At 36.7% G+C, this 72,089-nt stretch overlaps 1 protein-coding gene across 2 annotated transcripts; it reads left to right on the top strand.

Annotated features, from left to right (window-relative positions):
• Positions 1-26,032: 26,032 nt before the first annotated feature.
• LOC306853966 (sialate:O-sulfotransferase 1-like) lies at positions 26,033-50,251 on the top strand. Of its 2 annotated transcripts, XM_079391694.1 has the most exons (10): positions 26,033-26,318; positions 36,066-36,176; positions 36,321-36,789; positions 36,969-37,083; positions 39,703-39,887; positions 42,978-43,099; positions 43,501-43,672; positions 45,580-45,744; positions 46,411-46,611; positions 47,552-50,251. In XM_079391694.1, exons 3-10 carry the CDS (start codon positions 36,372-36,374, stop codon positions 47,902-47,904), a joined length of 1,731 nt encoding a protein of 576 aa, XP_079247820.1. In that variant the 5' UTR covers positions 26,033-26,318; positions 36,066-36,176; positions 36,321-36,371; the 3' UTR covers positions 47,905-50,251. The 2 variants fall into 2 exon arrangements, with proteins under 2 accessions (XP_079247820.1, XP_079247819.1); XM_079391693.1 differs by having other exon boundaries at positions 36,066-36,789.
• Positions 50,252-72,089: the final 21,838 nt, after the last annotated feature.

Here is a 72,089-nt window from a genome sequence, read left to right on the forward strand (position 1 = left end):
TATACTTTTTGCCAGTATATATGTGCCCTGGGAATGGAACCTATGACCATTTTCTGCTGTTGTTTTAAAAGATGCAATGGATGACAATAGAAAATACATTTTATACGAGTCGTATTTAACTTTTAGCACCCAGGCAGAAATCCATTTATGGAATTGTAAACAGAGAGATTGTCGTTGGTTTTTCTTTTATTAAAAGTTTGGGAGATGCTTGAGGAAATTGGGAAGCTGGTAACTTTTTTTATTCCACTGCTCAATGTGCATCTATATTCTTATACATATTGCACACTCATTGAGTGAAAATCAGACTGACAACTTGCACACCAGCACAATGTGATCCAGACGCCTGAAAAATGCAGTGACTGATGTGTGAACAAAGAAAGGTCCAAACAGTCAGCAATCCCAAAATGCTAAGAAAACAGCAGCTGTCAGATCTTGGTCAGCATAGAGGGATGGAGATGCTTGTGCCACATGTGAAGGATGCGCTAGAGTTGTGGGTCAGCTGTTTGAGGTGATGCCACATGGTTCATTTGCTCATCTGGTTGCCCTGGGGTGTTTTGGAGGAAATCTAGGCCATGTCATCTGTGCAAACACACTCCCCTGGTACACTGCTTGATGATTACCAAGTCAAACACACTTGCATTGGTTTAGAAATGAGTACTGCATCTGCACTAAAATGCCTGCACACACACTCGCAGTCAAAAGAGTGAGAAAACATCAAGCAGACATCCTCGCCTCTAAGTTGTCCTCTGCATTGCATCATTGTCTCTTGGGTTGAATTCTGAACACTGACATCTGAAGCGCTCAAGATTCACAAACACCAAGGCTCAGCAGATGGTAACCAATCCTAACTGCAGTTAAAGACAATTAAAGAGACATTTCACCACGTGATCAAAGAATGGGGTTAAATAATAAATTAAATAAATGAAAAAACATGACATCAAAATACTTTCAAAGGAACAGTTGTAATGATCTGTTTCACGTGGATGGAATATAGCACATGAGTTATGAAATAGATTTTCTTCGTCCTTTTGTCTTCATTCATTGTAATTGCATGGAAAAGAACAAGCAACATTGTTTTTTATTTATTTATTTATTTTTATTTTTGTTTTTGTGTTCCGCAGAACAAAGAAAGTCATACAGGTTTAAATACGAAAAAAAAATAATAGTAAAAAAAAAAAAAAAAAAAAAAAAAAAAATATATATATATATATATATATATATATACATACATACATACATATATATATATATGTATATGTATATTAATAATACATTTAAATTATTAATTATTTAAATTAATTTTGAAAACATATTAATTAAATATACTACTAAATGTACTATATTATTTCATTTTAAATATATAAATTTAACAAAAAGTCCTTTTTTCTAAAATATGTAAAATTATGAGAAATGAAAGTAGATATGTAAATAAGAATAGTACATGAACAATAAAAACTATACTTATCTATTTATCATGCTACTATTTTTATCTGGTAAAATATTTCTTGCCATTTTTGTATATTTAAATACATTAATAATAATTACATTACAAATTTTTGCTAAAATGTTTCAAATTCATGCAAATATATTTTCTACTTATGTATGTATGTACAGTATGTATGTATTTAAAAAAAACAAAAAAAAAAACATTCAAAATGTATATTTGCCCTACACATATTTCAGTCTAAGACAATACATTCACATATGTCACATTTGAAGAAAAACCTTTTTTGTTGTCGATAAGTGAATATATAACACATTTCAACAAAAATCTGCAAGGAACATATGTTACAATGATCCAAAAAATGACAATATATATATAAAAAAATGAATCATTATTAAATCGTTATAAATAAATTGTTGTAAATCTAGTTTGAGCAGCCCATTCAATTCACATTTGCATATATCCTAACTGTAGGCTACTGTAAGACTGTAAATTTATTTTCTTGCCCTCTTGAAATATATTCTGAAATGTATTTTGGTTTATGAAGGTTGAAACAAATATATGTCGTTAAGCTTCACTGTTTCCAACATACAGTATATTTAAAATATGTTTTGGCTAGAAAAAAATATATATATTTTTTTTGCTATATGGGATGACACAAGAGTTGGCAAATGATGACAGAAATTTCATTTCTGGTGAACTAATCTTTAACTTCCCTTTTAACCTCGAACAGCGTTAAAACTGAATGACGCAATGAACTGACAGCCTGCAAAATAAACCTTGTAATTTGGAGCGCAGCTGGAAAAGACATAATGCATTACATTGAGATTATATCACTTCATGATATAAGTGAGGAGAGCAGTTGTGAGAGCAGGGATTTCTTTCTTTTCTGTTGATGGATAGCTCAGAAAATGCTTGTCGATACTGTGAGCACAAAAGCACCTGCCACCATCTGAGCGCTTTCAGTCTGAGTAGATGTGCTTTTGGATGCTCAGTTTTAAGGCTAAAGAAGCTTAAGCAAGCAGGCACTGACACAGACTCTCAGTAATTGTTGGGGCTCATTTAGAGGCGCTTCAATCAGCCTTGGGCTGCAGATGCAGGCCGTGATTCTGACCACTGGTCTGCTACATCTGCGATTCACCCTCTTCCACTTCCACATGCGGTGTTGGGGAACTGACAGATGATGAACACACAATTGTACTCACAAAAATACACGCACACCCGACACACCTGCGTATGTCCATAACTACAGACACACACAATAAAACATGCTGCTTTGCAGTTATTTCCTCATTTTGTGCTTTCATTGTGATTAAAGCTGTTAACTGATGACAATCCTAATGCTCAAGGTGCTGCTCAGTTATATTGCTCATTAAGAAGCAATGAGAGAATGGTTCCAATTTGCATTGCATTTGTCTTATTAACCTTATTTACTTTATTTATGAATTCATGTTATTTTATTTGCATTTTGCATACGTACATGTCATGCATAGCTTTTGAATTACACATTTTATGGTATATAAAGCACTTATTTGTTCATTTATAGATATATATATATAAGTTTAACACTTTAACACTAAATTTAACATTATTAAAAGGTGTTAAGTTGCGCTTATAGATGATATTAGTTAAAAAATGTGTTTATATATATGTGTGTGTGTGTGTGAGTATAAATTATAAATATTTTATATAAATATATACAAATATTTTAAATATCAATATAATAATCTAAATATATTTATAATTTTATTTATAATTACAATATACATATAATTTAAAAATATATATTTAAAATATTATATATAAAAAGTTATGAATATTTTATATGCATTTCTATTATGTAAATATTGTAAATATCATAATAATAATTTAAATGGAATAATAATTACAATTTTTATTTAAATATGAATGTAAATATGAATATATTTTAAATATATATGATTTGCTTTGTGTATATATGCTTATAATATGCATTTTCATTCACACAAGTAAACAAAGACAAATGCAGTATATATACTCTTTAAATCAACACAGTTTAATGAACATATGGTCCATGATTTGGATAATTAATTTTATGCTGATCTGCAATGCCCCTGAAAGGTGTTTTTACTTGAAAATGCTGAGAGGTCTAAATGTACCCGCCAAAGTTATTCTGACAAAACAAAAGAGAAAAAGAATTACAATTCATTGCTTAGATTGCATAGAAAGTGCAATTAATTTCATCCGATTAGTGCGTAATTAACTTGAATCATTAGACCGCATGAATAACCATAGGTCCCATGGCAACAGGGTTTTTCAGCATAATCTTCAGAAAAGCACCATTTTAGGAGGTGCAATTGAACTCATTTGTATTACTAAGCCATGCATGTCTTTTTGCTGAAGATGCAATCTGAATTTGTAAGACACCACTGGTATATTTTCCTGTTCTTTCTTTATCTGGGCTGTTATCAGGAGTGGAATCTGGGTTGTTCATACCATATAGAGTTGACATTAAGTCTCAGGAGCTGTTAAAGGTTACAGGTATTCTGCAATACTAGGAAAACAGGAGAGACATGACATTGTGCACTGAGCCAGCATGTTGGATATTTGTCCTCTAATACCTGAGAGCCCAGGGCCAGCAGACCCACGGGTGATGTGCTTCAACGTTATGAGAAAAATAGTGTCTATTTCAAACCAAAATATAAACAACAGCCATAACCAACAAACATCTACAGCCTTTGGCTAGAATGTCATTTCCCACGCTGATTACAGGAAATGATTCTCTTAACAACATGTCCGTGTGCAAAAGTTCAAGTACACGGATAATAGGGGGAATCAACTATGCTACGGATGGGTCAAATAGACGTATTTTCACAATAACTGCAGTAAAAAACTATAAATTCACATTCTGAGCGCAGAGGTACTTGGTTCTCAGGTGGGTTCTGCATATGTGAACTTCATCATTACTGTTGATGTCTGCAATTGGGTCACAGCTCTCCTCACCTGAGCTCCAATCTCATGCATATGCATAAGACCCATTTTCCCATAGTCAAGACCGGGCTGTGACTCTAGCCATTATCATAGCATTTACTGCTCCACTATTCACCATCTTTGAGGGTCAACAGATTCCACTTCAGTCACATTGTATCTAATAGTTTTTTGACTTCAATATAATATCCAAAGGCTTATTTGGACAGTAATTGTTTCTTATGGGGATGTAAGGTAAGTTCAACATTTGCAGGGGCTAGTCTGTGATTTTACTGCAGTCCAAATCCAGGGCTAGTCTGTGAAAAACACCAAGGCTATGTGGTAATTTAATTGCTGCCTGAATCCACATCTCTCAGTTTACAAGAAGGAATCAATTCAAATGTTGTTTTGTAAGTCCATTTTGACCACTGCCAAGGACCATACAGTAGCTTTTGCACTTTGAGGGCATGCATTTTAAATATGGAAATTTACTGAAATAGTGAAAATTGTTTACAACATTACTGTACATCTAGCAATTAGGAGCCATTAAGATAAAAAAAGAGAATAAAATCATGCAAATGTTAGAAATGCGCCATTACATGGCGATAATATAAAAATAGTTATCATATAGACTACATTTACATTAATGAAGGCTTGTTTTATTGCTATTTGAACAAGTAATCAGGTCAAATGTTTACCAAGTGTAAATAAGATGTTAACTTTTTCCGGTTATTTCCATTTTTTATTTATTTTATTTATTTATTTTTTAATGACATTCATCATTTTTAGAGATACAATGAAAACCATTTAAGCAATAGCACTTTTTGCTGTTTTCATTTACTTCATATTATTACATTTATTATTAAATGCAACCCTTTACAATGCGAGTAAATCACTAGCATATGCGACTAAATGGGCGACTAAATGATGTCTAATATAGCCATTGGCTAATAAATTCTTAGATTTTACTTTATTATCTATTTATCCATAAGATACTGCTGGAACTAATGCGCAAATGGCAATCTCATTGGCTGGCGCTCACCTATTATCGTCCATGTTTTGATTTCAGAAAATCAGTTCTAGCGAAAGCAGACAACTTGATTAATATTCATGAACCCAGCAGCTCATTAACCCTTAGTGTGTCTACCATTGTTATAAGTGGTAGAATTCATAGTATTATCATCGTATCGGTATTATTGGTTTTTTATCCCCTTTTTTAATGAATGACCAACAGTAGCCTATCTTAAGCACACCACCAGTCCTAAGTTCAGTTAAAATGGCAAATTTGCATTCATACATGGTTACCCGCAGTTGTAATTCTAATTACTAAAGTTCTATCATTAAATAATGCTTTATAATAATGTCATAAAATGTTTGACTGACTGATGTTGAGAGTGTAGTGGCAGATATTTAAAAAGCTGTGCCATCTGACAAACATCTATCAGTCTGGCGAGTAAACAAAAAAAAATTACTAGCCAATGGCGATTCTATTGCCAACGTGTGCATAGATGGTTGAAATGTGTTATTCTTCCTATTAGCAAAACTGAATAAATGAATAATATTATTTTACTGTTACTGACTAAATATTAATTTTTAACATGACTGACCATGTGAGAGATGCATTTCCTAGTTCGTAGGATCTCGCTCCTTCACTGTGAATAAAACTGAACGCATTTTATCACTACAAATGTATTTTTACAGACCCTATGCATTGCTGGTTGCTGTTTTGGGTGTTTGCCAAGGCGTTGCTATGCAGTTGGTAAGCTGTGCTGAGTAGTTTTTAGTGTTGCTGTTTCTGGTGGTTTTTATCTGGTTGCCACAGAAGAAAGTGTCTGTGATGTTCTGATAAGCAAGCAGGTTTATTTACTTTTTGTCATTTATTTCCATTGCCCAGCATGTCTGATCAATTAGAAGAATAATACAGTATCTCTTATCAACAGGCCACAAGATTCATGGTATAATTCATGTTCATGTTCAGGACGAGATGTGAGCCAAAATAAAAACGAACAGTATTTGTGATTGTTGCCTTAGCAAGCAGCAGTAATCATGTCCTGCAACATCCTGTTACAAACGCAGTGCATTAAAGACAGGCTCAAGTTTTATTTCCACATTCAAAACTGCTTCTTTTGCTTTGGCTTGAGCTTATTAGCATCTCTTGAGAGGAGGTTTCCATAACAACACCGAGACCCTCTTTTCAAAGAAAGTCATTAATTTCTCCAGCAGAGTATGGATCCTTTGTCTCGTAAAACATTCTATCTGCAGACACTAACAAGGATAATGCTGGCAGTCTCTGCGTTCCTTTCATTCTTGCTTTGCTGGCAGCAGTTTAAAAGGAGCGCATAAAAGCATTCTTTATATTTAAGGTCTTGTTTTATTTTAAGTTGTATCAGCCTTTTACACAGCTCCGTCTCTCACTGGCCAGCATCTTTATACAAACTCCAAGAAAATAATGGAGTGGATAGATTTTGCGATGAAAGAACTCTTTAACCTTGTCAGATGACAAAAATTCGGTACTTATTATTATCTGAGTTTACTGCTCCGTAATTTATAATGGTTTGTCTTTCTGACTCTGGCAAAACAGCAGTAAAAAAAAATGAACATTCAGCCCTGGGAGGCTGCCAAGTTTAACGCTGTCAATATGCAGTTAATTCTCTGTTCCTGGAGTTTGTGTGACCATTTTACCTCACCGGTCCAATTACTCCATACAGACATGGACACACGGGAAGGGGTCCTTATCGGCAGAGCCTGTGGAGGCACCAAGCAGTAGTGTAATGAGTCACACTCACCACCCCATGACTGAGCAATGCTCTCTGTGTCATTTTTGTTCTACCTGACTGGACTAATATGCTCGGACTTAAACCTACTGGTGCATAGGCTGAGGGACTAATGGGAGAATAAGATGTTGTGAGAATGTATTGGTGTAAGATTTTCTTTGTTTAAAACACATCTGGCTGGCGATTGTAAAGCCAGTTTCATTGAACTCAATGAAACTACTCATTACTGACTGGATGTCAGCCATTAGGCTCAGCTAGTCATGCTGAAGCTGGTTTGAGTTGTTCGTTCAGCTCTGTAGTTCAGTCCTCCTCACATATATGATCAAACAATGGTAAATATCACAGATATTTCATCAGCGCTAGGCACACATAGCAGAGTCCACGCATAGCGGAGATGGGAATCTATACTTCGCATATGCAGAGAGAAAGAGGATCTCAAGGAAAGCAATATTGATTTTTTGCAGGCTGTGAGACTCCCACAGGTTGCTCCATTTTCACACTTCATCTTCCATCTCCAGCCTCATGTAATCATATATGCTCATCAACAGACCTCCGGCTCCTCGACTGAAATGAAGAGAGGAAATAAACATCAACCACTGACCTTGCAAAATGTATCATCATATAGGGAAATGCAGTTGGTGATTGTCATATTTACTTACGAGTAGTTTGTGTCTTGAAATTGTCCTGGGCTGTGTTTCCCAAAAGCATCGTAAGCTTAAGTACATCGTAGACCCATTGAAACCAATGGAGCTACAATCAATTTAGGCTTAAGATGCTTTTGGGAAACGAAGCCCTGAACCTCAATAGGATATTTATGTGAGAAATCATATTTATGCATGCAGATGATGAGCCTACAACATATAGAGTACATTAAAGATCAATTGTAGATTGCAAAAAAAAAAAAAAAAAAGCACATTTGATATTACAACCCACTTTTATTACAAGTTAATATTCTCTAAATGTTAAGGGTCTTGGAATTGGTTAAACTGAGGGGTGAGAATAGGCTGTTTTCATATTAAGAAAATGAGGTTCAGAAGAACAATGTGCTTCCTAAAACGCTTTTCTGCAGCGATGAATATTCTGCAGCAGCACTATGGAAAAATAAATCCGATTTGACCTGAGGAGTGAATGTGAGTTCTTATTAACTGTGATGCACTAAAAATACAGTGTACCGCAAAATAATACAAGGAAATGTTTTTCTATGGAGCTAACCTCACGGAGTGCATGCAACCGCAACAAAATCCAACACAAGTATCATTTTAGTTAATCACATTCATATGACACATTTCAATAAATAGTTCAAAACGACGAATAACCAGTTTGAATCAGTTTGACTAACCCTTCAATGTACTGCTTCATTACTGATTTATTATAGTGAACTTAAATATTTCAGTGAGGTTAGCGTTGAAAGGAAGCATCGTTTCTAACGGATTGTTCATATTATAATGTGAACATCCAACATTTTTTGTAGGCTAATAAATTAATGTAGGCTATATGCCAAATACATAGAATGGTAAAATATTGAGTAATTTACATTTTAGACACAATGTAACCAGTTGTCTTTGCTCCGCTAACAAAAATAGTTCTAAAGCCACGACAAACCATTGCAGCATGTAGTGATGACGTTTTCTTATTGAGTGATTTAGTGTTTTTGAATGAATTGGTTGAGAGAATGATTCAGTGACTCATTCATAAAAACGGTCAATTGTTTAGTTCCTGAATGAATCAAATTTCTTCACGTACTTTTTTTCCTACTATATAGGTAAGTAGGCATATTAGAACGCAAATTAAGTATACGTACGTCTGAATCTTAGTGCACTCGCCTATTAATTCTCACCTATGCTTTTATGAATACTGAAGATTCAAACATACTTATTCGCTCGCCTACTGCTTTTTGCCTACTATATAGTAGGGAAGTATGTGGTTTCGAATGCAGCCTGTCAGTTGTTTAGTTCCTGAATGAATCAACTTTTTGAACGAATTGATTGAGTAAAAGATTCCAGTGATTCACTCATAAAGGCAGTTACTTGTCGCCATCTACTGATGTACCAATGTAACCTGAAGAAGAAGAAAAAAACACAAAGAAAAGCGGAGTAACAACAAGTTAAGAAAGTAGATGAAGTACACACATAAACAGAAGGCTTACACATCTAACAGCGTTCCCGTTGCCGTATGTCCATTTGAAAGATTGTGCAAGTCACCTGTGACCTCTGTTCATGGTAGCATATGTTTTTACTGAGTCACTGACGCCCACTTACTCTCAAACTCAGTGAAGAAAATGTCATAGTATTAAGGTAGTAGGATACTAATAAACTGTCTAAAAAGGACACACGCTCAAGGCTTTCTTCTCTTTTCTTTTGGATCTTGTGAATCTCTCAGCTCAGGGATTAGTCCCGAGAGCTTCTACTAAAATAGCATAAATTATTATCGCCCATTAGTGACAATGAGTCTTATCAGACACACAGCACTTGTGTGTATGTGTGTATTGGAGAATGGCTGTATTTGCATGCATGTATGTAAAATTCTGCGTAGGTGTGTCTGTGGGCACACAAGTATGTTGTAGTGTTTTTGGCACTCTGTTCTCATCATTTTGAGCCCCAGGGTCCACTTCACTCAAGAGCAGGATTCTGCAAAAACAACCTTGCTTGAGAGCAAAGTGCATCTTGCATAAAAACATTGACCTCCAAATACACACACTTGAGAACAGCAAAACATTACAACACATTATGCACACATTATAATAAATTCAACAGGACCAGAAAGAGCTTCAGATGTACATTTACAGTTTAGATGGTTACATTATTTCATAAGCTGTTATTCACTGATTTTTTTTCCACTCCAATGAGCTGAGGTCAAGAACCGCTGCAATTAGAGTCAGTGAAGTAAACTCGAGAACCAGATTAGTCTGATTCATGAATGAATAGTTCTTTTGAGCTAATGTTGTCCAACTAAATTATTCATTTTCAAGTAGTTTGATTTGTTCACTTATTATTGTTCCCACACGACACAATGTGTTTGAAAAGAGTTTCTCATGCTCGCTAAGGCTGCATTTACGGTATTAGATCAAAAAATCATTCAAAACGGTAATATTTTGAAATATTATTGCAAGTTTAAAAACTTTTTTCTATTTTAATATATTTTAAATTATATTTTGAATTTCAGCAGCTATTACTTCAGTCTTCAGTCTTCATTTTAATATGCTGACTTGCTGCTCAAGAAACATTTCTTATTATTATCAATATTAGTGCTGCCTAATATTTTTGTGAAATACTGAGGATTCTTCAAAGGCTAAAAGGTACAAAAGAACAGCATTTATTCAAAATATTTTAATTATTATTATTTTTAATTATTTTTACTTTATTTTGTCGCCTTCCTATGTGATAAATGCAATGGAAGGTGATTGCGTACAAACACAGAACAAAGACCTTGATGTTTTGGAGACTTGGAGGAAGAGACAGAAATCGGAAAGCAGAAACTGTCCCATTCCAACCATGTTCACACAAACAGTCTCCAGGCTCATGTTGTTTGCAGTAATCAAAGGAGAGCGAGTTCATGGCAGCCCAGACAACAGGTTCTAAACATCCTCCTCACCTGATACTCAGAAACAAGCTCAGAGCCCGCTGGCTACATGTCATCTCTCTCACACAAGAGCCATCATCTAATAAGATATGCTGTGTCCAGTCATGTAAAATGCATAGTGAGTGCACCATAATACTCTCTGCTGTCCTGCACTGCCGAGTCAGCCTGAAGAGCTTTGAACCCTGAATGAAGACTGACTGAATTAATACTGAAGACTGAAAGCCAAATGGGTCCAAGAAGCATATGGATATGAACTCTGTTTTTATGGCTGCAGATGAAGAGGTGGGAGGGTCTTAAAACATATGCAGCCACTGAGGAGTTTTATGATATCTGAGCACCCATAACTTTTGATTTGTATACAGTTTTTCCTCACTTTCCGTTAAAGATGAAGAGTAGATTTTTTTGTGTTCCTTCTCCTATAAGAAAAATGTCAAAAAAGGGGAAAACATATAAAATATTTAAACATATATTAGAGTTGATGCATGTGTGTGCGTGAAATATAATATCTATATATATATATATAGACTTTTTTTAGAATTATATGTATATGGGTGTGTGGGGGTGTGTATATATATATATATATATATATATATATATACACACATATAATAATATAATATATAATAATGTTAAAATAGTATTCCGTTGAAAAAAGTGTAATATATATTAATATTTATTTCAGTTTAATATATGTCTAGTTTGATATATAATATCATCATCATCATCATCAAAAAAAAAAAAAAAAAAAAAGATTTCGGTCCTCACAGACAACTTTTCACAAAAATTAAAATAAATGAACATAATTACCAAAAGGCTGAAGCCTATATTATTATATATATTATTATGCCTATAACCTTTATACATATTTAACTGATGAACGTCATTTTTTCACTAAATTTGATAATACAATATTAACAAAAGCTACATAATACATTCCCAAAATGTACATACATAATATATATCAATATATATCTAATAAAAGTTTGCCATGAGATTGGATTATTTTTGCCACAGTATTTTAAACCGTTTCCGAACATTTCAAAGATTAAGATTAACTTTTTTTTTTTTTTTTTTTTTTTGTGGAAAGTATCTTTATAGATAATCCACTTGGCTTAAAAATCCTATTCAGTTCGAATGGGCATGAAGCCTAATAGTGGTGTAGAAATTACACTCTTAACCTTTAAGGAAGGTCAGGTCAGAGAAAATACTGCATTATTATTCTATGATGAAAACTTGAAGGAGGAATGGAGTCTGAAACTTCACCCTGATCACAGCCTCTCCACTAGATGCCTCTTTGGCCTTTAATGTTAGCCCTCATGGACAGGAAAAACCTCATGACCTTCCTTGTCTTTGCAAGTCATAAATATCCAGCTGAAATATGAGTCATTGAATTGTTCATATCATAACCAATGAAGGCCATAAAAACATTCATCCCTCAAATAGGACTTACTGATATCGAAAAAAAAGTGTGTTGTTCCTGAAATTTCACATTTCTCTGCACCTGAACCTTCACACCTGAACTTCTGTAAAAGCAGTAATACAAGATGTGTTTTAATCATGTTTGATTGCAGATTCGAGTGTTAGGATGTTAGAATATCAGTATATGAAGCACATGTGACATCTTTTGTTATGAGGCAGAAGAAGCCCATTCCCTTCCTCTCAGTGCCTCTGTTTAAGGTGCCAATTTCATACGGAGGGTCTTGGTTTGTGACATTTACAAATCTATTGCAAAAAGGTCACCTTCTTATTAGAGCCTTTTATTAACACTGGAGAAGAATGGCACGGAAAATGTCACACCTTTTATCTATAATTTTATCTATTATTCAAAGCTGCTTTTTGCTTCTGGCACTCAAGGGTTGTGTGGATGTGTAGGTGTGTGGGTGTGTGGGTGTGTGGGTGTGGGTTTACTTGTACTTGCTATTCTTTGAGGAAATTTTGCCCCCAGTAGTAAGCTGAATCTGATAAAAGCTTCTTTTAAGAGCCTCCTTATTTGAAAAAAATACACTGAATAATTTCTTAATAAAAACTAAAAATGTAAAAATCTGAGTGTAAGGTTTAGGAGCAGTAGACAGAAAGTAGCATTAGGTTATATAATAATTTACAACTATTACACAGAGCTCTGAAATACACATTTCTGGTCAGTCGTGCTATATAGTGGTGTTTGTTAATATAATATACGATTTTTTGTAATCTCACAATTCGGACTTTTTCTTTTTTTATCTCACAATTCAGATTTTTTATTTATTTATTTTTACAATTGCAGGTTTATATCTCACAATTATTACTTTTTTCTCACAATGGTGAATTCACTATATATATTTTTTCCCCCACGTTGATTCTTATTTTTTTTTTTCCCCGTTGCAGTTCAGGGCTTCCATTATATCTTGTACCGGCAAATTATAAGCTTGTAATCTTAAATTTGCATCTCACAATTTTAACTTTTCTTTAATTTTTATCAATTTATTTTTCAAAATTCTGTCTTTTTTCCCTTAGAAATCTCAGTTTATGTCTCACAATTTTTACTTTTAGTTCTTAAAAGTTATTTTTAGTTCTTTGGTTCTTAGTTTACATCTCACAATTCTGTTTATTTATTTTTTAATTTTTTTAAATATTATTATTAGTTTACATCTTACAATTCTTTTTTTTCTGAAAAAATAAAATAAATTAATAAATAAAAAGGTGATGTTTGTTATGGTGATGTTTGTAAATGAAATTGTGATGTTTTATCTCACAGTTCATACCTTTCCCCTCAGAATTCTCAGTTTATTCATTTTTTTTTTTTTTTTTTTTTTTTATCTCTTATAATGCATTCCAGAAAAAAAAGGTGCTATATGTAAATGGCCCAAAATTTGGATTTATTTATTTTTTCTTCCCTGGCAGCCATTTAAACATAACATACTGGCAATATTCGGAAATAATTTCAACTCAAATCAATATATCATTTCCGTATTTTTATTATTTTGTTCAGAAGATGCTCCAAGTTTGTGTCCTAATCAGAAACATGCACCAAGATGGTAAAGAAAAATATATAGGCAGTTAACAACCATAAAACAAATAGATTTGTCTGTTTGGTCTATGCGTGCTTCATGTCAAGGTTTTCAAATGTTCTCAAAGAACAATTAAAGCACATAGTGGATTGTCTGATCTAGGCTTGTAGAAGTGTTGACATTCTGTAATGTCCGTAATTGCTTGCTGTCGCTGTCATTGGGTGTTGGGGAATGTGTTGGGAGGGTGTTAGCACTTTTAAGCAAAGCTCTCCACCACTGTGTCTCAACATGCAGCTTTCCCATTAACATTTCATCTGCATGCATTAAGCAAATCAGTTACAGGTCCCCTGCCATGACTGTCAGCCTCGTTACGTCGAAATCTTCCCAAGGAGTTCTTCATCCCTGCTCCCAAGAGAGCCCCTGACATCGGAGCAGTAATAATGATTAAACTGCCATCAAATGCCTGGCTGGACTCTCAAGCCCTACACCAGTAAAGCTCACAGAGTGTTCAGTGCTGAGCACTTTTTAGGTGTACTCATGGAAACAAGAAGAGAGAGAGTGAGGAAAGATGAATTTAATTTATGTTTCTGTAATAAATGGGTATTTCATGGTTCAAGGGAGGGCTGCTAATGCTGGGACGGGGTCTACTTGAAGAGTGACATTATTTTAATTGCAGAAAAAAAATCCTCTCCAGGACGCATTCGAGTGTGTGCTGTCAGACAGAAAATGATACAAATAAGGGGGTGAGCAAAGAGGGTGCTTGGGCTCAGTAATGAATGCTTTATGCAGAAGAACTAATGTTCACTTTGCAAGAAATTTCTAGCTGCTGGGTTTGGAGGGATAATCCGACAGCAATGTATTTTCCTTTTTAGTTCTTTCCCCTGAAAACAAATACTATGTCAATAAAGACCTTTCAGGTCATTCTCAAAGAATATTGACTTTTTGACTTAAAAAATGTTTGACCAGTTCAGTTTGTTCACATTTGACTTGATTTTTTTTTCACATTTGATTTTTATTCCTTATTATTTCACAAATTAAGCAATGTTTCTAACATCAAAAACACCAGGAAATTCATACACCATTGATCCACCATCATATATACACAATATATAAATTGGAAACACACACACACACGTACGTTATATCTGGAATTCAGTAACATTTCAACTTGGAATATACTTTTTTTAATATAATTTATATAATATAATTTAGCGGAGTCTAAATTATTATGGGTGTAGAATGGTTAGTGTGACAGGGTTGAGTTCAGACTGAGGAACATAAATATAACATCTGTTTTTTCACAAGAAAGGAACACAAATAAATGCTTACATTAATGCCAAAAATCACAGCTACTATATACAAATTTTGTTAATAATTTTCTAAGTACGAACTCAGTGAAGTGCGTCAGGGACATGACAAAATGTTTGGTTTAAGATAGATTTAAGACATCATTTTATGCTAAAAAATACAAAAGTACAATAATTATTTGTATTCATTATAATAGGCATACCAAAGTATTGTGAATAGCTTCTAACAATTCATTTTCACAATTCAACAATTCATATACAGATACACACACACAAGAAAAAAAAGAAATATATACACATAAATATAAATACATCCACGTTTTAAGTTATTTTATGGAAAATTAAGAGTCAGCATGGATCTCATGGATTTGTTGGTGAAGATTGGCCGATTGTTGAATTTTACTTAAAAACATTAGTTTCTTTGTTTGAACTTTAGTTCATGTACAGTAAATGTAGTGTACCTTTGACCTCTTTTGTCAAATGAAGAGCCAAGAGATGCAATATACAGAAGGAGATATGGAGGAAAGAGCATAATCATTGTCATTTTTCCAATAGCATGGCAGCATTATCTCTTGCAGACAAACCCTTGGTGTAATCCAGCTTATCCAGCACAGCAGTAATACTGGAATTGTTTTCCAGCCGTGGACATGGACATCAGCAGGCTGGAGTGATTGTTTGTATAAGGTTTTGAGTAACCCCTTGTTGTGATTGCCTCTGGGCTGTGACACTGGTGAGGTCCAGATACAGGCACCTGTCAAAGCATGTCTCAACAGAACCAGCTGTTTGGAGGAAGTGGTCTGTCAAAAAACCAAGACGAAACTGCCCTGAAAATGCACTATGAATTGCTCTGTTGTCATCATTATTGCACAGACACAGCGATGACCTTAATCTTGAGCTCAATGTATAAATCAATAATTTGGTAATACGAATTTCCTGAAAGAACCAGTAAGAACCAGAAGTCTGACATTTAGGTTTGGGGCAAGGCTATTAATATCATTATAATTCCTGATGTGTCAAAAAAAAAAAAAAAGGAAACTGTTTTATTTTAGTATTACTTATATATGTCACGGTGCACACACGAGGAGGATACAGGAACACGCAGACGAGGAGGTAAACTATACAGTCTTTAAGGAAGACATCAAGGCGGGGCAAGACAAGGCAAGGCTGACACAGACAGGAACACCGGAGAGTAACGAGTAGACCAGCCGACACGAAACTGAACAGGCAGGAACTAAAATACACAGGTTAATGACTAAAACACAGCTGGACAAGAATTAACTAATAATCACACTAAACAAGGACAGGAAACAAACCAAATATGTACACAAGAAGCCAGGTCTCTGAAAATTTGAGAACAAAATGTTTTGATCTTGGTATTTTAAAAAGGGCGTGACATTTTAAGAATTAACTTTAAGAATAAACTGCAGCCCCTTGACAACATTGAGAACAATAAAGTCTTGTTTTGATGGTTCAGATACATCTCATAAAGCTGAGCCACAACACTGGGAATTAAGAAGAAAAGATGCTCCCCTGTATAACATGTCAATCTGTATGACCGGAGGACAAGAAGCCTCGCTGGGCGCTCAGAAGAGGGTGGAATGAGTGGTGCTTAGCATTCATTAGCCATAGTTTCAGCAGTAGTCACACTAGAATTCTGTCAATTACGCTCATCGTGCAGACCTGGTGTCATCGGCTCATCACATGGGCTTTTTCAGCTCTGGGGTTCACAGTAAGGAGGACATGTCTCTCTCTCTCTCTCTGTGTAGTCTAGCTATTTCTGTGCCAAAGCATAGGTAGCCAATCAGAGATTCACAACCACAAATAAGCTATTTGGTTGCTTGATTCTTTAGTAAGCAGTACATAGTGCAACATTGTCTCAATCAATGTTTTGGGTTGGACTACTTATCTAATAAAAGGAGTATTCAGGAAGTGGTTTAAAACACATTTTCATATATTATAACAGCAACTGACATGTACAGTACTAATAAATTGACAGCATCTAAAATGTAAACATTTATGAACTTTAGAGACATAAACAAATCATTTAGGTAAAAATATGATATTAAATTAATGGAATTAATATGTTGATTTAATTGTATTTCATTTAAATGTCATGACCTTTGCCACTTTTATCTAATTAAACATTAATGGTTTAATTTTGTTCTGGGTGATTTCTGCCATATTAATCATCTGCATATAATGTTTTCTGTACTTTCAAGTAGTTATAGGTTTACATCCAAATTGTTAATTATAGGCTGCTTTAACAGATCTGACTGTTTGATAAAAACATGTCAAATAAATCACAACAACAGTCACTGATAAGCCTGCAGTTTCACGGATCAGAGTGAATCAGAATGAACATTTTATAAGCACTGCTTTATGATATGAATTCAGTATTTATTGGCCCACTTATGAATGAATTAAGACCCATATCAGTCTTGCGTTAAGTGCTAACATTCAGCAGAAAGACAATGCACATTATTTCTTAATACCAGGGGCCAATCATCTGTAATTCTGCAATTGCTCCTATGAAGTTCAAAGCTATTCTGACATCAGCTGAAGAATAAAGAGAGAAAAGATGTCCATGCAGATGATACAGGCAGCAGAATGTGTTCATGTTTTCTAACACCTCCCACTTCTGATCCGCAGCTTTCAGTCTTGAGCCCACCGCTCTCTTATCCTATATCTGCTGATGTGTGTTTGATGTTTGTGCGTAAAGGAGTGGGTGTGTTCCTCCATCTTTATTGTAGTGGAAAACATAGCTCTTTGTACATCAAAAGCCCTGTTCCACTGTTAGCCCACACTCCGCTGACATCGAAAAGCACACAGGAGGAGATGAGAGGAAGAGGAGGAGGAGAGGGGGAAAAACAGGGCCATCAGAACGGATGTGAGGAGCGAGACTGGAGAAGCACCTGAGGGAGGGTGCACATCATTAGAACAATTTACAGTCAGCGTCTGATTTCAAAGGAGCCACTCAAATAAGAGGCGTGCTAAAGCCAGACAGACACTTTACTGCTTCATGAACTACACTGGAAGAGAATTTTCATAAGAAGTAAATAAATAAAACATTATATAACTAGAATATATATAAGTAAAATAAGCTATAAGTAAAATTGGCAAGTAAATTAAATTGATAAAATATCATATATGAGTAAAACAGCTATACACTTAAATCTAAATCAGTCTAAAAGATAATTTAAAAACATGTACATAAAATATTCCGGTATTAAAAATGTACTTCATTACTGAGCACACACCTGCATGATATTAATAATGCACAAATGTCACAGAATCCTAAAGCGTCAACAAAGTCAGAAAACAAACATGTGAACATTAGCTTCTTAATATTTTGGGCCTAATAAAATAAATATTTTACACAGACTGTGAACCTAATTGTTTTTTAAACATTATCATTATTTTTTTTTTAGTTTATATATGTATATATATTGTGGCGGGAGGAGCCAACGACAGACACAGTGGGCGTGGCGTCAAGCCTCGGAGAGGTTTTTATTAAACAATATATCAAAAATAAAGTGTCCAAAGAGGGAAAAGTGTCCAAAATAAACGGGGATCTGGTGTCCTCGTCGTGCTGCGGGGCTGTGCAGGAGGGCAGTGTTCAGGAGGGAAGGGTCCAGGGAAGGGGCGGAGTCCCGTGGCCGCACGCGCTCCCCTCTCGGGGCCGGGAGCGAGTGGCGGCGGCGTCTCTGGCGCGGCTTCGTCCATCTTCGGGATCCCGGCACTTCTGGGGGACTCGGCGGCTCGGCATCCTAGCCCGTCAGCCGCCTAACGGGTGCGGCCATCCTCCTCGACGCTCCCTTCCTGGACCCACGAGGACACCAGCGTGCATGCACGGGAAGAGACCGGTCTCTCGAGGAGAGGCGCGTTCGGCATTTAACGGCGGCGGTGATGAGGCTCTATTCACGTCAGGTGCGCCTCATCACACGCCGTCAGCCCTGGCTGTTTCAGCGCCCCTCCTCCCTCACACACCCACTCCTGTCGGGAGCCTGGTGAAGGGCGGCGAATATGGGACGGGGTGGTGATGATGGACAGGGGGGAGGCAGCCGACTCGTCACAATATATATATATAGATAGATAGATAGATAGATAGATAGATAGATAGATAGATAGATAGATAGATAGATAGATAGATAGATAGATAGATAGATAGATAGATAGATAGATTTAAATCTATTTATCTATCTATCTTTCTATCCATCTATTTCTATATTTATCTCTCTCTCTCTCTCTCTATAGAAAGATAGATGGACAGAAAGATAGATCGATCGATCGATATATAATTATTTTTTTATATGACTACTCATTATTCTTATAAGTTTCCCAAACAATGCCCGTTCTATTTTCACATTTGTTTATATAGCACTTTACACAATGAATAAAGATTTTTTTCAAAGCAGCTTGAATTTAATAAACAGAAAAATAACAGTTTTAATGTTTTAAAATTCATCAATTAAGAAACTATTTCAATTTTAGCTGTAAACCATCTCTACAGAAAGCAATTGTGCTATTATTCTGCATAATTCATTTAAACGTTGATTCAGTTTAGTTCAGTAGTTGATGTTGCAACATTAGCGCCATTGTCCAGCTTTGTTTCCAGTTTTGTTCTCATCCAACGTCAGTTAAATTGATAATATTACTGAATATTATTTGTTTTGAAGCAACTTTCCTTTTCAACTGGTCATCAATGTCATCTGATCAACTCCGAACATCCCATTTCACTCAAAGATATATCAGATTACAAAAATAAAATGAGCTTCACACAGACATTAGAAAACGGAGTCTCAGCCATGTTTGTGCAGAATATTATAAATGACCTGAACCACTCAAAGCCACAGGATTTCGAAAAACATATAGTCATACATTTGCCATTACTCTTCCATGATCACACAAGGTGGCAGATCAATATAAAACAGACTCCCTCTTCTCATCACTCCTGTCACACATCAGTCAAAGCACCTGTGTGAATAACCCACCAAGCAAAAGCTATTAAAACACGACACCCTCCCTCTCAAAGCCACAGGCTGGGAATTTCAGTTATGATGGGGTCCTGACACTTAAAGAGAGAAGGGGATTTGACTCTAGGCTTTGTCCCACATAATCCCAGATTAATTGCACTCTAAGGCTGTGAGAGGTTTTGATGAATACATGTATCATATCTATGGCAGCTTGGTTTCGTCTCCCTCGTGTGTGCATTTTTTTTTTCTAATGGAATACATCACAGCTGCTCATTGAAACAGCTTTGCTGAAATCATGGCCGATGGGATTGAAGTATTTCTGAAAAGGTTTGGGTCTGTTGTTTGGACTGTGCTCTTTCTTTGCCTCCCAGGGCTATTGTGATTGGAAGGTGTTGAAGGGAGATAGGGGTTCATTGACTGACAGAAGCAGGGTTCCGAAGACTGGCCATGTGGATGCACGGCAAACCCAGATGGAATTGAGCGGCCCCACTCTCTTTCAGTCATACATCATACAGCTCCATCAAAAGTCTATTTCTCTCAGTTCAGTACAAACATGTCACTGGTCTGCACAGTACAAAAGAGAGTCCTCTAAAAAAAAAGTCTGTGAATGATCTTGCAGTCTCAACTAGAAATGTATTCTTAAGTTTTGAATGTAACCGAAATATCAAACTGCATTGATATGTGACATTTGGTCTTACACTGAAAAATTAAAAAACAGTTGGTGTAGAAAATATTTTTTCACAGACAATTGTAAATTTCACAAATAAATACAAAGAAATGGCAAGCTACACGTTGAATAAAGTGTGAAATTTTGATGTAGAACGACAGAAATAGCATTTTCTTGTATTCTAATAATGTTTTATTTACAACTTTACAATTATTATTAATATATTTTTTAATACAGTTTGAGGAAATGTCAAGTGAATTTAATGCAATATTTCCTGCACCACAAAAATCATTCTTGTTTTGTATTCAAATTGCATTCAGACACAAAATGCTGTACTCTTTACCGTTGAAATTTTAAGGTTAAAATGAAAATTCTCAAAATTTACTCATCCTCTTGTCACTCAAAATCCTTACCGTAAATTCAGATCCTCAGGCTGGATTGGCTGAGTGGCGTTTCGGAGTGACGAGTGACAAGACAGGACTGCACCTTTCACTGTTTGTATCACTCTGCTTGTATGGGTTTTCTTTTGGCTGATCCTTTCTAGTCGATTTTTCCCTGTACAATCAGCCCCTCAAATGCGCCTTGTATGTTTTGCAATAATCAGTTGGTCTACAAGGCTGGTCCACAAGTTGGTGCCAACACTGACCTGGGCGTGAAAGAAAAAGAAGAGAAAGAACAAAAACATATCAAACATATGTGAGGGGTAGATACTCACTAGTCTTTTTTTAAAAGAGACTTTTATTGACCATGACCTATGTAGAGAAAGAGTGCAGACACTGGACAAAGATGAAACTGTCTAATGCGCACATGCCTATAATTAAGTGGGGATTCACTCACCATTTCTGAAAATTACAATGATACACCAGCAGACTGTCTTCATGACGGAGTTCATAATAAAGTCAACCAATTCTTACAAAAATACTGATTATTCCACGAACAAAACAAGTGGCTGGTTTTCTAGATGAGTCATTGAATTATTCACTGAACCAAACCTCTTAAAAACATTTTCATTCAAGAACAACTATTTGTGGCCAAAATTCTCTTAAAATGAATTGGTAAACCAAAGACAAAAATTCATATAAAACTTCAGTTACTTACCCATTTTTACAGACAGATTTAAAAAACTTATATTAATGGCTATCCAGAATTGAACTAGCTTTATTACAAGAATCCCCAATGCCTTATCTGTATATAATGCAGAACTTATAGCATTGAGCTTGCAATGGATATAAGAGATCAAGCCTAGGAAACTAGTCATATGTTCAGATTCTGCTGCATCATTGTGTAGCATCCAATCAAATAAAACAAATAGAAATCACAGATAGTAGACTAGCCTTCTAAACTTAAAAAGATTGGGAATAAATGTACATTTCTGTTGGAACCCTGCTCATGTTGAAATAGAGGGAAATTAAGCATCAAATCAACTAGTAAAACAACACTAAAAATAGAAGACAGTAATAAATCCCATATAGCAGAAGTGAAGGAAAATCAATAATAAAAGCTGCGATCAACAAATCATGACAAGATAGATAGGGATGGGCAATAAAGCAAGAGAGTATTATAATGTTCAGAATTCAGTTAAAATAATGAAATTCAATAAATTCAGAAGAGAAGTTATATATTCTAGACTTAGACTGGGACACAGGATTAAACATGTATTTAAAAAAAATACAGAATGAGTAAAACTTAACTTAAGCGATATCTAAAACAGGCAGAGAAGAAGATTTATATTGCCTGTAATGGTGTCTAACCAGACTCATGTGGAATGTGCACAGGCCATCAGACAATTTACTTACAAAACCTTGGTGGATGGAATTGTTGTTTGACGAGAACATTATGAAAATGAAGCTGTGTGTACTAGGGAGACTGTGGCTGTGCCAGTATTCATGTTTCACTCTCCTTTCAGTTCAGCACTGGAACTGAGGGAAATGGCAGAACTAAATGGATTTGCAAAGACCTTGATAATCAGAAGGCTGTGTTCATGTTTGGCTTGGATTTGCACATGGACAATTCCCCTTTGTTCTGATGTGAACCAATAGAAGAGACATTTGGCTGTCACGGACACATCCATTTAATTACCTAAAACTCACCTTATAAACTACATCAAGGCAGACACTTTATTGCAAAAAGGACTAACAATAAGGGCTATAAAGTCCATTAAGTTCAGTTATCAGTATCTTATTCTCCTGTGTGGCTATTATCCAAATTGCCTCTTTTGATAAAAATATCAAAAATCATGTTATCTTTCAGTGGGGGTTAGCATTCTAATTAATATTAATCCATCACAACCTTATCCTCTCATATACTGCTCTATTTCACGAGCAACATACCAAACAAAAAAGTCTGTCCCTCGAGTATCGTACCATACAATAGTGATGAACAATTCTTTCCTTACACAGTGAAACTGCGATGATGTACTAAACAAAAGTGTTGAGAGATGCATCATGGGTATGAAGAGATTTATGGTAATGCTTATCTTAACTTAATAAAAATGTAAATGATAGCACAAATAGGCCTCCGAATGCTAATACGCTTATTGTTTGGTGTGAAACAGACTTTTATATTTGAGGCAGGGACCATTTGTCTTAAAAATTATTACGAAAAATTAAATTAGCACCTGTGAATGTACTGGGGCTTTAACCCCACTTTGGTAGGAGAGTAAGTATCTAGGCCCTCTCCAATTATCCTTGCAAATATAATAAGATATTTGTGGTCTAGTTATTGTACATCTGTCATACTATATATCTGCTCGTGTGTAATTTACATGAATTGAATCTATGCAAATGGAGACGGTAATGACTTCAGAGACATTGTTATTCCGTAATGTTCATTTTACAAATCTATTTAGCAATCAAGTGGCCACAACGCACTTTACATATCTGGTGTTAGAAAAAGTCTACTCAACATCGTTTGGCAACCTATTCCACTTTCCATGCATTAGACTGCATTCATCAGTGTCACAATCAATTTGCATACAATTTATCTTCCCGCGCCCCGTCAAGCACTGTCGCAACACAAAGGACGCACAGGCACAGGAAACCTATGCAACACTTTCATTCTCATTTCAGGGGGCTTTAATTCAAGACCTCTAAATTGCTTTGCATGTGTGCTGGGGGACAAAAAAGGCTGCAGTGTATATATCATTAGTCATCTGGCCAGTCTTCGGATCTCGTTTTCTATCTAAATGCTGTCGAGGGAGTTTTCAGCATATGCTAAATGTTTATGTTAAAAAGGAATAGTTCATTCAAAATGAAACTGTGCTGAAAATATACTCGCCCTCAGGCCGTCCAAGATGTAGATGAGTTTTTTTCTACATTGGAACATACTTTTTAAAAGTAATTTTAATATTTTATATCACTTGCTCACCAATGGTTCCTCTGCAGTAAATGGGTGCCGTCAGAATGAGAGTCCAAACAGCTGATAAAAACAACAACAGTAATCCACACAACTCCAATCAATCAATTAACGTCTTGTGAAGCGAAAATCTGCATGTTTTTAAAAAACAAATCCATGCAACCAGTCCACAATCCATAAAAAATCCTTCCTCCAGAATGTGTATATTTCTCTCCTGATTCAGATGACTTTTTCACTGGATAAAGCAATATTATGGATAGAGGAATCGTATTTTAGACCTGAAGCAATGGTTTGAAGTTAAAAACATCTTGATGGATTTGTTTATTACGCAGCTTGTGGGTCACTTACATTACTTGTGGATTATTGTGATGTTTTTTATAAGGTGTTGAAAGTCTCATTCTGACGGCACCCATTCACTGCAGACGATCCATTGGTGAGCAAGTGTGATGTAATGCTAAATTTATCCAAATCTGTTCTGATGAAAAACAAACTCTACATCTTGAATGGCCTTATAGGGTGAGTACATTTTTTTTAGCAAATTAAAATTTTTGGGTGATTTATTTCTTAATTGCTGCAGTCTTCAGATCTGGATTAAACAGGCCGCTGTTCATTTTGTGTTTTGCATTTAAATACAGTCATTAAGTTACACCAACAGTTGTTTTCCTTTTCTTCCTTCTGCTTTTTTTGGCTGCCATTTATTTATTTATTTAATGTGATTTTGATTATATAATTGGAAATGTATGTTTAATGCATGCATTTGCATTTGTGTGTGAGTTACACAGACACATATATGATTTCCATAATCATTAATTTACAACCTCAGATTTATTTATTTTCTCGCCTCTCTCAGCCACTGTTTATTTATTCATTCATTATTTATTTATTTTGCGTCTGTGTGGGTTTATGAGTGTGAGTGTGTGTGTGTGTGTGTGTGTGTGTGTGGGAGGGGGGGGGGGGGGGGGGGGTTGTGTACACTTGTGTGTATTAGAGAGGCACTACACAGGCGGCAGTGTTTTTTAAAGCTGATAAATCTGTTGGTACTTTCTTCAGAAGCATGCAGTGACTTACATTCCCAAACAACAGACCATAAATCTGATGAGAGGGCTTATTGTGCTATCAACACTTGTGTTAACGATTCTGAATCGAGCACTCATTTGATATGAAGTGATATGATAATCAACTTGAAAAGGAAAGAATGGAATATAAAAGAGTGATTTCTTCTCATTATATAGTATATCTATATCAGTACATCACATTTCGAGCCTCATTAACTGTGAAGGGAAAAATACTCTGTTAGACAAGGGTATAATGAAATGTTCCAGTCTGAGGACAAACAAAGTTATAAGTTCATATCCAGTCTGATGATGCATGTGTTTATAATCCTTATTACGTCGGTGTGTATAGATCGATTAAATGTTGAATGTATTTTAACTTATATAAAGGTACATATAAATATTTAATTCCTCACTGGACTAACTCATGGAATTATTGAAGAATAACCCAATGAATTACAATAAATATTCAAAAATAATAACACTATAACAAAATGCCACCCAGGGCCTTTAATCGCTCATTAATAAACAGGCACAAAAACCAATATATGTCAAAGATAATTTCCAGAGACATACAATTAGATAAACTATTCTTTGTTTGGCTAATTCTCACAAACTTTTTAATGTCCTGTAAATGTTTTATATTTTTTTTACATAGATACTGTCACCTCAGGAGGGTGGTAGCTACTATAGTGATGTTACCCCGTAGCTCATTTTTAATTGGTTAAGCCGGTTTTGGGACAACTCACCCAGTGTTACACTCCCCTACAGGTTTTTTTTTTTTTTTTTAGGATTCCTTGAAAGTGAACTTGAAGTGCTCCGGTCCCAAGCTCTCTCCTCCCAGTGTGGTCTGGTCCCTCGCTCTCTTTCGGCGCATGCGCACACGGGCAGCGCTGTCCGACTTAAAAACAGCTGGGCTCTTACGTGCGTTCACACAGAGAAACGTGGAACTGCAAAGCAAAGAGAACACGGCAAACGGATTTAGATAAGGATTATCGCTGTTATAGTGGTTTCACAGCTATGCAAAATAAGAAAATGCATGAGGATTAGTGACACACATCAAGTGGAGCAAAATAGCAAAACAGAGTGAGAAAGCGAGATGCGGCTCGCCTCAGAGATGAACGAGATGCTCATGTTCATGAAGAGACATTCAACACAAGGAAATCTCAAGCTCTGAAATACATTTAGTATGATACAAGATGTTATTCTTCACTGCCGACGGGTAGTAGCGAAAGGTAAGATAATTTCTTATGATTTAGCTAATTATAACTGCATAAAAAGCTTTTTCCCCCTAACAAAAGTGTTGTTTTAATGTTTCTAGTATGTTTTATAGCTGCAGTCTCAATACACTGGAAAGTTTACGTGAATTATATAATGTGCCACTTTTATACACCAGTATATCAGTTCGAGTCAAGGGGAGTTTTGTCAAAAATAATGCAAACAAGTGTTGATGACTGATGTCCAAGTGACTGAACCTGCTGTTTCTGCTTTGAGGATTTTCCTTTGTGCTTAAAACATGAACATTTTGCCTAAGTACATGTAGACTTTACTGCTTTATAAAAAAGTACAAATAATGTTTTAGAATCAAAGAAATGTCTGTTTTAGTGTAATTGGTTAAAACCCAGCCCTCAGAAGTGATCAGAGTTACACAAAAATAGAGCCAGTGAAGGTACTCTAAGGGGTCCAGATAAAAAGTAAATTAATAAATAAAATGCCTATATTTAAAATTATAAATTTTTTATGATCCATTATGCATTATAGAAAGTAACAATGTTTGTTACAGTTATTAATGAATTATTTTCAAGTGAGAAAATCTAGCTTTGATTTGAGAATCTAGATTTGAGAATCTAAATGGGGGATTCTTAGGTCTGTAGATAGATTATTTTTTTTGTCTGTGTATATTACAGGTACAATGTCTTTGTGAATATGATGTGATAGGATTTGTCCATAAGAGCTGCGGTTATCTGATGAACTGCACTAACATGTGTCTTTTGAGTGCGTCCAGATGCCATAGATTTCATTAAGGCTTTCCTCCCTCATCCTTCATTATCATATCATTTCTTTATGGTCATGAAAAAGGAATATATCCAAACTGCCTGTAAATGAGTCCGTCTTCAGCTTTCATGTCTCACAGGGTTAATCAAGATCATTTTGTCATGGTTGACCTTTCAGCAGCATTCATTTACCGCCTATGGGGCAAACCGCCTCATCTCCAAGAGAGGTATCTGTGCATAGAGTTGTGTATGAATACATAATCTCATGATTGCATTGTATCGGTGTGCTTGTACTGTATGTCACAGTGTCCCCTTTATTAGTTTTTATCCCTATTTTTGAAAAAAGATATGGTAACTTGTGCATGAAAATATCATGCTATCAAAATAATGGCACACCTTTACATGTAGGACAAAAAAGCGCTCAAAGATTCTTTTCAGCATAATTATGATTACATTTCTGGCTACATAGTCAAGGATCTGCAGAATATTTACAGCAAGACTTAGTATAAGCTGAAACAGTCAGATAAAGTGATTACTCAGCCTTGAAGCAGGTCCCAATTCATGCAAATACCATCTAATATAATATTATTTTCGATTAGTACAGACCACCCTTTTCCCTTTAGATTTCCAATGGATTGACAAACCACTGGTGACTGCAGTGTTTCTCAAGCCTCGCTGAAACCTATTCTAAATAATGAATGCATGGAGGGTGGTTGATTGTGCTTCTGGAATTTTTTTCTGGCCTTTGCCAGGCACAGTCTATTTTCCCTTCCGTCTCCCGCGGTCCCACAAGCCTGACGGAAGCATTCTGAATAGATTGAATGGACTGTTTTTGCCATGGCTGTTAATATTTATTTGCATATTTTGAAAAGTCATTGAACCTTGTTGTAATTTCAGTCTTGGGCAGTCAACTAACTTGTAGGGGTTTGGAAGCCAGTTGAACCCTGATGTTATAAGGCTCTTCTTCATTGTCTGATCATCATTTGATAAATTCGATTAAAGCACTGAGTATTGTAAATAATAAACAATCTTTAAGCCCAATTTATATAGAAAAGATCGGCGGTAATTCAAGTTGAACTGGACTAAGGATGTTTAGTGATTAAAAGACGTGGGTTATTGCTCTAAAAATGGGAAAGTTCTGCTAAAAAAGGAAAATTGTGTCATCTACTCACAATTATATCATTCCAGAGCTTTCTTTTTTTTCTGCAAAACAGAAAGAATATATTTGGAAGAATGTTGGCTATCAAATAATCAGTTTTGGTGACCATTGATTTCCAAAGTATGAACATAAAAACACTGACATTTCTCAAAAGATCTTCTTTTGTGTTCCTGCAATCCTTTTAAGGGCTTATACTACCTTTACTATTGGATAAGGAACTAACAAAAGCAGGAGAAAGGATAGGAATAATGCAGCTTGTTAAATTTCATTGTACAGAACCAGACAGCTGAGTCTGCACAGATGAAAGACTTCAAAGTCGATTCGTGATGAGAAACCACTACATTTACTTACTGCAGCAGCTGAAAAAGAAAATTAAGTCATTACACTGGAGAAAGAAAGGGCTACATTTCTTGGAACGCAGTGTCATCCTCTGCAGCTGATGGTGATGAGTTCCTGCAAAATACATGGAAATAATGCTGCAGTCTGCTGTCAGTTCTTGTCAGCGTCCACTACTGTATATGCATACATGTGAGTTGCGGTTTGCCAGGACTTGCTTCAGTCTCCCAGAAGAGGCCACAGAACGATCACACTTACTTGTCTGTGGTTTGTGGGTGTTAAAGCGCTCTGGTGTCAGTACTTCGGCAACACCGCTTCGTGCACGCATCTGTTGTAGTTCAGTGGTCAATAAACCGGTGTCCAGGGGCCAGCAGTCGCCATCTTTTCAGCCAGCATTTATTGAGCGAATTTTAGTTCTAGTGCCTTGTTTATGGCCGGGCTGTAAATCTGCAAATGTAAATGTGCCTCAGGCAACACAAAGCATAAATAATCAAAGACAGACTATTCCTAACAAAATTTTAATGCATCGTCTAATTTATCTCCTTTCCTCTCTTGCCGCTGTAAGTGTCTAGTAAATACTGGACGTAAACCAGCGAAATGGATAACGTTTGAAATGCATCTGCAAAAATAGCAAGTATATGGACTCCGCAATACACTTATATGTCTGTGTGTGTGTCATTCCAAAAGGTTTTATGTGTTTTAACCAAAAGCTCAGTTGGCTTAAAAGCAAAATCAGACCAAATTAAGAACAAATAAACAGTTCAGTTTATTAGAGCTTTTGGATACTGCAGTGAAATCAATCCCTGCAGTGGATGATCAATAGTTTGAGTAGGCTGTGAATAAGGTGATTGACAATCACCTGCGGTTCAGCTCACAGCTGGAGGTTCCTCTTTTTTTCCAGAGGATTTGGATTAAGCATTAAGCTTGATTTTTCAATAATTTAAGTTGAGCGTTTCAAATCAGATGGACACATCTTCTCCAAAACGTAGGCAGAAATATTCATTTGATTTGAAATGAACTCTACTAAATAACATGTTTCATATTTTTGGTTTATTTTCCTTCCCTTTAAACTAATATTATGCAAAATAAAATGCAATTTTGATAAGTGAACTCTTGATTAGTTTTCACGACCGCTCTTGGAACCTTTGCATACACTATTTTGAATTTGCTGACAGGCTGCCAATCAGTGAACTGCTGGAAATGTCTCTTTAAATCTCTTTGATTAGATTATTCAACCCTGGGGTGTGATGCTGAGCAAGATTATTACCAAGAACATATGACGGAATATATGAAACACATACTGCTAATTTGGAGATTTAATTCACACAACAGCGTATACTTGAATTAATTAAACTAAATTCTAAATAACATCTAAATTAAATGAATCATTCAAGACAAAATACTATTTAACATAAATTCATTAGGTTACACTATAGCAAATCTAAATGTAAGGGTTAGAAACAGCTCCTCACGGTAACAATTGCATGTGACCACTTTTTACAGTGCATTAGGAATGAGAAGAAATGAGCTTAATATAAAATGCCTTCCCTCCCTCATTTCTTGGATTTGGCCTTGAAAATATATATTAAAGGAGGACAGATTGGGGTCACTGTGGGCCAGGGGAACAGCGGGCCACCTGTCATGTGTCTGCCGCCCCACTGTGACACTCTTTTGAAGCAAGATTATGACTGTGGAAACCTTCTTCGCTTAAACATTTCTTACTGAAATGCTTCATTCAGAGATACTAAAGAGGAGCACATAGCAGCCAGATGGTCAGAGATGGTGGCAAGATGCTTAGATGAGAGAAAAGAGAGCTTTCCAGGCAGCATCTGAGCTCCAGGGTCAGTCCCATCAGCCTCTGAGATGGAAGTGTGGCTGCCCTGCTGTAAGTGAGATGATAACACGCTGGGAAACCAGATGAAGACAAATGAGTGCACCAGTCTGGACCTACAGCACCCGCTCGCTGCTGTCCACTGACAGCCACGAAGACTCAGCGCCATGCTATTGCAACTCAAGAGTTTTGCGGCATATGCCACGAGAGCAACCGCAAAATAGACTAATAAATAATACATCAAATAAAGGCGAATAACATTTGCTTTCGAACTTAATGCCCTTTGAAATGCACCGTGGAGTCGTCAGACTTCCCTGAACGGAAAATGGAAATGACCTTGGCTCTGCATTATTATTCATAAATGCATTTGTTTCTGTGTGAAATGCAATACCATTTACCAGCAAGCACACAACATAGCGAAAAGGGAAGATAAAATAAGATGAATTATGTGTCCCACGCATCTCACCGCTATAACATTCATTAACGGACCATCCTTATAATTAATCGAGCCGCCTCCCTTTGGCTCCGTTAATTACAGTTATTTAAAGTGATTAATATTCTTTAAAAAAAAGCTCAGGACTACTGCCAAATTCTCTGGTTTACCAATATGACAAGAAACTCATCTGTCATAAATATACCGTGGCCTCATTTCTGGTTTATCATTTTTCACAAGTGATTTTCAACTGAATAAATCTATAGTGGAAAATCCTAGTTGAGTATTCAAAGCAGTAAAGGCCTGTATGAGATGATTTCATAGAACAGGTATTTTTGATTGTACCTTGATTTTATTCATGTTACAAAATGAAATACTTATTTGCTCGCTACAGAGATGAAAGACGAACAGAAATAATAATTTGTCAGTTGGATTTGACATTGAGTGCCCACCAAGGGCCCATATAAATATACAAAATCTTCCTTAAGGCAAAAACACAAAGCCCTACATATGTGTTGCTTAACCTTTTTCGATATGTATTTATATATTCAATAACTCATCTAGGGTGTATACATTTATACTTTGGTTGTCAATCAGTTAAATTTTTTAATGGAATCAATTGTATAATTGTAAATAATTTGTGAAAGATCCATATAAATATTTGCTGAGAAGGAAATTAATAGATGTTTTTAAAAAAGGATTATTTAAGAGACATTATCAAAATACAAAAGTCAAGGTGTTTTTTTAGCATCTCACGCCATGAGCATCATATTTTTAGGATGGCATGCTTTGACAAAAACAGTTCAAATTCAAAAATGTCTTTGTTTAGCTCAAATTTGTCTAGATGTTGAACACAATTACATGTCTTGAGTGAACGGTTTCTTAATCTATGCTGTCAGCTCTCTGTAAATCTGCTTCATATGCAGTGCCCTCCAAAAGTATTGGAACAGTAAGGCCAATTCCTTTATTTTTGCTGGAGACTGAAAACATTTGGGTTTGACATCAAAAGATGAATATGAGATGAGAGATTAACATTTCAGCTTTTATTTACAGGTATTTTCATCTGGATCAAATACACAATTTAGAAGATAGCACCTTTTGTTTGAACCCACCCATTTTTCATGTTACCAAAAGTATTGGAACAGATAGAATTAACATAGATTAAAGTGAAAAAGACTTAATATTTAGTTAATATTTAAATCCTTTGCTTTCAATAACTGCATCAAGCCTGTGACCCATTGACATCACCAAACTTGTGCATTCTTCTTTTGTGATGCTTTTCCAGGCTTTCACCGCAGCCTCTTTCAGTTTTGGGGGGTTACTCCCTTCAGTCTCTTCTTTAGCAGGTAAAATGCATACTCTGCAGGGTTTAAGTGTGGAGACTGACTTGGCCAGTCTAAAACCTTCCACTTCTTGCCCCTGATAAACTTCTTTGTTGTTTTGGCACTATGTTTTGGGTCATTATCTTGCTGCATGATGAAGGGTCTCCCAATCAGTTTGGTTGCATCTTTCTGTAAATTGTCAGACCAAATATTTCAGTAGACTCCTGAGTTAATTTTGCTGCTCCCATCATGTGTTACATCATTAATGAAGATTAATGAGCCTGTCCCAGAAGAAGCGATGAAAGCCCAAGCCATTACATTACTTGTGTAATGTGTACTATAATGTACACCTGTGTACACTGTGTTTCAGATGTGCTTGTATGTTTGGGATCATGAGTAGATCCTTTCTTTCTCCAAACTTTAGGCTTTCCATCACTTTGGTCCATAAAATCAGCACATAAAACCTTGTCCCAGAATTTTTGAGGCTTGTCTCCTATTCTTCTTGCTACTGAGTGGTTTGAATCTTCTGGTGTAGCCTCTGTACTTTAGTTCATGAAGTCTTCTGCGAACAGTAGATTGTGATGCCTTCACTCCTGCCCTCTGGAGGTTGTTGCTGATGTCACTAACAGTTGTTTTAGGGTCTTTCTTTACAGCTGTCACAATGTTTCTGTCATCAACTGCAGATGTTTTCCTTGATCTACCCGTTTGAGGTGTTACTTAGTACACCAGTGTTTTCTTTCTTCCTCAGGAGATTCCAAATGGTTGTACTTGCTATTGCCAGTGTTTGTGCAATGGTTTGATTGACTATTCATCTTCTCTCAGCTTCACAATAGCTTGTTTTTCACCCATAAACACTTCTCTGGTTTTCATGTTGGTTACACATCTAACTAACTATAAATGCAGTCTGCACGGATATGAAACTGAGCGCAGACATTCAGTGCTATTTATTGTTTGAATAATCAATTAATTGGACACACCAGGGCAACAAAACACACCTGTCAGTCACATGTTCCAATACTTTTGGTAACATGAAAAATGGGTGGGTTCAAACAAAAGGTGCTACTTCTAAGTTGTGTATCAGATCCAGATGAAAATACCTGTAAATAAAAGCTGAAATGTTAATCTCTCATCTCATATTCATCTTTTGATGTCAAACCCAAATGTTTTCAGTCTCCAGCAAAAATAAAGGAATTGGCCTTACTGTTCCAATACTTTTGGAGGGCACTGTACTTGTAAGCAGCTCTTCATATTTGTATATATTATTCAAACGCTATGAATTATGTATACATGGGGAAAAATGGATTATGAGAACATGATGTTGCAAATGATTAAAATGAAAAACGGATGAATATGAGGTTAAATGATCAGTTTAATTTAATTTTATTTTTTTCTATTACTTTTGCAAACCTTCCAGTACAAGACATTTCTAAAACTGATTTTGAAAATAAGATAAATAAAGGTGTAGAATTGCAAATGCAGTGGGTGTTATTTTGATTTCTGTCAACTATGCATGCATCCTCTGTCTTGTAAAGGATAGATTTGTTAGAAGCTGCTCCATGTACTGGCAGAGCGGGAAAAACTACCAGACGCCAGTCACTCACTGTTCATAGCTAGAAGAATAATGAGCCCTCAGGCTGATTGACATTCTCAGCTGCCTCGTAGTTATGGTTTCCTCTGGTGCTGGCGAGGACACCCACCCCTGCATCTCAAGCGTTTATGCAAATCTAGGTCTTTTGCCAGCACTAGGCCTAAAAAGAAGGGGGTGGGGGGCTCAAAAGGGGTTCAGTGAGCTAAGCTATGCTTGTATGGAAAGCTGCAACCGACCCAGTTATCTCTAATAAATGACATTTTTACCAAAGTCTGAAGCTGTAAAATGAGATTGAAAATTAATAAATGAAAATAGAATGCATCATTGTGAATCACAACAAAAAGTATGTTTAATAAGAAAAATGTGGAGCAGGACTTTTATCCATTGGGAATTGCTTACATCATAAACTGGGCGTTCTGTAATATGAGTTGGATAAAACAATTCTATAGCTATTTGGCTATTGGGTCATATCTACAGTAATAATAACCTGTGTGGTCTAAGGGGTCAGTGGAAAAGGAAAGCAATTTCAGAAGAAAAACTAAATGTATTGTCATTACAAAAACAGTTTCCACCTTTGGATTATTGTTTAAGAACAGAAACCTGTGTTAAGAAAGTAAATAGGGTAAATTTGACTTTAATACCAGTTTGATTAACATTGGTTAGATATTCTGTTTTTATTCTCCTTTAAGTCTTACGCATGAAACCAAATCCACATTCATATTAATGTGTGGTGTGGTGATTATGCGTTTAATGCATAATCAGTGTATGGCTCAGCCTGCGTTTTCATCTTCTGTGGGCCCAGATATGTTCTATATTAAATAGAATGGGATAATATATGGGGCACACAGTGGGCTCTGTAGAGCTAGACTTGCTTGATTGGCAAGAATGAATGGAAGCGAGGGACAGCCCAGCCCTGAGTTTAGTTAGACTTGTTACAAGGTTTTTTTTTTTTAGTTTTTGCCACACAAAGGGATTCTCAGTGGAGCAGAAACACTGTAATGGGCTGAAAGTTTCACAAATGTCTAAAGTGAATCGAAAGAAAAAGTGCTGCAAGTTATAGAAACTAATTGGCTTAGATTAGCAGTAGTAAACCAGATTTTATTTCAGTCAGTCAGTCAGCCAGCTAATAAACAAGTTAAATGATTGAAGAAAGAAAGAAAAGTATGCAAAAAAAGAAATGAAAAAAAAAAAACATTTCAAACATGAAAATGCATTTGAGAATGTTGAAATAAAATGTATCACTCTTGGAAGGCAAACAGATTTTAAGATGAAATCAACTAGGACACATACTGTGCAAGTATGCAAATTATTCTTTATTGACTAAAGAGTTTGTCAGTAATTTTCATCTGTTGATCTTTGAAAATCTATTTTCAACATTTTCAAACCTCAAAAGATTAATGTTCAAAGTTTTTGGGTCAGTAAAATTGTTTAGTGTTTTTTAATGTTTTGAAGTATCACTAAGGCTGCAATGGGAAAAATAGTATTTTCAAAAAAAATATACAAACTGTTTACGTCACATTTTATATTTTAATATTTTTTTTAAATGTAATTTTTATTTAATGTAAATCTATTTCTTTGATGGCAAAGCTGAATTTTTTAGCAATCATTACTCCAGTCTTCAGTGTCACATGATCCTTCAGAAATCATTCATATATGCTGATTTGGTGCTCAAGAAACAGCTCTTATTGTTATCGATGTTAAAAATAGATGGGGAAACTATGATTAATTTTTTCAGCTTTCTTTGGTCATTAGAAATTCAAAAGAACAGCATTTATTTGAAATTATATTGTAGGAATATTTTGTAGGAATATAAATCTTTTACATTATAATAATCATTATAAAAAAAAAATAACTTACTGATCCCAAATTTTGACAGCAATGAGCAATATTGTATTACAAAAAAAAGCAAAGAAATTGCTTTTGTATCCAAAATGCAGCTCCTCTGAAACGACTTTCCCACAGACTTCACACACACAGACTTTTAAAAATCTCTACTGGTTTCCACTTCCTTTCGGACTGTCAGACCCCTACCCCGAGCACTCCCATAGCTTGCACCTCGATTAGGAGACTGTAGTCTTCCCTCTTAGACTTTTCACATCTGCCGTGTACTCATAAAGACAGACAGGAGCACAAACAGGTAATGCTTCTCCAGCCAGCAAGGCCTGCTCTCTCCTCTTAATGGAGACATACTACCAGAATAACTGCCACACACTCTCTCTATATTTCTTTCTTGTCTCTAGCACTCTGGTCTATCCCTAGAATAAAAAAGTGAAAGATGTGCTTCGACTTGCGTCTAACTGCTCTCTATTTTCCCACCAGGTTCCCCGAAGTCTTTGAGCCGTAAGGGCTCCGAGTACATTCTGCGACAAGTACTTCTGTCATCAAGGGGGTGTAACGTCACAGTCGAGTTTTCACTTAATCCTCTCACAGGTAAACGGCGGGACATTTTGCCGGAGGAATTTTGCACTCAAAGAGTTTTTAAACAGAATGTGAATAAGGTATCACTGGTAGAGCTTGCTAGATAACGAAGCACCTGGAATAAGTCTCTGCCTTTGTTTGTTGGAACAATGGCAGCATGAAATCGTAGACTCAAGGGTTTTTTCACTTACCTGGAAGGAGGGCAACATGGCAAAGCCCTTCTACAGGCTTCAGCGCTTCTTGCGACGGACTCAGCTACTCTTCTTTTTCCTCGGTGTTGCATACATTATGGCTGGAAGTGTCCTCCTTCTGCAGAGACATGGATTGGTGGTGTCACAGCGTGGGACGAGCGGTTACTTTCCATTGCCATCTTTGCCATCTCCTCCCAGGGCCCTGGAGGCACCTGCCCTCCGGACAAGTTATGGAATAATGGGAGCTAGACTCTCCGGAAAGGGGGTGGGATACCAAAACGTTTTATCCGAAGACAATGCTGGACCACAATGGCTGATCTCACGAAACCAGGAGATCCGATATCTGAGACGCCGCTGGTTCCACAGCCTCATGTCCGAACAGGAAGCATCCAGAGTGGAGAAAGTTCTTCCGAAAAGAAAAATCCGACACAAAGGTGAAACTCGGTGCTAAATGAGCTGTGTGCTTTTCAGAATGACAAATTGGTTGTTTCTGATAATTGGTTTATTTTCTCAATTATCTGGATTCCAAGCTGTGCTGCGGAATCTTCCCATCTGTTTGCGCTGGAAAAGGTCAAGTTCTGAATTTCTGATGCGACTGTTATTCTCCACTCAGGCACGTACATCGGCTGCTTTCTGGATGACGCCAAAGAACGGGTGCTCAAAGGGCTGGTGTTTTATGACTTCCGGAAAATGACCAGCACCTTGTGTCAAGACACCTGCACAGAAAGGTATGTGATTAATACACAGTATACTCAAATACTCAGCTTTTGTTTTAATCACAGAGCCATCAAAAGCAGATGGACATCTGTTGCCTGGAGGCTCCTCTGTGCTCATCTTAAATCAAGAAATAATGAAACAGTGTTTGGGGAAAAGAACATGCAGTGTGCATCCCTGTGCCAGCTGGCCGAGCTCATGCTGGGAATTGGATCAGGCCCAATTAATAGAGCGCGGCTCTGGACCTGGACTCCGCTAATGCTGGTGGAGAAGCATCTATCTGCCATGATGGAGTATACACTTTTTCAAGTTCTTAGGCCGGCGGATAATTGACCACCAGAGAACAAGTGTGAGGCAGACTGACCTCCTGTAATTACCCCCAATGTTTCAGAGCTTATTTATTTATATTACTTGGGTGACATTTGCAATGTTCAGGGGGAATCTAAATAGTCCATTAGAAAACATGAAACCTAACATGTGCTAAAGATGATCTTCTGTTCACGCTGACATAGTCACTTGCTATGAAAAAGAAGATCATATAATTAACATTGTTGACAACTTTAAGGCAATATAATGTTCTTGCATTACAGCTAGATAGATTATATGTATAAACTGTACAAAGATCAAACAAACAAACTTGCAAATTCATTTTTTTGTTATTTCAAATGACCAGTGCAAGCAGGTATAGAAAATGCTCTGAAAATATTGATCATCAGCCTCTTAATTACAACTACTTAATTAATTTACAATTAAAAATTAAATTTTACCATTCTGTTACAGTTTGTTAAATTAAATGATTGATGTGATGAACGATAAATCTCTTATGCTTACCAAGGCTGCATTTGAATAGCCATTTCTCCAATCTTCAGTATCACATGATCCTACAGAAACCATTCCAATATGAAGATCTGCCTCTAATGCTGATCAAAAAAATAAGTAACAGAACCCCACATTTATGGAACATATAACATAAGAAAACGGTTTTGTTAATACACTTATGACTGCTCAGACTGAAAAGGATCTGACATCCCATCCCAGTGTTATCATCTACAGGCAGGTGACAGGGAGGAAATCTTCTCCTGTTCTGTGTCTGCAGGTAGATGTCTGCTCAGACCGAGCGATTAATTCAGAGTGCAGATTAACACTGGGAATGTCCCTGGCTGGGTTGCCATGGCAGTGCCAATGCCATGTTTCAAGCAGAGGATCAGAGAAACAATTTGCAGAGGGGCTCAAGCTAATACCTGTTGAGCTCTACACCAACATGCTTGAATGGAATCGTGCTGAGCCTTTTTGCAATCGCCAAAAAAAGTCAAGAGGGCCAAAGGACAAAAGCTTAGAGATGGAGGAAAATCGTTGTGGTTAACCGTTAACCAATTTGCTGTCAATGTCACAGAACTAGAAGGCTGTACAGGTCCCGATTGATTGGAAAAGATGAGATGGAGGTGAATGCAGGAGCTTCCTGGACTCGTTACTGTGAGATAGCTGGCCAGGTTGTCCGCAATGGCACCCTGAGAAGGGCTGCCACTACAAAGTGGCTTTGGCTAGCACCGCAGGGTGTGGAAATGGTGAGACAGATGTTTGGCTCAGCAAGCTGGCCAATCACCAGCTGTTAACCCCCTTGAGCTCACAGCCAGAAATGAACCTGGGAGATGCTGGTGGACTTTAGCAGAGTCCATTCTGGGTTTGGTCTTTTAAAGTGTGTAAAAAAGTGTAAGGGAGAACCAAAGAATTGGTTGAGTCAGTTTTGCTAGGTCAAAGGGGTTGTGATTACTGAAACAAGGGGGAAAAACAACCTAAGAATGCTTATAGCTTTCTTTTTAGACAAAATTGCACTGCTTTAAATGCAATTCAAAACTCTGTTATTATATTACACCTATTAAATTGCTAGAATACTATAAAAAGAAACCATTACATAATTTGAAAACATTAGTTAACATTTGCATGATTATTTCTTTTATAATGACAAATGTAATATTATTGTGCCATCCCAAAGAGGCACAAAATCACTTTCACTGACTTTTTCATTAACTGTTCCCTCTCGGTGGAATGACCTGCCCAACTCAATCCGAGCAGCTGAGTCCTTAGCCATCTTCAAGAAACGACTAAAAACACATCTGCTCCATCTTTATTTGACCCTCTAACTCTACCACTCTCTATTCTATATTAATTCTACTTTATAAAAAAAAAGCTTTCTATTTTTCTATTCTATCTATCTATCTATCTATCTATCTATCTATCTATCTATCTATCTATCTATCTATCTATCTATCTATCTATCTATCTATCTATCTATCTGTCTGTCTGTCTGTCTGTGTGTGTGTGTGTGTGTGTGTGTGTGTGTGTGTGTGTGTGCGTGCGAAAAAAAATACCTTGCTACTTGTACTGTGTTAGGCTAACCGAGACTTGTCATTTGCACTTACATATTGTTGCTCTTTTGTTAGTTTTGATTGCTTCTATTGTCCTCATTTGTCCAAGTCGCTTTGGATAAAAGCGTCTGCTAAATAACTAAATGTAAATGTAATATTGTTTTGTAAGAAATTAAAGAGTTTTTGCTATAAATATTCATTTTATTTATCCACACTGGCCAGTATTTTGTGAGTATAATTAGATTTTGAATGTTTTGTTTCACACAGTGGGTACCAGTTCGCTGGCCTTGAATATGGGTCCGAGTGTTACTGTGGAAACCGCATTACAAGCGCTCGGATGAAAGAGGAGGAGTGTAACTTGGACTGTAAAGGCGAGAAGGGCGCCATCTGTGGAGGTGTGTCCCGTCTGTCCGTTTACAAAGTGGAGGAGGTTCTTCCTGGCCAGCGGAGATGTGAGTGCTTGAAATAAGTTTACCTTTTTGCAGCGCAGAACTTCTCACCCATTCATGCATGGCATTAGTAATGCATTGGGAAGCATACAAAACAGCATTCTGAAAGAGAATAAATATTAGTCATACAAACAAGCAAAAATGCATATGCAAGTCTAATATACAGGTACATCTCAAAAAAATTTGAATATCGTGAAAAAGGTCAATATTTTTTGTCACTCATTTCAGAAAGTGAAACCCATATATTATATAGATTAAACGATAAAAACATTTGTTTGTAATACTTTTATACTGGATAAAAGCAGCGCTGCTTCTGCAGGTAATACACAGTTTGGCAGTGGAGCTTTGATGTGGCCATATGTTTGAAACGGGTTTCTTCATCAGTCTCTTCCACATGCTGTTGGACCTTTGTGTTCTGACCCAATGTCCCTCTGCAGTTTCAGGCCAACTGGATTCGGCCCAGCACAACACTCACAGACACAGCTATTAAGCATTGACCATATGTTTTGTGGCCTAAATTGAAAATGCTATCCATTGTACCAGATAATAATGTCTTGTAAAGAGGGATTTGTGCATTGTTTGGGCTGTTGCTTTTAAGATGTTCATGTAATGCAACAGAAAGCCAAGAACTCTCTAAATGATTGTTTTAATTTTTATGCTAACATATGCTAAAAATTGTAAATGTGAAGGGGACACCGGGGGCAATTGTAACACTTTAAATTTCTTCAGTGACACTTTTTAATTTTTTGAGTTACAACACAGTAAAGTTCCCTCTCAGCCTGAGAAAAAAAAAGAGTCTGATCATTTTACCTATTAAAATTTAAATGCTGTGGCTGAATTGGGAAAACAGAATCTATAAAATGCATAATGAGCATTATTTCATTAAAGTATCTAGTCAGACTCATCAATATATTTTAATAAAAATGGATTGAATGTACATTACTGTTGAAATGTTTGGGGTAAGAAAAGATATTTTGAAAGTCTCTTATACTCACCAAGGCTGCATTTATATGATCAAAAAAACAATAATATTGTAAAATATTATTACAATTCAAAATATTTTATTTCAAAATGTAATTTTATTCCTATGATGGCAAAGCTGAATTTTCAGTGTTGAAAACAATTTTGTGGAAACTGGTACATTTATTTTCAGGATTCTTTGATGAATAGAAAGTTCAAAAGAACAGCGTTATTCAAAATAGAAATGTTTTAAAACATTATGAATATCTTTACTGTCTCTTTTGATCATTGTAATGTCCTAAAAATATTAATTTCTTTTAGAAAAAGGTAGTCTTGAATGGCATTTAATTGTACAATAGGTCTCACAAATAAAAGCAAAACAGTTCAGTATCAGAGCATTTATATTATTACTTAAAGGTGTGTATGAACATTTCTATTTGTTTACAATTCCCTCAGTCTCTCTTACACTATAAAGGCCTTTTTATGTTTTCTTTGTATTTTACATATGCATAACCTTTACATAGTTTTAGATGCATACTCCCCCAAATTATTAAAGAATTGTATTTAATTTTTTGAAATTGACTACAAATCTAAAATAGGTCTACAGCCTATAATACACGTGAAAATATTTGTGTGAAAATATTCTCTGCACAAAATTCTGAAAGAATCGCTTTTTGTTTTGTTATAGTTGAACAGTCCACCTCCGGTCTTAGTAAGAAGTTCAGAGACTCACCCGAGGCCTGCGGTGCTCCTCTGCGCTGTTTTAATAGTGCTTTGTTTGTCGTTTTCGTGCATCTGCCCCATTTATGACCCCCGCAAAGAATCATGTGATTGCTTCAAAAGCAAACGGCGGTCTGCAGGGCCTCTTCATTTATTTGGAGAGGCAAACAAAAGCTCTGGGGTTTCGGTTACAGAGTGCTTGTTTACCCTGTAGAGGTGACAAAGTGTCATGAAGGCCCTGAGCACACTCGCTAATGCAGATACAAACGCCTTAAATCACAGTATCCACTCACATCCGGTGTTTGTCCATGAGGTGAATCTGTTTCTGGGCTTGTTCGCTGAAGGCTCAGTTATGTCGAGTCAATTCTAGTTGGATATTAGCTGTGGAAACATTTATATACACGTTTATTATAGTCGATGCAGAAATGTATTGTTTGATTTAGGCAGGGTTCTTTTAGTTAACTAAAACCATAAAAAAATTGTAAAATAAAATAAATGTTAACTGAAACAAAACTTGATGTACTCAAATTTAAACTGAAATAAAAAATATATAGACATAAAACTTTAACTGGAATGAAAAATTTCAAATAAATGCTTTCCTTCTGAACTTTCTATTCATTCATCAGAAAATCCTGAAAAAAAGTATCATGATTTCCACAAAAATATTAAGCAGCACATCTGTTTTCAACATTGATCATAAGAAATGTTCCTTGAGCAGAAAATTGGAATGATTTCTGAATGGCAGCTGAGAATTCAGCCTTGACATCGCAGGAATAAATTGCATTTTAAAGTATATTCAAATAAAAAACATTTAATTTAAATTGTAATAATATTTCATAGTATTACTGTTTTCTGATCAAATAAACGAAGCTTTGGTTAGTATAAAAGACTTATTTTAAAAACATCTAAAAGTCTTTTGAATGGTAGTGTACAGTATATCAACTAAACATATTATTATTAATATTAACATGTTGTGTACATCTGCTATCATGGGAAGATCAAAATCAAAATGTCAGTTTAAAGCATAGCGACGAGTTTCATCAAATTCATTCCGTTCCCTACATTCAAAAGCACCTGCTAAAAGAAACATGCAGCTGTGCCGAAAAATGGTTTGGAAAAAGCTCAAGCAACTCGAAAAAAAAATATATATATATATAGCGCAGTTTCCTATTTCTGTGAAATGTGGCTTCTTTGCAGTTCACTCATTACCCATACAGCCTGATTCCTTGAACTGTTTGATATTTCTTTGAAGGTCTGAGGTTTTTTTTTTTTTCTTCATCTTATACTTAATTACAAATTCACTGCAGCATTCCAGACCTTAGAGCAATGAACTGAGTGTTGGCACAAAACCTTGTTCCTACACTATTTTTCTCCTGTCAATCAGCAATGTTCTCAGTTCTCTTCTGCCTTCAGACAGGAACGTGCGCTACCGGGGGTGCTTCAAAAAACCTGACAACACAATAGCAGCTTCCCTGGCTCATGCCGTCCAGCCCAACCTCACCTCCCAGTGGTGCATCGAGACCTGCATGGATCAGGTCTGACTTTCCTGACTGTATCAACACTAGATTCATGTGGATTGGATATGGTCTGCTGTAGTCTTGATATATTTTCCCACTCTTCTGAACACAATCTGCTTGTTTAAACTTTAATGTGTCCCCAGAGAGCACAAATTTGCTCTGTAATCAATCTTCTACGCAGTATTTTTGCTTTGATTGTGGTATAATTTGAGTACTTTCTATCAGATGGTCATGCTTTGTTGCAGTCTGGCAACATGGTCAATTGATTCTTTCTCGTCTTTAGCTGAGAAGCGAATTGCATTGCTTGAGAATGTTTTCAGATAATGATAACTCAAAATAGTTGTAATTTAAAGTATGGATTGAGAGACAGAGGTCGGCTCTTGGTGTCATTCATACACATATTAACTCTCTCTTATCAGGAGTTTCCTCTGGCCCTGGTCAAGAAGCCCGACTGTTTCTGTGGCTACACCACTCCTCGCTTCACTCTTCACGAGCCGGTGAAAGAGGAGCTCTGTGCTGTGGAAAACAGCAGTCTGCCTACCCAGGGTTCCCATCAGCTCTTCCTCCAGGTTTATCAGACACCTGTTCAAGGTAAGACTCTGTGGAAACCTCACTGATCTTAATAATTACCTCTGTGCTCACATTTCCCCACACGGGCAGTTTATTCTTCTCACACAGAGCTCAGCCTCGAGATGTATGCTAGAATTAAACAGGGTGCCTGCTCCTTCAATTCCAAGATTTTTCTTTGGGAAGTCATGAAAGAATGTAAAAGTGAATAATACCTTTTTAGGTATGCCTGGCAATGCTAAACTTTCCAACAACAAATAATAGCCTAAGGGTACCGGCATATCTATAAAGTACCCATATATCTGAGGCTGCTTGAAAAATAATAAGCAAGACTGAAAGTAAATATCTTCAACAGCTTGTGTCATTGTGGGTGGATTTGGTAGCTAACAGTGAGTGCTTTTATCATATAATTTGTGAAGGGAATGAAAAAAATAAATGAATGAATAAGTGAACAAATAAATTATAGTAAGTATAGTAATATTGTGAAATATTATTAGATTAAAATAACTTGTAATATGTTTTAAAATGTAATTTATTCCTAAGATGGCAAAGCTAAATTTTTAGCAACCATTGCTCAATGTCTTCAATGTGACATGGTCCTTCAGAAATCATTCTAATATGCTGATTTGGTGCTCAAGAAATGTTTCATATTATTATAAATATTGAAAAAATGTTCTTATTATAAATATTGAAAAAATTATGCTGCTTAACATGTTTTGTATTTTATAAATAAATATATACAGTGCTTATTAAATATTAATATTCTCTTTGATTAATAGAAAGTACAAAATAACAGCATCTATTCAAAATATATATCTTTTTAACATTGTAAATGTCTTTACTGTCCTCTTTAAACAGTTAAATGCATCCTTGCTGAATAGAAGTATTAATCTTAAAGTGCCCCTATTATGGATTTTTGAAAATAAGGCTACCTTTCATGCAGTGTGTAACACTGAAAACATCCTGCAAAGTTTTAAATCTGAAAGTGCACCGTGTGTAAAGTTATTGTCTCTCAAAAGAAAGAGTCGACTCTGAATCACTGAAACGAGTCGTTGTTAAAACGAATCCCAAGCCATTTCATGTCAACATGAAACATTAGCATATTGCATTTTTACATTGGTCTGAATGAAAATGCTAATTCATTCTTTGCCACAAGGTGCTGCTTTTGGGGTAAAATAGTGGTTTCCCCGGTAACGCTTCAAAAAAGCAGCACTGCGCTTACAGGCTTGATGAAATGAAAATAAGACCAATTAGACCAATAGCCACAGATTAGTGTCACGCAAAGGAGGGGTTTGTAAAAATGAATCGTTGAGCGAATCGTTTGGGAGTCGTTGAGCAAATAAGGTAAAAATAAATGCATATTATAAGACAATGAAAGTGTTTTTTGACCTTGCATGCATGTCAACCTGTTGTTGGGGACTCCAAAAACCAAAATATGACCTTTTCATTACCCATAATAGGGGCACTTTAATACATATAAACAATCATAATTTAATGGACCAAATTAATCAAATGTTTACTCCCTCTAATACCACCTGGTAATTGATTTTATCGAGCTGTCATTCCCCCGACTTCCTGTTGCAATAGGAGATATGTTAACACAAGAAAGGAAATTGTTAACAATTATTGTTAAAAATAAACTTCAGCCATTCTTACCTAACATTGGGATCCTTTGGAAAGCTACACAGAGTGTAGGTGCTACACACAACCAAAAATCAATCAATCAATCAATATATCAAAAAAAAACCACATTATGTAGTTCTTAAAATAAATGTATTTCTAAAGATCAAGACAAATTCTATGTTTATGTTATGTGATTATTTTTAATGAACAGATACAATAGAACTGCCTGGCTGAAAATAACAGGTTATGATATGGTATCTTACCTTCTATAAGTGCCCAATAAATATTGGACATTTCTTATTTTCCAGATTCCAGATGCACAGAGAAGAAGTTTCTACCTGAGAAGTCCAGCTCACTGGTGGCTCTGTCCAGTTTTCCTGGTGCGGGGAACACCTGGGTGAGGCACCTGATCGAGCTCGCCACAGGCTACTACACAGGCAGTTACTACTTTGATGGAACCCTCTACAATAGAGGTAACAGTAGCACCACTCTACCAGTGATCATAAATCTTACCATTTTAAAAGCTTGCTTTGTCTTTGACGGACTGAAAAATATTATTGCACAGACATTGGATGGGATGAATTTATCATCATTGGTATCTTTTTGCCCATGAACAGGCTGATGTCTCTAATGGAAAGTGGGAATATAACCAAAGTTTAATCTGCCACCACAACATCATGGCATTATACTGTATATATAACTTTTTTTAAATAAGTTTGGACTGATTTAAACCGCAACTCCAGAGTTTGTGAGTCTCTTGGAATGATTTATTAAAAACCGTTTCTCTACATTTTTCTTCTTTTTCTTCAGCTCCTACCATTCAGCTTTTTGAGATCACTTAATAATGTGCATTTGGGCACAGCTGACCTTCTCTTTTCTTTCAAATGCCAAACTTTATTGAAGATTTTTTTTTCTATCATTAAAGAATTTGACCTACCTTGAAAGTCAGAGTGCCTTTTCAAATCCATCACAGAACTTGACACATTTGCTTGAGGGGGGCCGTGGAGCTCATGCCTGGACTAACACCATTTCTGATGCAGTTTTTGGAACGTATGTGTTTGGATTCAGAGGCGGCACTGAGCGGTCGCCACATGCAGTTGGCTGTATATTCTAATCCTTTTCTCCTCCCGACTGTGCAGGCTTCAAGGGTGAGAAAGATTACTGGAAGAGTGGAAGAACCATCTGTGTGAAGACACATGAGAGTGGCCAGCGGGATATAGAGATATATGACTCAGCAATACTGTTGATAAGAAACCCCTACCGCTCACTCATGGCTGAGTTCAACCGCAAGTGTGCCGGGCATCTTGGTTACGCTTCTGATCAGCACTGGAAGAGCAAAGGTATTATGAGTACAGTATAAGCTCTTCTCTGACACTTTATGTTAGTGTTATTTTAGTATTCTTTTATATACTTTTATAGTTTTTATTAAAATTATTATTTTAATTTAATTTGTAATTTTTGGTAATTTTGTTATTTGTTTTAATTAATTTGTTAATTTTGTCATACATTTTTGTTCTTTTTAAATATTACTATTTAGGTTTAATAAAAAAAATTCAGTTTTAGTTTTAGTTCATTTTTAGTTAGTATTTATTTCCCGTTAATAAACATTTAAAAGCTTGTCCAATTAATTTTGTAATCTCAGATAAATTATTTTTACTACCATAATGGTTATCGCAAAATATTAGAATTTGTTTATGTTTTACTTTATCAGTGTCTGTCAGTATTGCAAATATATACATACAGTTGAAGTCATAAGTTTACATACACCTTGCAGAATCTGCAAAATGTTAATTATTTTACCAAAATAAGAGGGATCATACAAAATGCATGTTATTGTTTATTTAGTACTGACCTGAATAAGATCTTTCACATAAAAGATGTTTACATATAGTCCACAAGAGACAATAGTTGAATTTATAAAAATGACCCCGTTCAAAAGTTTACATACACTTGATTCTTAATACTGTGTTCTTACCTGAATGATCCACAGCTGTGTTTTATTGTTCAGTTATAGTTGTTCATGAGTCCCTTGTTTGTCCTGAACAGTTAAACTGCCTGCTGTTCTTCAGAAAAACACTTTTGAACATAATGTACATTTTTCTTATTTTGCCTAAATATCATATTTTTTCATGTAGTATATCCCTTCAGAAGCTACTTACATGTTTCCAAGAAGACAAAATAAGTTAAATTTACCCTCGTCAAAATCAAAAAGTTTTCACCGCCCTGGCTCTTAATGCATCGTTTTTCCCTAAAATACTTTTATTCTTCTATTCCCTCTAGATTGGCCCGAATTTGTGGGTAGTTATGCCTCCTGGTGGGCTTCTCACGTGTTGGACTGGCTGCGTTATGGAAAGAAACTTCTGGTGGTTCACTATGAGGGGTTGCAGGAGTCACTGGTGCCCACATTACGATCCATCACTTCCTTCCTCAATACCAGTGTCAGTGAAGAGCGGCTCCTTTGTGCTGAGTGCAACAAGGATGGCCACTTCAAGCGCTCAGGTGCGCGACAGCCCACCTTTGACCCCTTCACCCCAGATATGAAACGGCTGATTGATGGATACATTAGCACTGTGGACCAGGCCCTCAGAGCCAGCAACCATTCTGGCTTGCCAAAGGAGTATCTCCCAAGATGATAAGTCCATAACTAGAGTACAGTACTGTCTGTCTCGCTCAAGCTCCAGTGCTACAAACCATGATGCACAGGAGATATTTTGATACGTTATTTCCTCACATATTGAGGTCAGATATAATGCCATATGATGCTGGTGTGCTTTGAGATCGTCATGTTTTAACAGCGGGATGTGGATCAGTCTGTGAAAGGAAGCAAAGTTGAACTTGGTGAGAAATTAGATGTGACAATTGCAGACTTGAACTTGAGGTAAAATAAGTTCTCCTTCCTCCTTTGGGAAACTTGAGTGCTTAATTACATACTTCAACTACAAGTCAACAAGAGGCCTAATAAACAACAGATGTAATTGCTTATGAACTAATCCGACATGTACCGTAGCTGATAATAACATGTCTACCACAATAACAACATCATTTTATGTCTACACGGTGACTCTTTTTTTTACTTTGTAGGGACAATTTAGACCATTTACAAAGCTGATATCATAAATTCTTGGATAAATGTAACACTGCAAAAATGATTTTAGTATTGCTGTCTTTTTTGTAAAACATCTTAACATTCTTAAAACAAGATACATTTACTTTGATAAGCAAACTGACGTAAATATAAAGACTTGTTATATGAAAAAAGTAAAAAATTAAAACATAAAACAAGAACAAATGGGGTAACCTTCGATTTTTTCTTTCTTTCAGAAAACAAGACAATCCAAAGCAAGATATATAAGTAATTTTGCTTCTCAAGTAAATGATCTTGATTTAACATCATTAACCATTATTTTTGTAGTGTTTTGAAGACAAGGTTGAGGACAATGTTATTATTCGATAATCAAGTATTGAAAGTCATATTTATAGACCACAAAACTAAATATTAAGTTCAACATATCTATGATATAACAGCCCTGATCGAAACGGAATGTAAAACTATGTTGTAGAGTAGTAGAATAACAAACACATTTCCTTTCAAAACCTTTAAGATCAAGAAAATATGACATGGCAAACAGACTTAGCATACATCAAAGTCAAACGAATAGTGACTGTCCCCATCCCACTAGATTCCTTCAGAATGGAACGAAAGCTTTCAGCTGGACTAGACAAGACTTGCCTTGCGGAATGACTCTAGCCTGATGCTAATCCTCCCAGAGCTGATTAGCACGCCACCAGCATGCTCCAGATGTGTCTGGATTAAGCGCTGATGTAATACTCTTTTGCACATTGCCAAACTGGGATCAGCTGCAAATTCAGACAATGTCACTGTAGTGCTAGTGGCAGGAGTCCCACCAGGGGATTGTTTCTGCTGAGTTATTCAATGAGACGCAAAAGATCAATCGTTAGCATCATTCAGCGACAGCTAAATAAAAATTTGGTCCATAATTTTATTACCAGTGAGTAGGTTTACATAGAGCTGGAGTATGTAACTTTAAACAAACACTCCTCCTATCTGTCATTGGTCTGGAAAAAAAAAAAAAAAAAATGATAGTAACACCCCCCAAAAAAAATATATCACTGGTTCAGCCAGTGTTGCTATGCTGGCCTGGTTGGGGCGTTCAAAGAAAAAAGAGCCATGTTTAATAGTACCATAACCATACTGTTTACAATTTTTGGGTGAATCAACTAAGGTGGGATGGAAGAAATTTTTAATGCTAGAAAAAAAAAAAAACACACACACACTTAAAGGGATAGTTCATCAGAAATCGAAAATTCTGCTGTCATTGATAGTGTTATTTTAGTAGGATGTATGTACTATTATAGTGTTTGTGAATATTTTGAATTAGCTTTTTTATTCAGCATTCATTTTAGTAATTTTGGTATGTGCTTTTATAAATTTTTTATTTTTAATATACATTTTTATTTAGCTTTAATTTATTTTCTTCTCTTCTATTTTTGTATTTATTTCAGTTAACATTTAAATTTTTTTAATTTTTTCATCTAATATTTATATTTCATTTTATTTAACTTTTAATTAAATTACCAAAAACATTTTTAATAGATTTAGTTTTAATTAACAACACTGCTCCAAACTGGCATGACATTATTTCTTCTGCAGAACACAAAAGAAGATATTTTGAAGAACGTCCATACAATAAAAGTCAGTGGGGTCCAAAAATAACTCTGGACCTGTTTGTCTTTCATTATACAAATGTTGTGTGTGTGTGTGTGTGTGTGTTCCATAAACTAAAAAATGTCATACAATGACATGAGGGTGAGTAAATGATAACAGAATTGTCATTTCTGTGTGAACTATCCCTTTAAGCCTTTATTAACTATAAATTGTCAAAACTTTTTTGGCACCAATGACATTTTTAGGCCCCTAAGGATTCCTGAAAAGAGATATATATCAGTGAGCTTAACAGAAGGATAATTAATGAGCCATATATTAGGTTTAATGGAATATATCAGATTTCGCTTTAGGTTGGTTCTATAAGCCTCTGCTGTGGAGAATAAAATGCTGTGTGCCCCGTATGAATTATAAATGAAATCCATTGCGCCCCCACTGTGATTTCCTGCAGGCTTGGTGCTGAGGTCATTGTGTCTTGCCTGGACAACTGTGACAGATTAATGTCTAAATGAAACAGAATTTTATTTCCGTGCATATCTTGTAGATCTCTGCAGTATACGGTGCACACATGCTCTACATCGATACGTGTAAGGTAGTGTGGTTGCGTATGTCTTGTGTGTGTGTGTGTGTGTGTGTGTGTGTGTGTTTACACGCACAGTTGTGTTCATGTGCCTCATTCCATGGACAATTCCAATTCTTTCATGAATTATGTTTGCTGAACTTTCCACAGCAGCAAATAGGTTCTTTTTCTGCCGTCCTAGGGCAAAGGAACAAGAGGAATAATGAGCTCAAGTTTTTTTATTTTCATAAACTCTCTTGACGTCGGTCAGACCCTGTGACTGCTATTCACTTGTGCGGATGCTATTGAAAGGGGCCGGCCCCCAAGGTTTTACTGCTGTTGTGAAAACACAATGAATAAAATTCATGATGCAAGCGGGTGTCTTTTTCATCTTCTCAGAAGTGGTGACAAAAGATGATTGAGAGCATTAAGTCACTTGAATGTTTCAAAGACTTGCTACTAAGATATTCAGAGGAAAATAAATCCGACAGATGCCTGGGAGACTGAAACATCCTGAATTACTACTACATCGTTTACTGAGCAATGCGAGCATCACTTGCTCACCAATGGATCCTCTTCAGTGAATTGGTGCCGTCAGGATGAGAGTCCAAACAGCTGATAAAAACATCACAATAGTCCACAAGTAATCCACACCACTCCAGTCCATCAATTGACACCTTGTGAAGCGAAAACCTGTAAGTTTGTAATCACAGATCAATCAAGACATTTTTAAATACCATATATTATAAATACCTATAATATTGCTTTCTCCAGTGAAAAAATCATATCGTCTGAATCAGGAGAGAAATATGCGCAGATCAAGCACTGTTCACAAGCAAATACAAATATGTCGGTGGATTTTCAAACAAGGTTTATCGATGGACTGGAGTCATGTGGATTACTTGTGGACTATTGTGATGTTTTTATTTGCTGTTTGGACTCTCATTCTGACGGCACCCATTCACTGCAGAGGACCAATGGTGAGCAGGTGATGAAATGCTAAATTTCTCCAAATTTGTTCCGATGAAGAAACAAATTTGGATGGCCCGAGGGTAAGTAAATTTTCTGATTTTTATTTTATTTTCTGGTTGAGCTATTCCTTTAACTAATATATAATAGATCCAAACTTCAGGATTAACTTGGCAAAAATGGTTCTTATAAAAGGGACTTAGCTTTCTGTCCTACGTTTTGTCACCTTTTTTAGAAGACAGGGTGCCTGCATCTGTCTTGCATCAATCTTTAATCACATTTTTGTTCCCTCTCCTTGATCATTGCTTTGAGCCCCCTCGGAGCGCAGCAAACAGTAAAAGGCCTTGCTGTTCATTCCCCTGTGTCATTTGAAGCTGCAGGCAATCTGTCTTTTAAATATGGCTACATGCCTCTCTCTTGGTAGCTGAAGTTCAGTGTGGCTGACTCTTGCCCTAACTCATGCGTATGTACAGTTTAAACATGTCTGAAATGAGAAGAAATGTGGCAGGGTGTATTTACCAAAGCATGAGAATACAGAAGGGTCATCTGAATAGGTTGATGGTACAACAGAAATTTTATACCATATCATACATATTTTTGATAAATACAGCCAATTTCAGTGGTTTTATCAGTTAGGGGTAATTTATTTTTATTATTTTCAAAATTTACAATTTTATGAAGACTTAAGACAGATGTTTAATATTTTAAATATACATTTTTATTTTAATAATAATTTAATACAAGTCTTTTATAATTATTAAATGTGCAGTTTTTATAACCTCGTATTTGCTTGACATTAGGGATACACAATATATTCATATCATATTGACAATAGGCTTTAAAAATCTATGTTTTAAAATCAATAATTATCAAATTACATCGTTATATTATATATTACCCTGTTATATATATATATATATATATATATATATATAACACTTGTGGCATTTAAAAATCGCAAACTTTTAGTCTGTGTTTTATTTTAAAAAATTACTATTGGCTTGTCAATATCAGCTAGAATGGTAATATCGGTGTCAATATATATATATATATATATATATATATATATATATACATACAGTGGGTACGGAAAGTATTCAGACCCCCTTAAATTTTTCACTCTTTGTTATATTGCTGCCATTTGCTAAAATCATTTGTTCATTTTTTTTCCTCATTAATGTACACACAGCACCCCATATTGACAGAAAAACACAGAATTGTTGACATTTTTGCAGATTTATTAAAAAAGAAAAACTGAAATATCACATGGCCCTAAGTATTCAGACCCTTTGCTCAGTATTTAGTAGAAGCACCCTTTTGATCTAATACAGCCATGCGTCTTTTTGGGAAAGATGCAACAAGTTTTTCACACCTGGATTTGGGGATCCTCTGCCATTCCTCCTTGCAGATCCTCTCCAGTTCTGTCAGGTTGGATGGTAAACGTTGGTGGACAGCCATTTTTAGGTCTCTCCAGAGATGCTCAATTGGGTTTAAGTCAGAGCTCTGGCTGGGCCATTCAAGAACAGTCACGGAGTTGTGAAGCCACTCCTTCGTTATTTTAGCTGTGTGCTTAGGGTCATTGTCTTGTTGGAAGGTAAACCTTCGGCCCAGTCTGAGGTCCTGAGCACTCTGGAGAAGGTTTTCGTCCAGGATATCCCTGTACTTGGCCGCATTCATCTTTCCTTCGATTGCAACCAGTCGTCCTGTCCCTGCAGCTGAAAAACACCCCCACAGCATGATGCTGCCACCACCATGCTTCACTGTTGGGACTGTATTGGACAGGTGATGAGCAGTGCCTGGTTTTCTCCACACATACCGCTTAGAATTAAGGCCAAAAAGTTCTATCTTGGTCTCATCAGACCAGAGAATCTTATTTCACCATCTTGTGGTCCTTCAGGTGTTTTTTTGTGTCTTGCACTGAGGAGAGGCCTCCGTCGGGCCACTCTGCCATAAAGCCCCGACTGCTGGAGGGCTGCAGTGACGGTCTTTCTCCCATCTCCCGACTGCATCTCTGGAGCTCAGCCACAGTGATCTTTGGGTTCTTCTTTACCTCTCTCACCAAGGCTCTTCTCCCCCGATAGCTCAGTTTGGCCGGACGGCCAGCTCTAAGAAGGGTTCTGGTCGTCCCAAACGTCATCCATTTAAGGATTATGGATGCCACTGTGCTCTTAGGAACTTTAAGTACAGCAGAAATTTTTTTGTAACCTTGGCCAGATCTGTGCCCTGCCACAATTCTGTCTCTGAGCTCTTCAGGCAGTTCCTTTGACCTCATGATTCTCATTTGCTCTGACATGCACTGTGAGCTGTAAGGTCTTATATAGACCGGTGTGTGGCTTTCCTAATCAAGTCCAGTCAGTATAATCAAACACAACTGGACTCAAATGAAGGTGTAGAACCATCTCAAGGATGATCCGAAGAAATGGACAGCACCTGAGTTAAATATATGAGTGTCACAGCAAAGGGTCTGAATACTTAGGACCATGTGACATTTCAGTTTTTCTTTTTTAATAAATCTTCAAAAATGTCAACAATTGTGTGTTTTTCTGTCAATATGGGGTGCTGTGTGTACATTAATGAGGAAAAAAAATGAACTTAAATGATTTTAGCAAATGGCTGCAATATAACAAAGAGTGAAAAATGTAAGGGGGTCTGAATACTTTCCGTACCCACTGTATATATATATATATATATATATATATATATATATGTGACCCTGGACCACAAAACCAGTCTTAAGTCGCTGGGATATATTTGTAGCAATAGCCAAAAATACATTGTGTGGGTCAAAATTATCGATTTTTCTTTTATGCCAAAAATCATTAGGACATTAAGTAAAGATCATGCTACATGAAGATATTTTGTAAATTTCTTACCGTAAATATATCAAAACTTAATTTTTGATTAGTAATATGCATGGCTAAGAACTTCATTTGGACAACTTTAAAAGCGATTTTTTCAATATTTAGAATTTTTTGCACCCTCAGATTCCAGATTTTCAAATAGTTGTATCTCGGCCAAATATTGTCCTATTCTAACAAACCATACATAAATGCAAATATTATTTATTCAGCTTTCAGATTATGTATGAATTTCAATTTTGAAAAATTGACACTTAAGACTGGTTCCCTCTTCTGTTCTTTCGCCCTCGTTGTGCTCTTAGCGATACACACAGGGAAGGTATTTGGAAGTCTGGTGGTGTGGGAATTTCGTTCCCCTAACACTTTCGACGCAGCTCGAGTTCCTGGAAGGGAACTTCTCGGGTTACATATGTAACCCTGGTTCCCTGAAGGGAACGAGACGCTGCGTCTCGAGGCCATACTTCCTGTATCCCTGCGAGCGGTTGCTTCATTCCTAGAAGCAAACGCCGGCTCCACCGCACATGCTTTTATGCTTCCCGGTCGGTGACGTCACCCGCGTGTGACGTCTCGCCCATCCATTGGACAGATTACACTCTGGTTCAGAGCGTGGTCACGCTGGAAGTGTTCCCCTAGCGCTTTCGACGCAGCGTCTCATAGCCTTCAGGGAACGTAACCCGAGACGTTTTGTGGTCCAGGGTCACATACATACATATATATATATATATATATATATATATATATATATATACTATTTTGTCACATAGCAGGGTCATGTGAAATAAACTAGGCAAGATTGTGATTTGTTGAAAAGCATAAAAAAAGCTTAAAAATGTAAAATATACATTTTCCCTTTGACATTCATTTACAATATAAATTATTCTTAAACATTATGCATCATTTACAGTTATGCATTTAGCAGACGCTTTTATCCAAAGCGACTTACATTGCAGTCAAGTTACAGTTTTTACATTTTATCAGCTCTTGCTTTCGCTGGGAATCAAACCCATGACCTTGGCGTTGCTAGCACCATGCTCTACTATTTGAGCTACAGGAAAGCACCTGCTTTCAAAGCATCAGCTACCTAGTGATAGTCAGTGAAGTGAATAAGCATGTAAACAGACTTTCAACCCACATACAAACAACCAGAGAGATGGCTGCATGCAAGCAATATCCTCATTTATGCTTTTCAAGGCTAATGTATGAAGCTTTTGTCTTTCTCTGTGTGTGTGTGTGTGTATCTCGCTGCTTCATCAACCTTCCCGACCTCCCAGATCTAATCAGCCCAGGTCAAACTCAGCCAGGTGATGTCAGTTTAGATAAACTAATTGCTCTGATTGAACAGATGGACCCTCGATATAAAACTTTTCATCCTTTCATCAAGGCTGAAACGAAGAGGCATATTGATGCAACCATACAGATGGCATTTCACCCTCGGCACCAGACTTCGCGTCACATTAGCATTGAAATGGCTTTCATTTCCAAAATGCCTTATGCATCTTAAAGCGAACAGGCTCATGTAGCACATACACAGAATTCATATGCTGTTCTATCATTATGCTAATGGAATATTTAAAGCTCTCACCCGCATCTGTTTTTAATAACATTTACAGCAGATTTCCTGCATAAGCACAAGGATGTTTCCCTGAAAAAGGAAAATAATCTCTGTGGAGTGGAAAAGACTTAGGAAAAGTATTTGGTCCTGCTACAGTACATGCCCTTGGTGCTATAACAGTAGACCATGACTAACTTGTAATCTTCTCAGAACAGTAATGGGCACAAAGCATCAATCACACACAGCCGAAACCCACACTTGTGTGCAGACGTGCTCTTGCCTTGAAATGATTACACAATGAAGTGATATTTTTACATTACGGACATTTTGAAGGGCATGGAGGGACAAAAAAAAGAGAAAAGCTTATCCTTATAAATTGGCTCACAAAAAAAGTTCAATGCCACTAAAACTACACACAACCTGAATATGTAACGCTATTTTACAGAATTGTCATTAAAAAAATGTGTCAGAATACGAAAACTAGGAATTTATGATTCCAGTCATAGCTTATCATTCACAGACAGAAACCCTGTCATTATCTGTATCCATCTATCCATCCACACACACAGACATTGGCTTTTTACATTAAATGATTAAATATATAGGAGCAATGGAGCTTTTAAATCCATATTACTATATGTATGTATATAGAGACAGAATATATATATATTATCTACACCCTGTGGAATTAAAAGCTATATTGTTCCCCTGTTTAGCAGTTTAAAAGTAATAAGTCTTTAGCCACAGTTGTTGTTAGAAATGGCCAGGACTGCATTGCAGAGATTTATTATGCTATGGTTTGTTAAGCGATACTTTCATTCCCTCATTCCTGAAAAAACACACCCGTAACGTACATCAAGTCTGAGAGTGATGAACAAATGAACTGATTTCTCAGGAGGAATGTTTTTATGTGTCATTGTTATGGAAATAGCAGCACGCCATCATCGGGCATTGTTCGCAATGCTCCGACGTGTCTAACCACAATACCTGCAACAATTGCCAAATCAGCTCCATAATCTGTAAAATAACACAGTTTCCGCACTCTCCCTTAAGTCTGATTTTATGCACATTCTAATAAGGTGTTTAAATGTCCTGCAATCCAATGAATAATAATTGCCTAGAAACTTCATTTAAATTCAGAGAGTGCTTGTGAGGTAGCGGTAACATAATGCATAGGATAGGTTTGAATTGATAATCTTGTGAAGAGGCTTTGCCCTTCACTGCCGTTACTGCAAGTTTCGAGGCAGCCGAGGGAAAACGTGCCAAACGAGTGGCAGGGGAACAAAGTGCAGTCATAACAAGTTTTCAGTGAACAACTGAAGATCAAGCACAGGCGCCCAAAGGCACCTAAGCAAAGCATACAACCACAACCGTCTCAGACAGAAAAAAAAGAGAGCGAGAGTTGCGTGTTTCAGTTCCGCAGTAGATAACAGATCAAATCCAGTGGGGACTGTGTCTTTTTACTGTGTGGTAGGTTGTTTATGATCCTGGGTGATCTTACAGATATGAATCATACTAAAAAATGCAGGATAAGATTACAGTTACAAAGACTCTATATAATATATCAGATAATAGGCGGGAGGCCTCTGGTTTTTTTCATGGCAGAATGTCAGAAATACATTTCCATTTCCTTAATAATTGGATATCATATCATAAGTATATAATTAAATATTTTAGCCTTAGTATTGTGTGCCATTTGGAACTGAATTAGGAATTCTAATTCAATCTGAGTAATATGAAAATGCAAAATTATAATATAGGCCTTCATAAATATGTGTGTGTGTGTGTACAGGCCTACATCTATCTATCTATCTATCTATCTATCTATCTATCTATCTATCTATCTATCTATCTATCTATCTATCTATCTATCTATCTATCTATCTATCTATCTATCTATCTATCTATCTATCTATCTATCTATCTATCTATCTATCGACACACACAGACAGATAAAGAATGCTTTATTACTTACACTTAGAATACTGCAGTCATCCAAAGTGTATCAAATGTTAAATGGTTTTATGAGAAGTGGTGTATGATCTTAGGCTAAGTTTAAAGCTCAATTTCAGTTGCCTCAGTAATAAACTTTATTATTAAAAGTGCCTGAGTGCTTCTTTGAAACACTAGAACAATTTTAATTAAAAACAATATTACACAACTAAAATCAAATTATCTGATAACTCGCTTTTTCAAGTAAACAAAATGAAGTAAGATAATTACCTATAACAACTAATATGCAGAGGTAGTATGTACAAATACCCTGATGAGATTAACAGCTGCCTTAGACAACAAACGTATTAAACCTACACATTGTGTTAATATAATTTTGTGGTGAAAAACATGCATGCTTACAAACACCTATAAGTGTATAAAAGCCACATCTGTTGTAATGCAAACAACACAGTGTCACACTACAGAAGCCGTATGGAAGGTTGCAGAGTGCACACAGACAGAGAGAGACAGAGAGAGAGAGAGTGAAGCATCATTTAGCTTTGTCACAGAAAACCATTAAATCTCCTGGTGGGGACAATGGAATCATCCCATTTTGTTCATCCAGACAGTGCCATTTTTCACAGTGTGGACACAACTGCAGACACAACTTTGACAGAAAAGAAAAGACTGTTCAAAAGCTGATGGATGTGTAAAATGTCTCTCTACTTGGTGCATTTACTGGGTAATATATGCACAAGACAAACTGAAAGATTTATGGCTGGATAAATTCACTATAAAAAAGAGAAAGAAAAAATATTTTGAATCTACACAAGTTTAAGGAAGCCCATTTTTCATAAAAATCATAAAAAGTCCAAATTAAGAGATACTAAGTCATAATAATAAAAAAAAAAGAAAAAAAAGGTGAAATTATGACGCAAGTCAAATTATAACAAGACAGGACAAAGCTAAATAGTTGAAATTATAAGATAAAAAATAAAATCGAAATTATAACATACAAAGTCACAATTATTTAAAAGAAATTACCCTTATGACTTGTTTTGTGGTCCAGGGTCACATATGTAATAATTGTCTTAATTTTGACCTTTTATGTCATAATTATGAATTTCTTATTAAAAAAGAGATGAATCTTATAGTTTCATCTTTCTGTCATAATGTCACATTTTATATCACAAAAAAAGTCATACTTTGGTAATCATAACTTTGTCTATACATTTTCTTCTTACGTGGTGGAAATGAACTTCCATACGTTAAACCAACATTAAACTTACAATATTCCCCCAAATTATTAATATCAGTATCATCACAGACAACATTACATCATGTTACAATCTCAGAAGTAAATGTACAAAAGCTGTCACTGGGGCTATACCATTTTTAAAAGTTTAATATGTATACTTTAGTTACTAATATGCACCCTTTTGGCTTAAAAAGGTACAAATGTCTATCTTTTGAAAGTGTACCTTTTTTGTGTATCTTTTTGAAATTGTTAGATTTTTTTTTTCGAAATACAAAGTCACAATTATTTAAAAAAATTTGATCCTTATGACTTGTTTTGTGGTCCAGGGTCACATGTAATAATGGTTCCCCGGGCACCGCTGTCAGCAGATAGACACAGGGGTAAGTGCAATACAATCAACAGGTTTATTGAGTAGTAGCAGAGGGGAATGAGATGAGCAGAATGTCCAGGTAAGCAGGCAAGGAATGGGAATGTCTCTAGGGGCTTATCTGAGTGTGAATAAGAACAGGGATAGGAACACTGGAGCAACTGGTAAGTAGACAAAAGTTAAGTTGGGTCAGGTTAGTCAACATGGAACGTTTGAGACCAGTGAATGAACGGGAGGAGTGCAGGGATAAAGTGCTGCTGATTAGTGCTGACAGGTGGCGGTGATCAGAAATCAGGGGATTGGGATCTGGTGAGTGTCGTTGTTGGTGACTGTGGTGACTCTCTGGCAGCCGCAGCATAAATGGCTGCCCACTGCTCTGGGTGTGTGTTCATGGTGTTTGTGCGTTTACTGCTGTGTGTGTGCACTTTGGATGGGTTAAATGCAGAGCACGAATTCCGAGTATGGGTCACCATACTTGGCCGTATGTCACGTTACTTTCACTTTCACTTGTACAGCTTTTGTATCTTGGTGTACCTTGATATTTTAACCTTTTTTTTTTTTCAAAAAGGACAAACAGCTCTTAAACTCAAACAGTGAGACCCATTCTGGTTAAAATAGCAAGATTAACTGCCAAAAGCTATCGATATTATGATGTCCCTCTCTTCATACACAGAGGGCACCTGCTGTTACTCATTAGGAAGACTCATCCAGCTGTTGGCCCTCTCAAAAGCGTTCATCTGAAAAAGAGCCATTTACTGCAAGCAGATCCATACACAAAGATTGAGAGCTTAGCTTATGACCAATAAATACAAAATTATTGATATATATTCATCGACTATGAGCTTTATTGACGTTATGGTTTATGGGTTGTGATTTAAGTGAAAACAGGTTTTAAAACAGCACCATTGCTTAATAAATAGGTGCAATTATGGTATGAAATGCAGTCATAGAAAAAAAAAAGGTTTTAAAAGATTGATTATAATAACTTTAAACATATGTTGTGTAGATTTTTATAATTACAAATTTACATATTTTAAATTGTACATTTTAAATTGTACTGTATCCAATATCCAGATCAGATGGTTGATCAATTATTCTGACTTGTGTATCCTTGATTGTGTAGACTAAACAAACCTGAAGTAGTTAAAAGTGCCCTTAATTCAAGAGTCACTCAAACATATCTGATTCAATGCAGCAGAAGCAGAAAGCCGAAAGCCCCCTTCAAAATAGTTTGACATGAACTAGTGAGCAGGAAGTGATGCGATGAGCATGCATGCCACTCAGTGGACCTCAGTGGAGGGCAGTGCCCTGAAATGTGTGTCATTAAGGTTACTCTATTCCATTTCCACACTCACACAAATACACTCTCAATGCTCTGAGAATGGCACTCTACCTTCAAGTCAAACTGTGAAGAAACGTTCTAACACTTTCTTGACAGCCTAACTTTGTTGACATTACTGCATTTCTGTGAGGCAGAGGGGCCTTTGTGAACAGCATATTTCTATGAATTCACTACATTTTAGGCCTATTACACAACGCATATATAAAGTGCATAAACACAAGTAATCCACAGGACTCCAGTCCATCAATTTATGTCTTGTGAAATGTAAAGCTGCGTGTTTGTAGTAAAAAAATCTATCAGGATGTTTTTAACTTCAAACCATTATTTCTGGCTAAAATATGAGTCCTCTATACAGGGGCATGCGAACGTTTGGGAACCCCTTGCAGAATCTGTGAAAATGTGAATAATTATAACAAAATAACATAGGTCATACAAAATGCATGTTATTTTTTATTTAGTACTGTCCTGAGTAAGGTAAATACGTTACATAAAAGATGTTTACATATAGTCCACAAGACAAAAAAATTTATTGAATTATTAAAATAACCCCCTTCAAAAGTTTGGGAACCCTTGGTTCTTAATACTGTGTGTGGTTACCTGGATGATCTACGACTGTTTTTTTGTTTTGTGATGGTTGTTCATGAGTCCCTTGTTTGTTCTGAACAGTTAAACTGTGCACTGTTCTTCAGCAAAATCCTCCAGGTCCTGCATAATCTTCTGTTCCCTTCCAGGAGCTCGAGCAGCGTCGATGAAGCTACGCGCTCTGAACCAGAGTGTAATCTGTCCAATGGATGGGCGAGACGTCATGGGCGGGTGACGTCACCGACCGGGAAGCATAAAAACACGTGCGGTGGTAGAGCCGGCGTTTGCTTTTTGTCATTCAGCAACCGCTACTCTATCTGTGTGTCTGTCGATTTGTGTTGTGAGTCTTATTTAGTGTTGTTTGTCCTGGCACAATCACTTGAATTAGGCTCCAGCAATATGTGCAAGCACTGGGGCGATAGCAGATCGCATTACGGGCTGTGTGTTCCTCCCTACACACATTATATCACTGCTTGGGATACACGCAGTCTGTGTGTGGTGTGCTTGAGAGCAGAGCACGCAGATTCAGCTCTCGAGAGAGCTGACTGCCCGTTTTGTGAGCTTTTTTCATTGCTTATGCTTGCTCTCTGAAGGCTCTCTTTGAAAAAAAGAGAGGAGTGAGTTTTCACTAGCGTTGAATGAAGACGGGCGAGCCCCTATCTTCTTCCCTTCCCTAAGACCTGTCTTCCTCCGAGGAGGTGGACGCGTCAATGAAACAGTGTTTGTACAAGCTTATTATGAATGAGAACGGCGCGCAGTCCGATCTTTAAAAAAAAAAAAAAAAAAAAGGGGTCTGATTGTGCTTCTCCCCGCTGTACATCTCGCATTCCCGCCGCTGCTGAGGCACGGCGGCGAGTGATATTGTGGGGATGACAACGTGGATCTGGCGAACGGCTTGGAGACGGGTTATCGCCCTATCTCCTCCTGCATTCCCCAGATCTAGCGCTCTCGCTCGTGGAAGCCCGCGTGTGCGGTTCTTCCCCCTTTGAGTGAGAGCTCGCTGTTGCAGCACGCGATGCCGAGACGACGCGTGCATTACGTAATTCTCATTCATATCAGAAGCCATGCCCCCAGTGGAACAGACGCTCGCGAGCTATCCGTTCCTTTGCGTGGCGTTGTCTCTGAAGGCTCGCGGCTGCAGGTCAGGCTGGTGCGTGTCTGCACACCATGGCAGTAAAGAAAAAAAAGAAGCCCTGACGAGCGTGGGGTGGTCCACGCCCCTTACTTTTGTCCGCTTCTATGGCCTTGATCTGCAGGTCACTCCGGGCTCTTCTGTTCTTTCGCCCTTGTAGTGCTCCTGTCCTGAGGGATACACACAGGGCAGGGACTTGGAAGTCTGGTGGTGTGGGCATCTCGTTCCCGTAGCGTCATCGACGCAGCTCGAGTTCCTGGAAGGGAACGAGACCCTGCGTCTCGAGGCCATACTTCCTGCATCCCTGCGAGCGGTTGCTTCATTCCTAGAAGCAAACGCCGGCTCCACCGCACATGCTTTTATGCTTCCCGGTCGGTGACGACACTCTGGTTCAGAGCGCGGTCACGCTGAAGGCGTTCCCGTAGCTTCATCGACGCAGCGTCTCGTTCCCTTCAGGGAACCAGGGTTACGTACGTAACCTGAGACGTTTTCCAGCATCTTTTGCATATTTGAACTCTTTCCAGCAGTGACTGTATGATTTTGAGATCCATCTTTTCACACTGAGGACGATTGAGGGACTCAAACACAACTATTAAAAAAGGTTCAAACGTTCACTGATGCTCCAGAAGGAAACACGATGCATTAAGAGCTGGGGGGTGAAAACTTTTTGAATTTGAAGATCAAGGTAAATATTACTTAATTTGTCTTCCGGGAAACATGCAAGTATCTTCTGTTGCTTCAGAAGGTCAGTACTAAATGGGGGGGGGGGGGGGGGGATTATATTTCAATAAAATAAGAAAAATTTGGACATCATCCTGTTAAAAAGTTTTCAACCCTCGGCTCTTAATGCATCGTGTTTCCTTCTGGAGCATCAGTGAATGTTTGAACCTTTTTATGTAAAATATCTTACTCAGGGCAGTATTAAATAAAAAATAACATGCATTTTGTATGATCTCTCTTATTTTGTTAAAATTATTCACATTTTCACAGATTCTGCAAGGGGTTCCCAATCTTTCGCATGCCACTGTACATAATATTGCTTTTCCAGTGAAAAGTCATCTTGTCAAAATCAGAAGAGAAAAATGCACAGATCAAGCACCATTTAAAAGCAAAAACACTTATGTCAGTGGATTTTTATGTAAGAGGACAACAGGGGATGGAGTTATTCTTTGGAGGAAGCATTATTATGATTTATGGACTGATATTTTGGCCAGAAGTGATGGTATACAGTTAAAATGCCATTACAAGATGTTAATTGATGGACTGGAGTATGATTACTTGTGGATAATTGTGATATTTGGACTCTCATTCTGACGGCACCCATTCACTTATTCCTTTAAAATGACAGAATTTCCTGTATGTATAGAAAACTGAATTGAGAATGATTTCAAACTTCATTATCAATAAAAATGAATTGACATGAGAAGAGGAAGGACATTTACATTTAAAAGGTGGAACGCAAACCAAACTGCTAAAAATCATCAAGATTCAATCACATTTACTGAATATTCTTCAAACATTCTACTTTTAAGTTCAGTGGCGAAAGTCTGTGACCCAGCATCGTTTTGCTTGCGCAGACTGCTGCACAGTGTGAATGCTGTGACCTGTTAATGTGACCAGCAAAATAAACATGCATGCAGTGTGAAACAGGCTTTAGAGTTAAATTTACTTCACCATCTGTGGATTGAAAGAACTGTGATCTTTAAATCTATCATTGCATAAATAAAAACAACATGTCTAAATCCCCACAGTTGTTCAGTTGCAGATGATCTAATATTTAGCAGGCTGTTTCAAACCAAACAGATGCCAGTTTTATCTTTTTGAAAATTACGGCAGCAATATCCACAGAATCAAATTGGCCAGATCTCGTTTACTGTCAGCAGCGTTTTGTTTTTGTTTCTTTATATATTTTTTTGCCATTGGTAGCCATTATTTAAAAACGCAGCTGGCCCTACAGTTACATTTCTGTCATTCTTTAATGCGTTTTGGCCATCACGTGATTCAGCCCGAATCTCTCAAAGTCACTTAACTGATGCTGCGAGAGATGAGGAACAAAACTTCTAACGTGATTTACCGCCAGGAAGCTCAGATTGGAGGCATATTACAAGCAATTTTCTATTCTGTCAGAGTGAGTCAGAGCCCCCACGCTGAGCCCTTTTCTTTTCATCAGCTAGCTTTCCACAATGCTGTGTATTATTTGACCTTGGTTTCTGCTTTTTCTCATGCCAACTTGGAGAGGTTTGTGGGTGGCGCGTTGAGGCAGGTGGGTGTAATTATGCCAGACATCTCCCTGGTGAGATCTGCAAAGGTGGCCGGCCATTTTTTCCCACTCTCTTCGACTAGGCCAGGTGACCTGCTTGATTTCCAGAAAAGTCCAATTACCTTTGAATATATTACCTAGCTGAATCCAGAAGGATGTAAAAGTACTGCTAGGATTTTAAATAGATTTGAGACTGTATATTTTCTAGAAAATAAATAAAAATGGTCATAAATAAATATAAATATATTAAACCAACATATATGACAACTCCCACATGAGAGGAACAGCTGCCGAAAAGTATTGCAAAACTATTCACAGCTCTTTTGCACTCCTGACAGAATCGGACTGAACAGAGCCATATGGGACTACCAAAGCTGTCGCTCACCTGAGAAACACTTAAGCATAACAACAGCTGGCAACAATACAGAAGAGTTTCTATTACACACATACTCTCTCCCTCACACAAAAACACAAAAACATTATAGAAAATAAAACAATATACACACGCACTGCCATTCAAGGGTCTAACCAAGGCTGCAAATAAAATAAGAAATAAAATATAATTACAATTTAAAATAACAGTTCTTCATAAATCTGAATTTTCGGCATTCTCTTTTTAAAGCAAGGACCACAATAGAAATAAGTTACTGTAACTTTACTGTGTTATCCTTGACAATGAAGGTTGTAACAGTGAATGACTACTTTTTTTTGTGTCAAATAAACTCAACTCAACTCAGCTACACTGTAAAACAAACAAGAAAATTTTAATTTAAACCAGTAAAGCTGAAGTATATACTAACATACAGAAGGTGCACAGTCACGCAAACACAAAACACCATCATGGTAACACACGTCAATGCACTTAACATTCTTTTAACAACAGAGGATGTAACACAAAATCCAAATGCATAACTGATAACAAAACTATTAAGAAACATGATTATTTAAACAAAATACTTTCAAATGTGGATTGTCATGCAAGGGAATTCTGGGAATGTCAGTTTACAGTTTTGACTAAATTATACAATTCGATGATTTGTTCTTTTTTCTTCTAAAAACTGTACAATTAACATCATGTTACTGTAAAATTTCATGAAATGTCTAGTTAGATCTTTGACAGTTTTTCCCTGTATACAGTATGGGAACTTACTATTAACATTTTTCCCGTAGCCTTTTTACATTTAATATTTTACAGTATTTTACAGTTTTTACTATTTTACAGTTAAAATTACACATATTTTTACAGTATATACGTAAACATAAATACACATACTAATATTAGCATAACAGTGTTGTTTTAGTACATGTTTTAGTAAATGTTAGATGTTTTCTATGATTTCCGGTATTGGTACAACACATTAGGTTGTATTGAGCATGTCAAAAAAAGCTTTCAGTATTCATATTATTAGCCCACACTCCTTCACAATAGCAAAAAGCCTAACAAGTTGCCACCACAACTAAGTTCAACAACAACGGGACATCAACAAAAAGGTGTTCTATAATGTGCCTCCTTATTTTTCAAAGCATGTGACAAAAGATATTTGGCTATGCCATTTACCCAAACAGCACAAACAAGCAGCGGTTATCCGTGTTGCTGCACAGGGGGAGGTAAATCCAGCGTGTGATCAGAATCTAAATGACTTCGCTCCCAGCTGCCCCATCCGCACAAGCACCTCGGTCACTGATCCTGCTTAAAACTGCCAAGGAGGAATGATTAGAAGTTGGATTCGGAGGCTCCCCATCGGATTGCGTTGGCAGGTCATGAGGATGGGAGAAGAGCCAATAACCTTTCACTGACAAAGTGCCTGTGTCAGTTAGGAAAACACAACCACTCTTTAATTTAGCCCTCCTCCGTTCGGGTGAGAGAAACAGCTAATCAATTAAGAAGCAGTGAATATCTGTCAGGGGACTTCAAGATTTGTTTGTCATTGAAAAAGCTTGGAAGTGGGTGGCTGTAAACTATGCTTTAAATGTACCACATCCATCATGTTGGTCCTTGACCTGGTTCCTTTATGTACAGGCTGTAGGTTGTAATCTATGTTTCTGTTGAAGAGAACAGCAGGAATGTGATGAATCGGCCACACTGATCAAGCCTGCGCTGGAATTCTTCCCAGCGAGCAATGACATATTGCCGACTTGGAAAATGATTCAGTAATGCTGCATTCAGCTTGCACCAAAGAAATTGCGAATGTCACTTCCAAATCAGGAAGCGTGGGTTTGAATCGAGATTAGGGGCAGCGCCACCACAATGAGCTTCTTTATTGCTGGAATAAACAAACAAGCTCCGTGTTATTCTCTATTTTGGTGCTGCAATAACAAAACGCATTGCGCTGGGCCACCTGAAATATTTACGCAATTAACCTCAATCATCGTAATGGCTCTGCAGCGGACAGAAATGACTGAGTCGGCCTAAGAGCAGAGACTCAGACCACTTTTTGTAATGAAAAGACTTGGCTGTGTTTCAGACCGGGAGAAGCCAACCCTCCCCTCCACCTCTCGCGATCGGCAGACGAGTGGAGGTATAGCTGAGGTTCTCGATTGCGCCACAAGAGCTCCGCGACTCATTAGCCAAGAGACTGATCGGTGCACGGGTGTGGAGAGCAGGAACATGCTCTGAATCTTAGTGGAGTCCTGGAAAAGCGTGACTGCAGGACCGGAGCAAAAGCCTCTTGTTCTGAGAAGAGTTATGGTGGTTTTGGTGTCAGTAGGCCTCTTCTGATGTGATTGAGTGCTCCGCTGGGTGCAAATACTTTCTCATAGCTGACTGAGGATGTGATGTGCCCTGTAGGACTATGTCAGTATGAGGCCAGACAGGTATAGATGACGATATGCTAAGACACTCGCAGTTCTGGGAATTGTTATTGCATGCTGGCAGCTCTCACAAACTCACAGTACTCTTTTCAGTCCCAGCGTGACAAGACAGTCTGAGACAAGACAGACAAAGATATTTGGCATTAAATATGGTGCATATTCTGGCCAAGAACTGTCTATTCAGAGCGTGAGGGGGTGTGTGAGTGACATATAAAACAGCCAAAACACAGTCTGCTCATTTTTATGTGACAGTTAGGGGCAGGTAAATATTAAATTAACGATACTACAAAAATTGACTGGCATGCATCATAGAGACTGTCCTGCAAACATTCCTCAAAAAAGTGAGCCACAATGTCTGACTTGCGAACAAATGACTCTTAAAAACTGGTTCTTTTCTGGTTAATCATAAAGATTCATGAACTGGATTTTTAGTTACATTCAATTTGCAAGTAAAGATAAATTACTTTTGTGTGGGATCAGTACGATTTCTTATGTTTTTGAATGAAAGCCGCATTTATTTAATCAAAAATACAGTAAAAACTGAAATATTATTACAATTTAAAAGAACTGTTTTCTAATTTAATATATTTAACATGTAATTATTTCCTGTGATAGCAAAGCTGAATTTTCAGCATCATTACTCCAGTTTTCATTGTCACATGATCCTTCAGAAATCAGTCTAATATACTTATTTGTTAGAAACTCAAGAAAATAAATACTATTATTATCAGTGTTGAAAACAGTTATGCTTAATATTTTTTGTGGGAACTGATGCATTTTGTCCCTCAAGATTGAAAAGAACAGCATCTATTTGAAATATTCTGATTACAAATCTATTTTGCCATCAGTTTTGATCAGTTTAATATACCTAGCTAAATAAAATTATATAATATAATTATTACATTTCTTTTAAATAAATAAAAGAGTAAAAAAGATCCCTTAAAAATATCCTTTTGAAACAATGGTTCTCTTAATACAAGAAAAAAGCTGTAATTAATTGACTATCTGAGGTGTTTGCATATATAAAATGGGCAGGTGGTGAATAATTGGCCCAAAAAGTATCTGTTCATGTCTCTGACAAAAGCTAGTTATGCTAATAACAGTCAACATTGATCCCTGCCTGTACACTGTATTGCGATCATCACAGGGGACGTTTTAGCATGCAGAGCGCGGCTCATCTCTTCTGAAATTTTTACTAATCTGTTTTGATAGAAATATCATCCTGAAATAACCAAACTGTCTCAGTAGGCAGACTACACTGCTCAGATATCAGAAGTGATTCATTGTAATGTGTGGGTTTTATATTCACATTCATCCTTGTCAACAGAGATGTTTGCATTGATTCATCAGCGTGAGCTATTTCACGTGGTGCATCCATCTCCTGACCACAGTCTCACACACACTAACATCCTAAATAAATATGAGATGAATAAGAAGGGTGGGAGTTAAGTCGGCATCCATAAAATAATGTAAGACCTTTACACTTCAGATTTCTGGATAGAGGCTTTTTTGTTGTTGTTGAAGTTGTCTTAAAGAATATTTCATATAGAAATGAAAAATATATATATATTTCTTCCATGACAATTTGAACAATTGCAGTAGACATTTAGACTCTGAAATCAATTGACTCTTTTCCATGACAGTAATTTTTTATGTGCTTTTTATGTGAGTTTTAGTAATTTTTGTACTATTTTTTTACATTTTATTTCAGTTACTTTCCAAGACAATTTTATGCTTAATTTTCATTTAAGTATTAAGTTTTTTTAATCTAATATTTGTATTTTATTTGTATTTTATTTTATTTCAGCTTTATTTCAACTTAAAACTTTAAGGCAACCAGCTTCAGCAGATTTTTGAGTTTTCTCAACTCTTAAAATTTTAAGTTGACTCAACTTTTTTTTTTTACAGTGTTTTAGTTGTAGTTTTTTTTTTTTTTTAACAATAACAACATGTTCTGAAATCATATATCATATGATCATATAAAATTAAAATGTATGTCTATATTTACTGACGATCTTCCATAATGCACACGAAGGGGAGTTAGGGCAGATGTTATGATTTTCAGTAAACAATAACTTTTTGGAGCTATCACACTACCATATGGCATCAGAAGACCTGGAATATTGTGTACAAGTTTTATGGAATATTTTCTCTCTTTTTCTTTTATGATGCCTGAAAGCTTCAGACCCCATTCATTGTGCCTAAATTCAAAAGAACTGTTCAATTATTTTTAAAATACACCTTTTGTCACACAGGTTTGAAACGACATGAGGGTGAGTAAATAATGACAGAACATTATCTTATTGGTGAACTATCCCTTTAAATACCAATTACAAAATATATATATACACACACACACACACAGCGGGGGGAAAATTATTTGATCCCCTGCTGATTTTGTACGTTTGCCCACTGACAAAGAAATGATCGGTCTATAATTTTAATGGTAGGTTTATTCCAACAGTGAGAGACTAGAAAGTTATTGATCTCCTATCAATCAGCAAGATTTCTGGCTCCCAGGTGTCTTTTATACAGGTTGACTGAGATTAGGAGCACTCCCTTTAAGAGAGTGCTCCTAATCTCAGCTTGTTACTTGTATAAAAGACACCTGTCAATCAATCAGATTCCAAACTCTCCACCATGGCCAAGACCAAAGAGCTGTCCAAGGATTATAGACCTACACAAGGCTGGAATGGGCTACAAGACCATCGCCAAGCATCTTGGTGAGAAGGTGACAACAGTTGGTGCGAATATTCGCAAATGGAAGAAACACAAAATAACTGTCAATCTCCCTCGGTCTGGGGCTCCATGCAAGATCTCACCTCATGGAGATTCAATGATTATGAGAACGGTGAGGAATCAGCCCAGAACTACACGGGAGGATCTTGTCAATGATCTCAAGGCAGCTGGGACCATAGTCACCACAAAAACAATTGGTAGCACACTATGCTGTGAAGGACTGAAATCCTGCAGCGCCCGCAAGGTCCCCCTGCTCAAGAAAACACATGTACAGGCCCGTCTGAAGCTTACCAATGATTCAGAGGAGAACTGGGTGAAAGTGTTGTGGTCAGATGAGACCAAAATCAAGCTCTTTGGCATCAACTCAACATCGCCGTGTTTGGAGGAGGAGGAATGCTGCCTATGACCCCAAGAACACCATCCCACCATCAAACATGGAGGTGGAAACATTATGCTTTGGGGGTGTTTTTCTGCTAAGGGGATAGGACAACTGCACCGCATCAGAGCGACTATGGATGGGGCCATGTACCGCCAGGGCATTGAAGCCAACCAGGCCATTGAAAATGGGTCGTGGATAGGTATTCCAGCATGACAATGACCCAAAACACACGGCCAAGGCAACAAAGGAGTGGCTCAAGAAGAAGCACATTAAGGTCCTGGAGTGGCCTAGCCAGTCTTCAGACCTTAATCCCATAGAAAATCTGTGGAGGGAGCTGAAGGTTCGAGTTGCCAAAGGACTGGGACAAAATCCCTCCTGAGATGTGTGCAAACCTGGTGGCCAACTACAAGAAACGTCTGACCTCTGTGATTGCCAACAAGGGTTTTGCCACCAAGTACTAAGTCATGTTTTGCGAAGGGGTCAAATACTTATTTGACTCATTAAAATGCAATTTATAGCTTTTGAAATGCAATTTTCTGGATTTTTGTTGTTGTTATTCTGTCTCTCACTGTTCAAATAAACCTACCATTAAAATTATAAATCAGCAGCGGATCAAATAATCTTTTCCCCCACTGTATATATACTTATATATATATATATATATATAAATCATTATGCACTGCAACATGAAGACCAGCTGTCTCAGTGATGTCATTTTCAGTCTTCATTCAACAGACTGCATTCATTGCATTTAAAATTAACAGACTTTAATGGCTTTAGTTAAGCGTGGAAAAAAAATGGAGATAGCACCATTAATCAAAAAACACTTGAGCCTTTACTATTTAAATGGTGCTTCCACACAGACTGCTATTATTAGCCACAGTGTATAGTATAATTCTCTCTTAAAACGTGATGGTGGCCATCATTTTTACCTCCTTCAAATAACAACAATACAGGTATATAAATTACTGAAAAGCTATTTCAGCATGCTCTGCATAATTACTAGCCCAAAATTGCTTTAGCATCTAAAGTCTTTAGGATAAAAAGCCAGAATAATTGGCTCTCGAAAAGCATATGATTCTTCTCCCAAAGGCAATATTAGCCATTAAAGTTCATTTGGGATCTCATTTTCACTTTCTCGTGCTTGACACAGTGAGCACTTACTGTAACATAAGGCTAGATACATTTTTCAGAGTAATTTGTTATTATCGTTATATTAGAATAGCATTATTTAACAGTCAAACGCTAATGACGCATTCACTCTTGATGCCTAATTTTGATGTGAACATCTGAATAACTTTACTGCAGGAAGATTATGTAGTCAATATAAAAAAGTACCTCATTTAAAATACAGAACAGGCAGCTTCATGCCACCCGGGTCCTGTGGTGTC

This window comes from Barbus barbus (genome assembly GCF_936440315.1).
Source record: "Barbus barbus genome assembly, chromosome: 34".
Lineage (NCBI taxonomy): Eukaryota > Metazoa > Chordata > Actinopteri > Cypriniformes > Cyprinidae > Barbus > Barbus barbus.

Excerpts from the sequence above, each read along its gene's own strand:
- LOC306853966 (XM_079391693.1), top strand. The coding sequence starts at position 36,372 with ATGGCAAAGCCCTTCTACAGGCTTCAGCGCTTCTTGCGACGGACTCAG. Across the intron at positions 36,790-36,968 it reads AAGAAAAATCCGACACAAAG|GCACGTACATCGGCTGCTTT; the intron begins GTGAAACTCGGT and ends TTCTCCACTCAG. Across the intron at positions 45,745-46,410 it reads TGGAACCCTCTACAATAGAG|GCTTCAAGGGTGAGAAAGAT; the intron begins GTAACAGTAGCA and ends CCGACTGTGCAG.